The sequence below is a fragment of the Phyllostomus discolor genome, chromosome 4 (assembly GCF_004126475.2).
Source record: "Phyllostomus discolor isolate MPI-MPIP mPhyDis1 chromosome 4, mPhyDis1.pri.v3, whole genome shotgun sequence".
NCBI classification, from domain to species: Eukaryota; Metazoa; Chordata; class Mammalia; order Chiroptera; family Phyllostomidae; genus Phyllostomus; species Phyllostomus discolor.
The window spans coordinates 186330614-186391567 of NC_040906.2; the positions used below are offsets into that span (position 1 = coordinate 186330614).

Here is a 60954-nt window from a genome sequence, read left to right on the forward strand (position 1 = left end):
AGCTTCAGTGCAGCACTTTGGAACACAGAGCTCAGGAAGTCAGCCTTATAAAGCCCCTGAAGATGAAAGGAAGTGTGTGACAAAGGGCTACACACCCCTGTCCTTCAGGGTCCTCCATGCTTATAAAAGCACTTTTGATAACAGATCCTTAAATATTACTCGCACTGTAAATAGAAGCCTTTTGAAATTATTTTAATTAGCTTTGGGATTTTTAATCCATCTTAAGATGGAAGCAGAGACATTTCTGTTCAAAAAATTATCATTTCCCTTCAGAAGTCCTAAGAAGTACAAGGTAAACTGATAGAAAGGCAAACAGCCCCAGTCTCAAGGGTTTTCTGAGCCTCATTCCTTAAACCAGGTGCTTAGCATAAAATATTAAGGACAGGGAACCAGTTGTTATTGCAGAAAAACATCTTCAAAATTATAGATTGTTTCAGGAAGTTGTTTTTGCTCAATCGAAGTCCCTTTTACACTATTCCACTCTCTGAGAGACCAAAAATCTAACCTCGTATTCACAATAAAGAGCTGACTCTGTGCCAGGCACCGTTTCGGGTGTTTTCTTATGTCAACTATTCAGTCCTCACAGTAGTTCACTGAGAGTCCTCGTCCCGCGTTACAGATGAGGATGAGATACAGAGGTGCTACGTGACTTGCCCGAGGTCACACAGAGCTAGCACACGCTGGAGGTAGTGTGGGAACCCGAGAAGTCTGCTCCAGGGTCCTCAGTCTTGACCACTCAATCATATTACCTCTTTTTTCAAAAATAAAAGTGAATATTTTTTAAATTGGTACATCCAATAGTATACTCCCACTATAATAACATTCTCAGTGCCTCCTTTTAGGATGTATCTGAAGGTAATAATGCATCCCAGGAACCCAACTTACTAGCTTAATGAGCTGTAAATCCAATGTCCTTCCATGTATACATCACACCAGTCAATCCACAAATGTTTACTTTTAGCAAATATATAGATAGATATAAATATAAATATAAACAACATAAATATAGACTATATGCCAGAGTACATTGTTCAATTGGCAGTTTTCTTTGAAACAAATATAATCCTTTTCTCTAGGGTAATCACTACCACCAGTTTTAGAGGAAAACTTTTAAGGGCCCCTTATAGAGGATGTGGAATTATACAAATTAACATTTAAACCCCAGCCACCTTCTCCTTGAGAGTTTTAGTAAGTCCGTTTTTGAAACATATTGCTATTTCTGAACTAGGAAGTTATGTGGTTTATAATGATTTTGTGGAAACCCTGAGTACAATAGATAGCTGAATAGGTATCAGACCAACGATTAATTTCCTTAACATAATGGAAGACATTTATTGATGCGTAGTTATTACCAAATGTTGACTATTTATAGACACTGGAGTCTCCCGGCCACTGCAGAGGTCAGGGCTTCCCTTTCAGTTGCTGTAAACACAGCTCCCTCCAAGACTCTGTTTACATGCCTGCTCGTCAACCCAGCGCCAGTCGCCGGCGCTCCCCTCTTCACTGCCGCTGCTCCCGCATCCTGTTTATGGGGCCAGGAGGACAGCCAGGGGCGCAGAATTATTCTAACTCACCAGAGCTTTGCAGAAGCTAGCCAGTTTTGCTTTGTTTCAAGATGATTGATTCCCCACTTCTGCCTTTAAGCTTCATACTGCTTTTCTGAGAGCCAGTCACATAAATTCCATTGGCCTAAGCAAATACGTTATCACTATTTTGAGGCAAATTAGACCAAGCCTGAATACCTATAGTCACAAATCTTCCCTGACCTCCTCAAAGGAAAATTTACATGATCAACTCGGGGCAAAGGATTCTTTTATCTTTAACAATGAGTCTTGTTAGAATCATCTTGGGAGTATTTTTTTAGATAGATGCTTAGGTCCCAAACCAGTCAATCAAACTAGGGTCTCCTTTTAAAAGCTCCCTTTGATTCTGTTGTACAGCCAGGATTATGAACCGTTACTCAAAAGTCGGTCTCCATTACAAACAAATGACCAAACAAATGTTTTACATATGATTAGGTCAGATAGACGCATGCTAATTTTTAGCCAAAACTTCCAGTTTTAGGTGGTAGGAAATGGCCACATTGGTTGCTTAGAGGAAGCAGTGCTCAGACACTGAAGACTGTATTGCGTCATGTGTGAGTTTCATTTCTCCCTTCCACAGACCCTCGCTGCAACCTAGTCCCAGGGAATGGGATGAGCCAAGGACTAGCTCCCAGAGCCTCCGGAGCATAAAGAAAAAATTAGGTTTTGATCCTTACCAGGAGAGTCCAATGAAAGGAAAGAATTAGGGCACTCCATTGAAGTTCATTGCAACCCCCTCTGTAGATCAAAAGGCGGCCTTGTAAAGAAATTATATAATGTCTTCAATGTAAGTAGGAAAGGGAAGATCAGAGATGAAAGCTCAGAGGTCTTCTCTCTTGGGATGCCTCCCTCCCACCCAGGGAATTAAATAGGAATCTTTGATAAGGATGTAATGCTGCTGGAATCAATTCACTTCAACACTGAGAAAGAGCAGAGCGGCTCCTGAGAGAAGAGCTCACAGCAGTGCCCTGGAGTCCTCCTGTTCGATGAAAATGACTTCGCAGAACCTCGACACCAGGCAAGGCCCCTCTGCGACCGTGATGGGCCAGGACAAAAAGAAGGCCACTCCAAAAGAATGTCTCAACATGAAAACATGAACATTGTCCAAAAAAATAAAAATGACCCCAAGCTCCCTATCCTGACTAACATTAGTTACTGCTGCAGCTTTGGCCTTAGGCTAATCTTTTTTCCTTCTAGATCAGACATAGGAAGGTAACCAGTGATGGAGTTACCCCCACTTCCTGAAAGTATCCAATCCAGAGCGAAGTCGTATTTCCTTGAACCCTCCCCCAAATCACCGAGCACAAGCCAGATCCTCTGATCTTGTGCACCTACAAGTAGATTTTCAGTGGTCCCTACCAGGAGAGCACTGATAAAGTTTTCTTCAAGCATTTATTGTATGCCACTTCAAGAATATATATATATATACATATACATATATATTTATATGTGTGTGTGTGTGTGTATATATATATATATATATATATATATATGAATGAATGGTAGGTCCTAGTATTCAAAGTGCTCAGATAGATTGGGAAGACAGCTAAGAAATGGAACACAATCACATGATCAAAGCTGTGTGTCTACACTGGCAATGAGATGCCAGACCGTTCTGGAAAACTGTCACACACCTGGCTGGTGTGGCTCTGTGGGCTGAGTGCCAGCCTGTGAACTGAAGTGCTGTCAGTTCAATTCCTGGTTCAATTCAGGACACATACGTGGGTTGTGGACCAGGTTCCTGGTCGGGAGTGTGAAGAGGCAACCAATCAATGTTTCTCACACACATCAGTCCTTCTCTTCCTCTTTTTCTCCCTCCCTTCCCCTCTCTCTAAAACAATTAATTAAATATTTTTTTAAAAAGAAAACTGTCACAAACAAGGGAGCTACAACCTGTGCTTTGAGAGAGAAATAGAAGTGGACGGTGGGCACATGGGGATGCAATAACGCTCCACAGCACTCCATAGCCTAAGGATTTCACTCTTCTCTGGGCGCAACAATCTCATCTGTTAGCATTTTGCTCCATCTCTTTCGTGGGGGTCAGTAATTTTGGAAAAGCAATGCACCTAATATATTCTTCTATCTTGTTACATTTTTCTTCTGTGTTTTGAATAGACAAATAATGTCCAGTCCATTGTTTAACCAAGTCCTGAAAACACAGTTCAGGAATAAAACAATGCTTTTGTTCTGAGATTGTATTGGATTCATGACACAAAGAATTTTTTTAAAATAATGCATTAAAAGGTCACTGTTGACGTCATCTGGGAAAAAGCATAAGTGTGTCTGAAGCTCATTTAATTGAACTGGAGAGCCTGTCAGTGAATTGAGCCAATAAACAACCCCAGGACTAGCAGTGGTTGTCCGACAATTTTGCTCCTCTTTCTCCCGCTGTCTTCCATTTCAGAGATTAATTGGTTGAGACGGCCAGGCAAACAATACATCCCTGTGTTTCTCAAAAAAATCACATTGCATATCTATGTGTTCAACTATCACTTTATCCTTTCTGCAGTTGAGTGAGCTTTTCTAAATTTAAGCTGTAGAAATGGCTTTGTTTCTTCCCAGTGAAAGTTCATGGAGGCTGTGGTGTACAACAAATAAAGAGAGATTGCTCTGGTTCAAGGGGGGGTGGGAGTGGGAAACCCAGAGTCACTCTCCCCACCCTGCCTTTGGGACTTTGAGGATCTCTGAGAAATCTCTGGGATTTCAGAAAACACAGTGCTAAAGCAACTGGTCTGCTAAATCACTGCCATTGTGTGTGGCTGCTGCCTGTCAGTAAATGAAACCCATGCACTGGCAGAACTGGAGACGGGCAAGAGGTTAACTGAAATCTTTGGGATATGGAGAGGCCCGGTCGCATGTGAGTGTTCGACCACCTGCAAAGCTTCCTCCAAATCACCCCGCTCCCACTGCCCCTTCCAAGGCATTTCTGCAAGTGCTTGGGTGCTTCCTGTGTGCTCCTCTTCAGCCACTTCTCAAAAACCACTAGCTATTTTCTCCTCTCAGACCCCTCCCACTCCTTAAGTGTCTGTGCATCCAACCCTCCTCAGCTGAGCACAGCTGCCCCTATGGTAGACACCACCCTCAATGGAATCACCCTTCAGCTGGGCTCTGTCTCAGCTAGGTGCCACCTGTCCGTCCTTTTTCACACTACTCCTGTTAGGATGGGACCAAGTCACGCTGCCTCTGACTGCCAGGCCTTAATAAGGAGCCTTGAGTGAAACAAGTCTCCAAGTTCTTCAACTTACAGTGCCTTATCATTCTCTCTGTCTCTGGAAACAAGTCTAATAAGGAGTCTGTTCGAGCCTAGGAAATAAAACCTAAGTAGCAGATATCAGTCATAGAATGTCCCTCTTTCTCTAACCACCTCTTTACTTGGCTGTGCTGACCCCTAGGTGACCACACCCAGTCTCATGGTTTTAGAAATCATGCCTATACTTAAAGATTCCCAGTTTTATACCCTTCACCTTGACCACATCCCCAAATCTAGATTCACATATCCAACTGCCAATATGGTATATATATTGTACTTAGATATCAAATCGGTGTCTCAAACTGATATGTCCATCTCTTGTTCTCTTCCACACACCCAATATTCCTAATTTCACTAAACGACACCACTCTAGCACCCTAATAAGAATTAGGGCTCATGAGTCTGACATGGAGAAACCTTAGTAGACCACAGGCGAAGAGCCTCTACCGTTTTATATATGTTATGGCAATATATCAAGCTGATTTTCATCTCAAGTTTCTAGTAAAACCTAACATAACAGAGTAGCCAACAGTAAAGCAGAATATAAAATTCCCTTCCAAAAATAACAAGGAGAGAGATCTTACCACAATTATCCTCCCTTTGTGTGTGTGTGAGGAGCGTCTCAAAGGTGCTATGAAGAGAATCACATACTTTAAAGTATGTGTCTTAAAGAACCAAGTGCCTCCTTTTCTAAAAATGACTTTTCTGCTAGGCCTCAAAAGCAAATGTAGAATATAATTCAAATCAGTTGGTCTGCCAATGCCCGAAAGAGCTACAGTAACATTCTAAAACACAGGTATTTTCATCAGCACCATTTCAGGCCTAGTTACTCTGGTCACAACAGCAACAGCAGCAGATATCACTTATTACTCCAACTCACATTTTATGGAGGAAGCAAGAGAGGCCTAAGCATGTTCAACATCTTCTCCAAACCCGAACAGCCAGAAAGGGGCCGAGCATGCCTCTGCACTGACACTGGGGGCGGGGGGCGGGTGGGGGGGAGCCCAGGGAGCGAGGGAGCTCCAGGCCACTCTCCATCCAGCACCATCGCCTCTTCAGGTCATATTCTCTCTGGTTCTCTTGTGGTTTGAGATGCTTTGACTTGAACTTATTTAATCAGCCCTTATTTCTCAATCTCTTTGGAAAAAAAACTACAGAAAATTGCTATCTCCTCTATTGTTTTATTATATCTTCAATTCCCTTAAAGGGATTTGGCTGGTTACAAGAAATTGGCAGCTTACAAAGAAATAAACCCCAGATGATCCCATGTAACATGTACGCTCCAAGTTATTTGTTCTACTATTCCAAAAATAATCAACGGGGAATAATAAAGTTTAAGAATATATCCTGGATTAGAGGATTTAAAATCTTGTCTTTTTTAAATAGAAATGTCCATATGAAAACAGGAAGGACGTGAAACTGATACTGCCTTCCTCGTGGTGCATGGGCGTTTCTGGGGACACTTTCATGACTCAGTGGTGGTCTGATTTACATTTCCCTCTGAAGACATCATTGAGCATTAGACAAATGAGAACATAAACCATGTTGGTTCCAGCCAAAGTGGGTGGATGAGGAAATAGTTGAATTACATGACCTTGGTAGTTGCTTTTTTGTGTGTTTTTTTTCACTGAATTCAATCACCTATGGTTTTATTTCTCCAAATCTGTTCTTGTGCATAGTTACAGCCATATTTAGGAATCAAATCCATTTTTCATTTTGAGGCTCTTGATTCCTGATTCATTTCAGTCCACATACCTTGGCAGGCATCCACTTACACACACAGGCTGTGCTGCAAATGTTTCTTAGTAAATTAGGTATTTGGAGTGCCAAGCACATTTTCTCCATACAATTTGTGTTACAGATGGTGGTTGGTTATCCAGTCCAGATAGCAAATGCCTGTGTATGCACAATACAGGTGACTGACACTATTAAGAAACGTATAGCTGCTAAGCTTGCTTCCTAGCACAGTTTGCATGGCACTATAGGAGAATGGTCTCAAGGCTCTGCTCACTCACTGTGCCAGCGCTCCAGGGTGCCAGGGTGGGGGGCTTGCAGAGGGAGCCAGCATGCTCTTCTGGGGTTTCTGAACTAGGGGATGAGCAGCAGCAGCTTGTCCAGAGGGGTAAGTGGTTTCCGTGGAGTGAGGCTCACGCCAGAATGCAGCCGGAGAAGGTGCACAGATGCTCCGGTGTGTGGCCATCATTCAGATTGCTCATCATGCTAATGACCGCAGGACAGAGGCCACCTCAAATCAAGTCAGAATTCTGTCACCGAGGAGGAGGGGATGCCGGGTATTCATAGGCAATTAGCAGCCTCTGACCCAACACATGTAATCTCAACTAATTACAACCAGATTAACTCAAGTCTAGATGTTATGCAGAGGGCAACTAAAACCCTGAGTAAGAAAATTACATATAAACTTTCACTTCTGGAAGCGTATAGCTTTAAGAGGAAAAAAATCAACATCTGGTGAGCTTCCAAAGCATTATAGATGTTTCCTTTAAATAGCAGTCAGAGGCAAACCAGGATGTATATATTTTTGCCATCTCTTGTACTGGGAAAGGACCTCCAATCTTAACTGACTTTGTTTAGGATTCAGATTTTCTCTCTACTCTGATTTCAAACTATTAAAAACAAAAGAGCTCATTTATGCTAAACATGCAAGCATTTTCCGAAACACTTCATGCCCCCTCATTCCCTCAGAAAGCCATGAGCAAATCAGGTTTGACAGGTGACCTTAATAAAATCTTTCCCCTCTTTTGGATGGGATGGGGGAATTGACTTATAATAAAGTAAGAGCATTTAATTTCAAAATTTCCCAGGGAATACTTTATAGCTCATGCTTCTCTATTAGTCTATTATACCACTGATGGGAGATATAGGAATCAAGAATAATGGGTTTCTGACTTGGGTGCTCAGGCAGATAGAGGAGTAAATGAAAACAAGTCCAATTGGACATATTTAGTTCATGATGCCTGTGGGATATGCAAGTAGTTGAGAAAATCAAAATGAATGTCTGGCATTTAAAATATATGTCTATCTAGCTGGAGTTACTTTGAAATTCATAAGGATATGAATGTTAAAGTCTGGTACAGAGGTGATTTTTCAGGAAAAGAGAGAAAAGGAGAGGGGGCAGAACCTCGGGGAACACCATCGCTGAAGCAGTGCTTCTCAGACCCCACTGTGCAAGTGAGTCACCCGGCGGCCTTATGAGAATGCAGACTGTAGGTCCGCAGGGTGCAGCCTGAATTCTGCATTTTCAACGTGCTTTCCCAGGTGTTGCCGATGCTGCTTGTCTCAGAACAGCACTACAGTTCTAAGGGTTTTGAGGACTGCAAATACAGAAAATAGGGACTTGGACCTGAAGAAGAATTAGAGTTGGAGAAAGGGCAGAAACAAATCCACAGACTGGGGCTGTGGAAACTGAAAAAGAAGGGAATGTCAATGAGGATGTGATCGCACACTGCAGACAGGTCAAGACGACAGAGAGCTTTGCGTTTAGCAATTGAGAGGCGACGTAAAGCAGTTTACCTTTGTGAAGCAGTTTGAAAGTCTGAAGGCAGACTTCAGGGGGCTGACGAAGTAAGGAAGTAAATATATTGACCATCGATTTTATATGACTGAGCAACACAAATACTGGTAATGATACCAGCATCCCCTTGGAGGTTCCTAAAGGAGTTGCAGGTGGTCTCCTATTGACAATTGTCACTATTAAAAGCCATCTGCACTTTGAACAAGGTTTAAAAGTGGCAAAGCATTTATCTGTAATGGGTCCTCCCAGGTTTCTAGGCAAAGGCTTAAATAAAAAAATAAATAAAAAGACAACAAATCTATACAGGGAGAACCTATGGAACATGCTCATAAAATTCTAACATTCCTGTGTACACATGTGGAAAATGGGAGAAACATGTACACATGACAATAGCTGCATCACGTTGTGCTACTGACCACCAGTGACTTTCAAAATGTTCTTCATCGAAAGAAAGAAGTAATTTGTCCATGTACATCCTCACTGTAAAACATTGAATAAATATCTCGGATGTGTCATTAAGAAACATCACAAAAAGAACCTAAGACTCTTGTTTCTCAGCTGCTTGATATAAAAATTTTTTTCCTTTCCTGTTCTGAATAAACACGAGAACAGTACGCTGCTAAGCATATTCTGTGATGATATGTACAGGCTCATTTATTTCAGGTAGTATTATTTCCTTTCTCTGTCTAGTCATTGCCAAGAAAATAAAGTATAAGGATTCTATTTGTAAAGAATAAATGTTCTTACTTCATAGATATAGATAATTCACATCACAATCACAGATATAGATAACTCACATTTAGTTTTGGAATCCTTTCCTGCATTTCTGATTTTTTTCTTAATCAAAAGCCACATTTGGAAATCAATTAATGAACTAAGCAAATCCACAAAATTGTTTTTAAGTGCCTAAAAAAAAAACCCCTTTGGCATCATTATATTAACACAGGAACTTTTTCTGTTCAACACAATGGCACAAATGTTTCTTTCTAAACTATATCTGAAAGTAAATTATTTAAGCAATTTTCTTAAAAATTGGAAAATGCTATTTGTGAATTCATTTATAGAATCACAGACAATTTGATACAGGCCACAGATGCGTATTTACTTCGCTCTGTTAAAACCGAAGCCTAAAGAGAAATGTGATCTTGAGAGTCTAAAGGCCTCTAAGAAATTGAGTCTCACTGGCTCAGCCCATCTTCTACAAAGACATGGCCAGAGCACACACCTGGCTATCCACTGGATGTGAAAAGCGTTAATATGTCTCTTAGTTATCCATGTGTCATCATTCACAAAGTACTATTAAGTACATAAATGGGTTAAAACAAAAGTTTCTGCTTATGTAAGGCCCTGACCCAAGTTTCTGTCTGGGAAAGTGCATAGAGGACTTTTTACCTCTCAATTCCTACTGCGTACGGAAAATCATTATCAGTTAAAATTGAAAGAAAAAAGGGATTACACACCAAAGCAATAAATCAGCTGTGAAAGAGAGTGTTCACCTTAAAATACCTCTTCCCAAATTGAGTATTATCACTGCTCTATTCTTTCCATTGAGTGGGAAATGGTGTAACACCAATGCTTCTACAATCGTAAGACCCAAGAACTGTTGATTTTCACCACCAGCCCATCCTGCCTCCCACTCCTTGCCTTCCCTCTGCCTCAGCTGCCACTCTCAAACACCCTCTCTCTCTACCATTCTAGATATAGTGTTCTAAGCTTAACATTCCTATAGCTTTCTTCAGCACTCCCAAAGCATCATGGCAAAAATCTCTCCTTCACCAAGCTCTATGGTTTCCAACACCTTTTTTATTTCCCTATCTCTCCTTATATAGGAAGGATACTTCAAACTACACACAAGTTGTGTGCTCCAGTGAGTTTCAGACAGGTCACATGTCTGTGAACTGGTGCAAATATCTGCCTGAAATCTGTGTGCATGAGGACCTGAGAAGCCTTCCACTTTAAGAGAAGAGTTAGGCCCTGGCTGGTATGGCTCAGTGGACTGAGTGCGGGCCTGCGAACCAAAGAGCACTGGTTTGATTCCCAGTCAGGGCACATGCCTGGGTTGCAGCCAGGTCCCCAGGGAGGGGCACATGAGAAGCAACCACACAATGATGTTTTTCTCCCTTTCTCTCTCCCTCCCTTCCCCTCTGTCTAAAAATAAATAAATAAAATCTTTAAAAAAAGAGAGAGAGAAGAGTTAAGTATGGAAATGATTTAGTTGTCAGAGGGGAGAGACAGTTTGACTCTAAGATGGTGATCGCTCCCAGAGTAACTCCCTAAATTTTGTTTTGAGTTTTATGGTGAATAACACTCAGGATAAGAAATTAAAGATCTGTTTTATGAAGAATTGTATTGGGGCACACCCAGCAGAGATTTTGTGTCTATTCAACAAGAGAAAAGAAAGGGACTCTCTAGCGCATCACATCACAAGAGAAACCATCCCCTGCAGCGCCCATGGTCTGCAGTAGTTCAGCCAAGGCAGTGTCCAATGAAAGAAAGGTCCCACAATGCCCAGTTTAGTGGGTTTTGGTGGATATGGAGATACCCAGGAACAAGATGTTGGAGCAGATGGTGAAGATAACAATCAAGTCAGCCTCATGGAAATCCAAACATGACAGAAATAGTTGGGAAGACAGGGTGTCTACCTCACAGAGTTATAAAGTCAAGGCGAGAAAGGCCAGTAAAACATGCATTCAGTTCTTATAGGAGTGATTTTCATTCCGTGAAATTAATATATTTTAGAACCATAATTCTCTTGATGACTGAAAATGTATTAGAAGTAAATTTCATTATACCCAGATTTTAAGCAAGGCAAAGTTGCAATTCTGGAAAAATTTCTGTGTGCCAGTTTCTATCACAGCAAACAAAAGGGAAGCAAAAGTATCAGAAAGAAAACATTATTTAGAGTGATAAAACCAAATGTTTTCTAAAAATGGATGTTTATTTCATTTTAGGTAAGTAGTCTCAAATTTTACATTTGTGGCTAGTTATAAATCTATATTATGTGCCCTGGCTGGTGTAGCTCAGTGGACTGAGCTCGGGCTGCGAACCAAAGTGTCACAGGTTTGATTCCCAGTCAGGGTACATGCCTGGGTTGCAGGCCATGACCCCCAGCAACCGCACATTGATGTTTCTCTCTCTCTCTCCCTCCCTTCCCTCTCTAAAAATAAATAAATAAATAAAATCTTTTTTAAAAAATCTATATTATGTTATCAATATCTGCTGGATCTCTCTTTCTATCTTTAAGTCTCATTAGCACCCAAAATTTCATAACATTTTTAGCATGGAACATTCCATTAATATTTGGAGCTACTTGTATTTGAATATTCATGCTCCTGATCCCATCTGAAATAAGAAAGTAAAACAATATAAATATTATACAAGGTCTGTGCGGGAAGGTGTCCAGCCACATAATATGAAAAACAGAGACGTTTACTGAAGAAGATACAAGATACAAGAAACACTGGACATAGGACAATGATGCCTCAGTCCCCTTCAAAGTAGCACCTTGGGTCCTCCCACAGGTCTCCTAATACCCATCAGCTGCTCCATCATATTTTCCTGAATCTCACCGACAACCTGAAATCTCTTCCCTTTCAAAGGAGGTTTTAGTTTGGGGAAAAGTCAGAAGTTGCAGAGCACCAAACCTGGGCTGTTGAGGTAGCTGAGTCATGTGGGCAATTTGATATTTTACCAAAAATCTCTGCACAAGATGTGATGCATGAGCAGGCACATTGTCATGATGAAGCTGCTGATCATCCATTGCCCATAGCCTTGGCCTTCTGAATCACCCCCAACAGTTTTCATGGAGGAATATTCAAGTTTAATGCAAAATTTGGTGCAGATTCGTTGTTCTGCTCACTCAGTCATTCTGAATGCGATGGCCACACAGTACACGTGCTCACTCAATAGCATCTACCACCCCCTCTGACTAGTATAGTGAAGTCATCAGTGTTTACACATGCACTTTCCAGTTCACTCTACTTGGCTGCTAAGTTACATCCATGTCACGTAAACTTTTGTCATTATATTAACAATGGCTGGACTTTTTCCAGACAGACCTCATATACACAATTCCGATTTTTAACTAAATGGTGTTCTGTTTTATTTTGTCTTGAAAATATTTTATTTTACTAAAATATGCCAATTTATTTGTTAGAAGAAAAATATAGATTCATCACTGAGAAAAAAATATTAAAATTCTTTAGTACTATTTATCTTATGATTATGCTGAAAAACAAAGGCAACAGAAATTTTAAAGATCATTCTCATCAGACTCCTTAGCTCACAAACAAAAATAGGGTTTATCCAGTAGCAAATTCAGCATTACAACCTTCACCTCCATCAGCCCAGTGCTTCTCCCAGCCTGCTAGAAAACTGAGTCTTTGGGCTTCTCTAACATCAGCTTCTAAGGTGATGCTTTAAATGATTTTTTCCTAGGCTCAGAGAAGGAACCAGGTTCTCCTTCTCAACCCATGCATCCTTTCAATCTCTCACCCAATCATAAGCATTGCCTTAAAACAAATTGTGTTCTTAGCTATTGAGGTGATACTAAGGACTATTCTCTTAAAAAATGCAGGGATGTGAAGCAGATTCCACAGCCCATGATGGGAACTGGGCTGTGAAATCCCATTTATCTCCATTGTTTCTGTCCACATTTGAGGTTTTACCTCAACTTTAAATTTCGTTTATTTTTTTTCATGGATGCTTATTGTGTATTTGGTAGATTAACGAATTCTGTTATGGAAATTTCTTCTAAATAACATCTACTTTTATTTTTTATCTTTATTTTTTAATTTTATTAGATTTATTGGGTTGAATTGATTAATAAAGTTATACAAGTTTCACGTGCACAATTCTGTAACACATCATCTGCACATTGCATCGTGCATTTGCCACTCAAAGTCAACTCTCCTTCTGTCACCATTTATCTCCCCCTTACCCTCTTCCCCTCTGGTAACCACCACACTGTTGTCAGTGTCTACGGTGGCATTTTTTTTTTTTTTGCTTAATCCCTTTACTTTTCTCACCCAGCCCCTCAAACCCCCTTCCCTCTGACAGCTGTCAGTCTGTTTGTATCGTATTCATTAGATTTCACATATAAGTGAGATCATATGTTATTTGTCTTTCTCTGACTGGTGTATTTCACTTAGCATAATGCTCTCCAGATTCATCCATGCTGTCACAAAAGGTAAGATTTCCTTCTTTTTATGGCTGAGTACTATTCCATTGTGTAAATGTACCACAGCTTTTTTACCCACTCATCTACTGATGGGCACTTTGGGCTGTTTCCAAATCTCGGCTATTGTAAATAGTGCTGCTGTGAACATAGGGGTGCATGTATTCTTTTCACTTAGTGCTTTTTCTTCAGCTATATTCCCAGAAGTGGAATTGCTGGGTCATAAGGCAGTTCCACTTTTAACTTTAAATTAGAGTTTACATTCAATATTACTTTGTACTAGTTTCAGGTGTGCAGTATAGTGGCTAGACAAAGTGGTTAAACATACATTTTACAAAGTGTTCTCCTGATCTCTCCAGTACTCTCCCCTGGCACCATACATATTTACTACAATATTATTGACTATACGTAATTGAACAACAATAAAATAATTTAAATAAAAAAATGATTGACTATATTTCTTATGCTCTACTTTACATCCCTGTGACTAGTTTGTAACTACCAGTTTGTACTTCTTAATCAATCAAATACTACTTAAGAGGAAGTGTATTTTCCTCATGAAACCTGGAAGAGTTCTTAACACCACTTGGACTTTGTCACCTTTTGCCATGCTCCATTCTCTTCACTGTAATTGAGTTGACCACATATCACTGAATAAAGAATTCCCTCTAGGTTTCAGACTTATTCTTCCTTAGACAAATGGACATTTTTCACCTGCACTATGATACGCTACTGCGTGAGTAAGCAAGTGGAGAGAGAGAAAAGGAGGGAGGGCAGAAGGGAGGGAGGCAGGGAGGAAGCTCCAAATATATGTGGTAAACAAGAAAGAATTTTAGTACATTAACATTGAGGAGTGAAGAAAACTGAATTTTCCTAGTCATGATCATTATGCTCACTGCCAAATGTCTAGGAAGTATATGAAGTACCTGATTTCATAATCATTAGCTATGAAGAGGGAAACTAGAGCAGCAAACTGTAAAGAAGCTAATAACATGATATCAATGAAAGAAGAGCCAAAGAGAAGACAAGGAGCTGAATTGTGACAAGGCCCGCTCACTGCATCTGGTAAGTGCTTGCATGGGAAATCCCATACCAAATGCCAGGTTCCATTGGGTTGAGTTATGTAGAACGCCAGGGGCACCTCCAGAATTCAGACTTGCATTGACTTTCTTTTAATTTTACAGCAGTGGGGGAAGAAGACACTGTCAGAGAGTGCCTTGGCATCCCTGAATTGGTGTGAAGATACAGGAGAGTAATCAGGTGATTTATCCCTGTGGCTGAACTTCCCACGAAGACCAGTTTTGCAGGTAGCATTTCTGACATAGCAAGCACTGAGGCTGACTGACATTCCAAGGTTAATTCTCAATCAAGATGACACAACCTCCAGCATTGCCTGTGGCCCAGAGTTAGATTTCACCATACTCAGAGATTACCGAATTACTTGTATAAACTCCAATTTTCTACAATTTCCCCTTCCCTCCCACATTTTAAATATGTCTATGCTATTTTTATTCCTTCTCCACTTCATTTAGTTCTTAAAATGGATACTTAATAATTTCCTCCTTAACTGGAAAAAAATTAAAAAAGAAGAAACTGTCAAAGAATACTTCCTGGCCAGATTTAGTCAATGGAGTCATGAGAGCTATACGGTGCAAAGGTGATACTTTTAAGTTTCACTTGAAGAATACATAGATGCACGATTTGTAAGTCACAGATCACCTTTGCGATCTGAGTCATTGCTATGCCTGTACAGAGACCTCAAGATGGCCCTTGCGGTGGGGCATGCCAGGAAGGCAATGGATAATACGACGTGGGGTATCTGTCTGAAGTTGACATCAGGGATTGGTGGAAGGCCCTTTCAGAGTTCACACAAGGGAGGTGGCCAGGGAAACTTAGTGAACCAGATAGGCTCTCACACTTACGACCTCCCTATCCATCACCTCTTTGCCCTTGGGTTTTGGCCTCTTCCCTAACACAGCCTGTCCTGCCCACAGGTTGTCAAGGATGCCCCAGGATGCACCAAGACACTGACGCGTGGAAGTCGTGGCGGCAACAAGACCAGGTTTGGTTTCAGTCAATAACACATTTATACCAACTGAACAGGAAGCAGACAAGTTCAGCACGAGTTCAGCTCTACCCCGCCCCTTCCCTCTGCCAGGTTTAAGACAGGCTACAGGACCTAAACTTAGTTTCACATTACCCCCACACAAACTTTGGCTCGGTTGTAAAGCGAAGTCATCAGACAGCATATAAAACTTGAAATACAGACCAGAGTTCTGGTGTCTATGTTGCCAGGAGATTTAATCACTGGCAAATTCTCTCTCTCAGGATTGTAATATTGTGCTTACCTCCCTCACTGCCTGCCCAGATGGCTGGTAGGAGGGGAGTGCAGGACCAGGCCCTGCCTGCTACATCAGAGGCAGGGTATGCTCATCACGTTCTCCGTGACAAACAGTCTGAAGTGACCGCGTGACAGCAAAAGCAGATGGAAGTCATAGCTTTAGTCATGTCCCATATTTCTCCATTTTTTACAAGCCGAGAAGACCGCAGATCAAATGTGAAATGAGATGTCAGTGACCAGCAGGGATGTTGTTCCAGCAGCGGTGATGGAACGGAGGTCAATGGGCCCAGCTGGACATGACAAATGTCAGACTGGCTCGGTAGTCGTACACATGATAAATAGGAATGGCCGGCGGTGAAGTATAAGGGAGATGGTATTTATATTTAATGAGACCACACCAGCATTGCAAAGGTGCCCGATGCAGAAAAGGATTTCCATGGCCAAGTAAATTTGAGAAAAACTGACTTAAACAAAGATTGGCTTCTTTGTGCTGGGTTTCTCAGAGCCTTTAGCCAGATATTATGTAATCATTTTCACTTATATTATCTTATTTGATCCTCATAATAACCCCTTATGATAGTATTACTTGCCTACATTTTATAGACTCTAAGTGTAGAAACTGGGATCTGAGAAAGATTAAATTGCTCAAAGCCACGTTTTGCTGTTAAATGGCACCAACAGGTCTAGACACAGAGCATTTTCATTTACCTGCTATGAGCCTTAAGAAAGATTTAATACCTTTATGAACCTTAAGAAGATTTAATAATAAGTTTGTAACCCAACATGAAGCTAATCGCATGAGACTCCTTTTTCCTCTCAGCAAGATACTAGCATTTTCAAAAACCTAGAATTAGTACTAAGTCATGGAATTTTAATACTCTAATTAATAAATCCATCTTCTGGAGAGGCCAAATGTATATCACAACCAGACTCAGAAATTGCAGTTACAGAATTTGATTAAGTTAAATGTTCTCTAACTGCTGCGGTTAAATCCAGCATTAAAAAGGGGAACAATTGCATATTTTCAGCATATTCCCAATTTTCAGTATTTGTTATACAAATTCTTTTTGTCATAGTGTAGACTTTATTACATATATTATTGAATTCATCATTATTGAATAAGATGCCAAAAATAAGGCTTTGCTTTCTTCTCCTGCAGTTGCTCAGAAAGGGCAGTAACAAGCACGTGAATGGATCACAGCACAACAATGAATCGTAAAACGCAAGACTATCATTAATACTGAGCACAACTGGAGCAGATTTAATTTGCATAATTACCTACCATCATTTGTTATCTCCGAACTTTGACGTGACACATAGCAGTCACTGGAATGTTTATTATTTTAGAAAAATGTCTTCAGTGGTGATACAAATGCCTTTGAATTTGGCTTTAAAAGATGCCCTTCAGGGTAGAGCACTTGACCTTTCAGAAAGAGCAAGAAAGGTTTTCATTTCTTTATGTATAAGTCTGGAAAAATGGAGTACATTCTTTGTCAAAACCAACTCTATGATGCCTTCCACTCAGCTACAGAAGGTTCAGAGCAAACACAGGTGAACATGCATGGGTACGTTAAATTCAATCTATTGCTCTGTCCCAAACCCTTAATGAGTTAAGTTTGCAATCACACGCAGCAATTTCACCAAATGGTCCCAATATACAGTTCCTATGTGATCCCAGGGTCTTGATATGTTTCTGATAAAGCTGGGAATCATTTTTTCTTTTTAATTTTCTGATGAGTATTTATTAGGAATGGTATAATAAAACAATGTGAAACAAAGACAATGAAGTTTTTAAAATATAAGATCAAAAATCTGTTTTCGATAGGGCCTCTCTGAGGCAGCCATGGAGATTTTTCTACAATATAACTCCAATCATATCACTCTCCTGATTAAAAACACTTGATGGATTCCCACTTCTCTGGCCTCACCAAACTCCCAGCTTATTTCCGGCCATTTGATCCCGAGTTAATATTCCTGCCATACTGCCTACCTGACACCTTACAATGCACCGTGCTCTTTCTTCTTTTTTGTCCTCAGCATACGATATTTCTCATGCGTAGGATGCCCTCTCCCCACTTCACGTGCTGAATCCCTGCTTCTCCTGTAGGTCATGGCTTAAATGGTCCAGCCTCCTGGAAGTCTTGTGTGAGTTTTCTCCTCCATGTGCTTTAATAGCCTCCTCCATGAAATACAGCATGATCGCACAGCATACACTTGCCTGTTTACTCCGCACTCTCTCCCTACTGGCTATCAGTCCCTTGAAGGCAACGTCCGGGACCCTACCATAATATATCCCCAGGGCCTGGCTGAATGTCCAATATATAGAAACTCCTCATTTACTAAGTGGAAAAATGGAAATCTTACTATTCTCAAATGACCTATAAGTGAGTAATGTTTAACAGGGCAATTTTTTACATTTTTCTTCATCAGTGACAGACAACTACATTTTACTTTCAATCTCCACCCTGGCAGGCATAGGTTGATTTCTTTAACATGTCCTATGACATATCACAGCTCAGGACTCTGCTTCCCAGACTCCTAGAGCGAAGCTTGACTCCATCTGTGGCCCTGAGAAGTTACTTCATTGTGTTGTGCCTGAGTTTCCTCATCTGCAAAACAAAGATGCTTATAAATCCTTCCTCATGGTGTTACTGGGAGAATGCTATATCAGTAAAATAAGAATGATGCTTAGCCAGAAATATAGTTAAAACACCACAAATGTTTGCCATTGTACTAGTGCATGTCATATACAACTGACTGCCAATAGTCTTATTTTATTTGGAGGTTTTCATCTAGGCAATTATCTTACTATCTTTTCTCTTCATTTCCTCTTCAATGAAATAATAACATTAAAATAGACCACCTGTAAGGTCCTTTCATCTCTAAAGTCGATTGTAAAATGGGTCCAGAGAACTATGCATTTGTAAAAATTAAGAATTCAAAGTGGGCAGAGTGGGAGAGGGGTGCCAAGGAGGGCATAGGATGGATTTAAAAATAGAGAAGGAGTAAGTTCCAAAATATTTTCCAAAAGAGCAACTAAGGGGTTTTGAAAGCAGGTTTCATAGTTTCAGGAAGACGATCAAACAAACAAAAAGCATGACATTTTCATTCCTTCCTGTCAATTGCTTCAGCTGCTAGAGAGGAGATACCCCTCGTGATAATTTTAGCTTTTGTATATTTGAAATGGCAAATCTATATGGAGGCACACAACAGAACAGTTGGTCTCACCATGGAAGAATCAGAAAGAATCTCGTAGAACTTACAGAACCACTATTTAACTAAACTGAATCATTTAGAATTACAACTGGCTGCATGGAACTGATACCAACTAGAACAGCTTATAAAAACAGAAGCCTGTAGATCTCACCTCACAAGAACACTAAACACAAATAGTCTAGGGCTGAGACAACTGTTCAGGGAACCAACCTCCATCTGTACCATGCTTTGTCATCCTTAACATGTGACCTTTATCTCTGTGATGACAAACCAGCTGCTGCACCTTAAGGTATAAAGTTCTTACTCCAGGTAGGCAAAAGGGGGAGATGGCAAAAGGCAAAAGACACATAGCAGCTGAGATTTCCCCCTTTTATTAGAAAAAGTAGAGTTTTATTTCCTGGAAGCTCCATCAGTAGACTTTCTATTATGTTTTATTGGCTAAAATGAGGTCACACGGCCATTACTTCTTGCACATAATTCTGGGCACATTTTCACTCTAAACAAAAGCATGAAATTCTTTCACTAAAGAAGATAAAGGAAATTGACTTGGCAGGGAACTAACCTATCTACCACTTGCCTCTTGGTCAATAAATTAGATCAATAGAATTGACTAGTACACAATGAAACATATTGTGTGTGGTTTGGTGACAGCTGAAATTAGGTTAAGAGAAGCAGGCTTACAATGAGACAGCAATCTTATATTGCTTAGAAATTAATCAAATCTAACCTTCCTTTCCCTTCTATTCCTTGGTCTCCCTTCCATCTCCTGCCTTCCACCTAAAAAGAAAGTCGTGTTTAGCACATCAAAAAAATCTATTACCACTGAGCCAAAAACTTTCCAAATAGATTCATATGCCATGGTATTTAACATTTTTTAATTTAACAACTTTCAAGTTTTCTTACTCATTTGTATCAGATCTTCATAACACATTTCTATGTTAAATTTGTCACATTGTTTCTCAATTCTCCCATCACTATTCCAAGGGTGAGGGAAGCTAATGTGTCCAACTGTTAGGGCCCTGGAGACTCCCAGCTTACCACAATCACTCCTTTGTCTTCTCAATGGCTTGTAGTACTTAGTCTAAAATGCATGATGGCTCAGGATATAGAGCACACAGTAAATATAGAGAAGTCTCTAGAAGACAAATACTGTGTTGACTTTAAAAAGAAAAATATGGGAAAACATGAAAGCCAGTGAATGTCCTATGCATATACATGCATCTAACACAAAATATTTGTACAAGGTCATCTAGGAAATATTCAAAGTATAACCAAAGGAGATAACCCTAAATATCCAAGGTTCTAAATTTTCTAAAATAAAATATATGGAAAATTCAAAGCCAGGGTTCTTGTATTCAAAATTGCCCTGGACTTAGAAATCAAAAATAACATTATAAGAACAGGAGAAAGACATGGTGCAAACAGCTGAGAAGTAAGAAGAGAATACGGCAGCTTACCCTTACATTTGAGGTCACTGAGTATTTTTAAATAACTTAAGCAAAGTTTCCAATGCAAATCAGATTGTCTAGACCACAAGGATAATCCAACAGGCTCTAAGAGCTTCTGTACACAAAGAGAAGGGGTGACGATCACATAGTAATTTGATCAGGAACTTAGCTTAGGATAAGGAAATATATTTAATCATTGCTACCGATCAGTTCTATTAATATAGAAAAAAGTTTTCAGGTTAATAAAAAAAAGACAAAGCAACCAATAAAACCATAGTTTGAGACTAGACAGATAGAAGTAACAAAACCACTCAAACCACTGTCTTTAGTCTCTGACAAGGTTCACAAGAACTTGGCACCAGAAAAGTTGTTCTCTGACCTCATGTCTTCAAGGACAAAAAATTGTTGTGCTCTTGTTTTTGTTCTCACTGTCACCACTGTTGTTGTTTATTAACCTTTAAATGTTCTCTTGAATTGCTGAGTATAACATTTTTAGTTTCTCATTCTGTACTCTGCAGGCAAAGTATATCTGCTATGAAAATATAATTAGCCAAGTTCCAGGATCATACTGGCAAGAATTCTTGCCTGTATGGCTGGTTGAAACCAATGTCAAGGAAATTAAAGTGCACACTATGTTAACAAAAATAGTGTGGGGGGGGGGGGAAACAATGGAAGCTGATAATAAGGCACTGGCCCATTGGAAGGGATACATTTAAGCAAGACTAAAAGAAATGTCAATCAGTGAAAATAAAAATCTAGAATCATTCTTCAGTTGGCTGAAGAAATAAAATATACCAATATATGCAGAATCTCTCCTAGCCCACTACAAGATACACCCATCTAAAATAAAACAATTTATATTTCAAAGTACACAGCAACATCAAGTCTACACTACCAAGCTATGGATTCTGCTGTGGATTTTCCAGCCTCCTTTGAAGTGAGGTAGAAATCATGTGACTGAGTTCCCACCAATGGGGATGTGAGTTGAAGTAGTATATTTCTGCTGACCCAAGACAAAGTGTTTGTGAATTGTCCGCATTTCCTCTCTGCTATTGATGTGACTAGAAGGAAACCTCTCCAAAATACAGAGCTTCAAGGTCAAAGTCAGCCAGACCCCAGAAGTCACTGTTGAGGGAGAGGCTCTGGGCAGAGCTGCCTGAGTTGTTTGTCTTGCCTATGTCAAGACCGGAAAAGAGCTGGGTTGCAATTACATTTCAACTTAATTTGAGTGTGTTCTCACACTTCTCTTCATTTCAAGAAATGAATGCTTCAGGCCAGAATGGATTGACACAAAATATTCAAAGTGATGAAAAACAAGAACTTAACCAAGTTTATTCCACCCAGAAAGGCTATCATTCATAATGAAGGAGAGATAAAGAACTTCTCAGATGATAAAAAGCTGAAGGAGTTCAAAACTACCAAACTAGTATTACAAGATATGCTCAAGGAACTTCTTGAAGGAGAATGAGAAGGAGAAGAAGAAGAAGAAGAAGTCGTCAAAAATCTGAATAAATATATAAAAAAGAATTCTCACTGAGAAAGCCAACAAACATAATAAAAAACAGTGAATCAACCAACCCTAAAGCTAGTACACAGGTTAAAAAACAAAATCAGGAAGATGATGTGTAATTACAACAGTAAGTTAAGGAATATAGTCCTGGCTGGTGTAGCTCAGTGGATTGAACACGCGGGCTGGAAACCAAATCATCGCAGGTTCGATTCCCAGTCAGGGCACATGCCTGGGTTGCAGGCCAGGTCCCCAGTGGGGGCCATGTGAGAGGCAACCACACATTGATTCTCTCTCTCTCTCTCTTTCCCTCTCTAAAAATAAATAAATAAAATCTTTTTTAAAAATTAAGGAATATACACAAACACACATAAAAAAACATAATGACAAAAACATAAACATCAAGGGGATATGTAAAAATGATAGTGATTTTAGAATATGTTCAAGCTTAAGTGACCATCAATTTAAAATAAACAGCTATAAACATAGCCTTGTATATACGGAGCACATGGTAACCAGAAACCAAAAATCTACAAGAAATATACAAGAAATAAAGAAGAGGGAATCCATACACAACAGTACAGAGAGCCATCAATGTACAAGAGAAGCTAGCAAGAGAATAAGAAACAGAGAACTACGAAAACAATTAAAAAACAGTAAAATGGCAGAAACTACAAACCTATCAATAATTACTTTAAATGTAAATGGACTAAACACTCCAATTAAAAGACAAATAAATAAAGATGTGGTACACATACACAAGAGAATTTTACTCAGCCAGAAAAACGAGTGAGATCTTGCTGTTTGTGACAACATGGATGGATCTAGAGAGCATTATGCTAAGTGAAATAAGTCAGACAGGGAAAGACAAATACCATATGATTTCACTTACATGTGGAATCTATAAAACAAAATGAACAAACAAAACAGAAACAATCTCCTAGATACAGAGAATAGACTGATAATTGCCAGATGGGGAGGGGTTTGGGGGACTGGGTGAAAAAGCAAAGAGTTTAAGTACAAATTGGTAGTTACAAAATAATCACTAGGACGAAAAGTACAGCATAGAGAATACAGTCAATAATATTGTAGTAAATATATATGCTGCCAGATGAGTGCAAGACTTAACAGAGGAATTGCTTTGTAAGTTGTGGAAATGTCTAACCACTAAGCTGTGCACCTGAAACTAATATAATATTGAATGTCAACTATAATTATAAAATTAAAAACTAAAAATATAAAACACATAAAAAAGAAGTAAATGTTCAGTCACATTGGTGAAAATAGCAATCCCTTTTTTTCTATGAAAAAAGTTAGTCAGCAATTTGGCAAGTGAAGAAACAGATTAAATGTTCTGCACTAAGATGATTAAACAATAATTTCTTCCTTTGATGACTTAATTCATAACATAATTGGTCATATATTAAAAAAGCGGCACATGAGTTCACTCAGCAAATCTCTATTAAACCTGCTGAGTGTCAGGAGCTCTTTCAGGCACTCGGCACATGTCGGAGAGCGAACCGGATGAAGAGCCCTGCCCCGACGGAGCATGCATTTCTAACAATGGCCAAGTTATCTTAAAGCACTTCCTCTTCTAAAAAAAATGGTTTTGTCTTGATCAAGTATTTAAGATAAAAGCTATTTCTCCAACAGTTCGATTTTTTATGCTCGGTATAATCTTAAGTGTCATTACCTTCCCCATCCCTACCTCCCAAAATAAACCTGCTAAATATATGTGCCTTTTGATTTTCTTTGAAATCAGAGCTTTGATTCTGAGTGGTTATAACCATATTTGCTGACCAAAAATGTCTTTAAAAGTGAATGCCATTGTTGGTTCCCATATGTGGGAACCTTCATTTTCCATGAAGATGGGATAGCAGCAAATGCTATCAAAGAAATGGAAACAAGGAAAGAGTGTGGGAGATGGGTTATGTGCCTTCCTTATGGGCATTTAAAGAAGGAGAAGATGTTTCTCATTGTAATACACTACTTTGCATATTACCAGCTGCCAGGTCACATTTTAGTGTTCTTAATAACTTCCTCATGTTTTCAATCATCAACGATAACATCCTGTTACCAAGCCTGAGTGTCTGTTCTCTTTCAATATGGAATGATTCAGATTATCTGATGTGTTAGTCCCCTGATCTAAAATTAGCTGTCCATTAAGACTGAATGTATACCTGGCTGGTGTAGCTCAGTGGATTGAGCGCAGGCTGTGAACCAAAGCATCACAGGTTCGATTCCCAGCCAGGGCACATTCCTGGGTTGCAGGCCATGGCTCCCAGCAACCTCACATTCATGTTTCTCTGTCTCTTTCTCCCTCCCTTCCCTCTCTAAAAATAAATAAATAAATCTTTAAAAAAAGACAATGTATAGAATTGCTCTTGATCTCAAATGAAAAACCTCAGAGAAATCTTGCCATATAATTACTCTAATTCAACGATCCAGAAAATGAAGGAAAAATAAAAGCAGTAGAGCAACAAATAATCCTGAATTGTGTATATGCTGTCTTGAGGCACATTACTACTTGACTTTATTTTTTTAAGTTGATATTAAGACTAGCAAGGAATTGAATTCAGAAAATGTATGTGTGTACATGTGCATTTTCCAGGGATTGTGGCAAAAAGTAGATATTAGAGGCAATGCTTTCCCAAAGCTTATGGAATAACAGTAAGCAAAGGCTGAAAAATTCTATACTAGTAACAATAGTAGCCACCATTTATTGGGTATCTACTCTATGCCAGATACTTTATGCTATCTCATTTAACCCTAAGCATTTTTGTCACTTTTTAGATGAATAAACAGGAACTCAGAAAGGTTAAACAACCCTTAGACCCTAAAGATTCCAGCTAATAATCAGAAGGGTTGATATTTGAATCTTGGTCCACCTGAAAAGACAGCCAGCCCACTTCTGAATATGCCACGCATCCTCCCATTTAAAGGTCACCTGGGTCAAGATAATTTCCATGAAAGAGAATTTAAAAAAAACTGGACAATTGCAGATGGTTACCTGAGGGTCTAGACTTTTGGTCAGACGAGGGTTAAAGGCAATGTCACCTTGTGAGGCTGAGTGACAGGCAAACGTGTAAGCTGGTGGAAAATTAGGTACTGCAAAGTGTCCAAAGAGGAGACCCAATGGGAGAGAATTTTTTAAAAACTTGAGCCATTGTGTAATAGCTCAACACTTGGAGCCTCTAACCTCCTTAAAATGCCATCCAGTTCTCCCTTAGGAAGAAGCTCAACACTTCCTGCTCTGTTCTGAGCCCTAAAGCTTTTCCACGGAGTCCATGAATTACTGCATTCTAAAGGGAACCTAATCCTGTTCAACAGGTACTAGAGATGTAAGAAGCTCAGGAATATCAGGGCAGTTGGCCCCATTCTAAAACCCTATTCAAAATAACCCTCATCCTTGTCTTCCTCTTGACAGTCATGGGGAAGGGAGCTGAAGTTTCCACACAGTAGAAAACTACGCTCAGACATCCAGGAGGCCGTGATGAGCTCCCTATCAGGAGGCCTGGGATTCCACAGCGTTCACTGGAAATTAGAGGACCAATTAATTATTTTCCTCTCCCTACTACACTCAGAAAAATGTGAGAAACATGCACAGGATTCAAATAAAGATCAGAAGTTCAGTCTTATTGCTGCTGCAGCTGGATTAAAAACAATCTTTGGACTTATTACAAAAAGAAGTCACGGGCCTGAAATGGAGTCACTTTTGCAAAGCCTTACCAAGCCTTTTCTGCCTAGCCTAAGTGCAGTCTCAGCCTCTTTGAGGAGGGGAATCTTAAACCAATCAGTCTGGCATTTTCTGGCTAAGACTAGTCAGGTAATCTGCCTGATAAAACCACTGCCTGCCTCTAAGGGAAGGCAACCTTGCCTGAAAATAATCCACTTCCTTTCTTGTTCGTCTCTTTCTGCCTATAAAAGCCTTCCATTTTGGCCTGACTGGGTAGTTCACTTGGTTGGAGCATCATCCCATATCCAAAAGGTTGTGGGTTCTATTCCCAGTCAGGGCATATACCTAGGTTGCCAATTCGATCCCCATTCTCTTGTCAGGGCATATACAGGGGGCAACCAATTGATCTCTCTCTCCTCTGTCTCTCTCTCTCTCTCTCTCTCTTTCTCTCCCTCTCAAATCAATAAACATACCCTCAGGTGAGGATCTTTTTTTTCTTTATTAAAGCCTCCCATTTTGTGCAAAAAAGTCTTCTATTTTGTACAACTCCTCAGAGCCCCTTTCTGTTTCTAGGTGTGACGCTGCCCAATTCATAAATCATTCAATAAAGCCAATTAGGTATTTAGATTTACTTGGCTGAATTTCTGTTCTTTCATAGACCCAATGCCAAAGGGATTTCCTGATATGCAGCCTCACCAAGTCCACTGACTTTCCAGATGTGACTCTCATTGCCCCAGCTGTAGATTTCCTGCCCCCACAGGCAGAAATTGCCTAGGAGTTTTGCCAGATGAAAAAGAAAATCCTCTCATTGGCAGGGCAGCTGCAAAGGGAGAGGCAGAAGATGTGGCCACGCTCAACAGGAGGCCTCTGCCCTCGTAAATCCCTCCCTTCGCAGGAGGGTCATGATGAATAAATGTCAGATTCTTGCTATCTCACCAGTTAGGTTAATCGGTCTCCCTCCCATGGGTGCATAAGGGATGGAGAGAATGGTTAGTACCTCGCTAACTCAAAGTATATTCTGGAACCAGCATGCTCACCTAGAAGCTTCTTGGAATAGTAGAACTTCAGGCCCCACCCCTACTGAATGAATTACAACCTGTTTTAGTAAATCTCCAGGTGATTTGCATGCACATGAAAGTTCCAGAAGCAGTGCTTAACAAAAGTGCTGCCACAGAAACCCCAGGAAAAGGTAAAAGAATTTTTCCAACATAACTTTAAGTAACATGAGGCCAGGGGGCCAAAGGCCATCTTCAGTATCCCGGAGTAAAGCTTCACTTGATGTGGGTAACATAGGATTTAAACAATTTGGAATTTTCAACCAGAGCTATCGTTTTAATTGTCTCAGGCTAGATGAATTGGGTAAATTCCTGGTCTGTTTTCAGTGAGCTCTTGTCAAGGTAAAGACAGAATAAAGACAAGGAAGAAAGCAACGGAATACAATGATTGCATTTCTTCACTTAGGAGGCTGTAGTTACAAGCATTTCAAGAACTGAGTCGCCATCAAATGGAAGGATCCAACTGATAAATCATGCTCAGTGTGCATCCCATGGAGAGTTCTTGTGGCCAGCTTCTGGCTTCATTGAATTTATACTGTGATATCTCTACTTTACAGGCAGCTTAGCATTGGAAATCCAAGTTGAGAATTCTTGTGGGCAAGTTTAGTGCTTATTGGCAGATTTATGTAAGTAAACCCCAGTTACTTACTATGTTTGATAACCCAAATATTATATTTAATTTTCTACCCCACAAAATAGTCCAGCAACGCAGTTTTGTGACTTTCATATATAAACATGATCAAAGAGCATTTTAACCATGTTTATACTGGTTTCTCCCTCAAACGTCAATGGTAAATTATTGCCAGCAAGAGGCTCTCACCTCACGGCCACAGTCTGCCCTGTGTTTGGAACATTTCAACCTCACATTGCCGGTGTTGTTCCTATACTCTTTCTAGGGCTCTCTAGGACAGCCTGCTTTGCCCACATCATGCTCCACTCTTTCCTGAAGTCTGCACTACTTGTGAGCTGTTGGCTGATCTTTCTTCATACCATTGATGGCACAGGAAGATAGATGGGAGAATTAAGTCTTTATGCCTGGTGTTGCCTATTAAAGAGAGAGAGATTGAAAAGAGTGTTTAGTTGAAAAGAAGGGAAATCACTAACTCTTACTATCCAGAACAGAACTGATGTAAACTGGAACATTCAGAATGAACCCTTCAGTTTATTTAACATTCTACTTGGTTCCCTAAGTATTCAAAACATCTTGAAATTGGCCCTGGCTGGTGTGGCTCAGTAGATTGAGTGCCAGCCTGCAAACCAAATGGACGTGGGTTTGATTCCCAGTCAGGGCACATGCCTGGGTTGCCAGGGCCAGGTCCCCAGTATGGGGTGCGTGACAGGCAACTACATATTGATGTTTCCCTCTCTTTCTCCCTCCCTTCCTCTCCCTCTAAAAATAAATAAATAAATAAATAAAATCTTTTTTAAAAATCCTGAAACTGCTTAAGACTCTTTCCTACAAAGTCTAATGAAAACTATTCAATATCAGTGTGCCCAATAGCATATGATATATAACTTTTGGTTACAGGATATATTTCCACAAAGCCTGTCAGAATATTACACCAAGGCATTTTATCAGTAAACTATTTTAGAAGCACGCAGAAGAGGAAGGATGAACATGTAACTTTAATTAAGTAAACGCTTTTTCTTCTTAAACTGAAAATGTCAAAGACACAGATTATTTGAAAAAAAAAATCATTTTCCTTATGTGCTCTTCTTTCTCTGTGAATCTTTCTTTGTCCTGAAACTAATTTTACCTTTGAAGCTTTATTAGCACAGCACAAAGATTTGATATTTACTCACCAATTGTCTGATTTATTGAATCGGTATAGGCTGTTTGGACAATCTCAGGCTGAAAGAGCCTTTGAATGGTGATTTGATCAGAAATGCCATGAACTTTAATAGGTGGAGTGCAGTGTTATTTGTATTAACTGTCTGGATTTTTCCAGAAAATTTATCCTTTTCCATTTCACCTTATGTTGTATAAAATAAGCTAACTCACCTATGCCAAATTATTTTAAGGTTTGAAATGATTGCTTATAATACTGAGATAATTTTATACACAGGGAAAACTGTGTTAGCAATAATAACCAAGCAGCTAATGGCCCATCCTCTAACACTTTGAGATAATGCATTCCTCTCACATTTGAGTAGCTACTTCACTAAAGCTAAGATGTTATATATTTTAGTTCCTTTTCTTGTTGGACCTTATGTGCAAATATTGGCACAATGGCTTTGTTTAACTGTATATTTGAAAAAAATACCCAAAATATAAAAAGGTATTTTTACTGTAGTCAAGTCCATTTATAATATAATGAACTATTATTGGCAATGTTAGAGAAGTAATGCAGAATTACTATTTGAGCAGAGTTTTGTCATAGCTCACTAAGTGGTCTATGCCCATGTTCTCACTTGCTTTCCACAACAATTCCGTTGGATAGCACTGTTTCCATTTTTTTAATTGCTTGGGAAACAAGCTCAGAGGGATAATAGGATCTGCCCAAAGTCACATAGCTAATGATGGATTTGGACACAGACTGAGGTAGGTCTGCTGGCTTCTTGTCCAGTTCTATGGGGTTGTGACAAAGGCCTAGGGAGACATTTGTCACACAATATTGTAGAAGTTCAAAAGAAATAAAATCATCCTAGTGCTGCTTTGAAAATTTTCTAACCAGATTACCAAGGAATCTTCTTTAAGCTAAAGTAGAGATATCAAAAAAAAAGAAATTTAGGATGTTGTCAATTTAGCAAAAAATTCTTATGCAGGCTTTTAACATAATACACAAGATATGATCCACTATAACTTAGGAAAATAATACCTTACACCTTCACAACCTGCTGTATTTCAGAAAGCAACTGTATATATGTTATTTCATTTAATGTTTGTGATTATCCAATTCGTTGATAGAGCAGATGGAGAAACGAAGTCTCAGAGTATCTAAGGGACTTGCCCAAGGTTTTTAGGTGTCAGAGTTTAGGGCCAGAACCCTGATAGTCTAACTTCAAGGATGGGGTTCTTTCCACTGCCTCATAACTTTATATATTGTCACCTTATACACTGTGAGTCCTAATCGAATTAATGAGGCTCAAGTTTCTTTTCTATAGTTTCTCTTGTTCCATCTACCCAGATTTTTCTTTTGTCACCAGGAGACAATCAACAAGTCTGATGGTATGAAAATGTTCAGCAAAGGAAGTCAAGCGGTAGGTATTACTCCCAAGCATGTGGACTAGCAGCCATATTTTTAGTCTTCTGCTCTGAATAGTCATGACTTTCTACGCAAAGAAGCTCTTCATTGGAGCATACCATAATGCATTTTCTGTCCTGTTTTTGGAGAAAAGTCCAAGTAAGTCTCCCACCCATTTGATGGGGGGTGGGAGTGGGGCTTCAGAATAAGAAATGTCTTAAGAATTAATTTTTGCCCTGATGGGCATTGTCCTGCAAACCAAAAGGTTGTCAGTTTAATTTCAGGTCAAGGCACATGCCTGGATTTCGGGCCAGGTCCCAGGCTGGGAGCATGGGAGAGACAACTGATCGGCATTTCTCTAGCTGCATATCGATGTTTCTCTTCCTCTCTTCCCCCGTCTCCTCATCTCTCCCTAAAAATAAATAAATAAAATCTTCAAAAAAATAAAAGAATTAATTTTCATTGACAAACCCACTAAAAATACCTAGCATGAAAGAATAATACTTGAAAGAGATTATTCATGTCCTATATTCAAGCTTCATTTTTAAAATATTTTTTAGTCTTAAAATGTGGTCTGTGATGATTTATAGCTGCCAGCAACCTGCAAAGTAACTAAAGATGATGATCATTTATGTATTTATTTTAAACATGTTAATTTATTTTCAGACAGAGGGAATGGGAGGGAAAAAGAGACGGAGAGAAACATCAATGTGTGGTTACCTTTTGCGTGCCCTATACTAGGGACCTGTCCTGCAATCCAGGCATGTGCCTTGACTGGTGATTGAACCAGCTACCCTTTGGTTGGCAGGCTGCTGCTCAATCCACTGAGCTACACGAGATAGGACAAGATAAACTTATTTCAAATTACATACACATTGCTTCAAAATAATGCTGATTTAGACCATAAGAAGAAAATATTTGTATTACAAGGGAAGATTTCAGACATTAAGACATTATCTTATCCACACATAAAGATTTGAGGCAAACAAGACATAATCAAGGAATGTGAAAGAGAACGTGTTTCAAATGCCATCTTTTTTTTAGTAGCCTCAGCATGCAGCAAGAACATCTACTATACATTCAATAAACTTGTTAATCAGCTTTCTGCAATAAAGCTCATCTCTATGAGTACATTACTCACTCAAAAGTTCTTGTAACCCTACATTTGAATTTTATTCTCCCAGTAAGCTTAATTACCAATTTCACTGCTATGAGCTCAATTGTTGGTATGCAATTTGCAAAGAAAAGCTCTTTCAAATTTGTAAATTTCTTGGATTTTAAGGACTTAGTAAACTTGATAGAAATATCAAAATGCATTATTAAATTTTTTCAAACCATTTTTTCCCTTTCATAATGGTTCCCGCTGGTTTACAGCAGTGGTTGTATTTGGTCTCATAGTGTGTGCCATCTGTTCCAGGCTACATTCACAACAACTTGGCTATACGGTCACACGGTCCTGGAATGCTGTGGGCTGCTACCAGCCTTAACTAAGCCAACCATAGGCCAAATTTTGTAATGGGGTGGGGGCAGGAGCAGGAATGATAAAAAAAAGCATGTTGATTCTTCTCGTTTCAAGAACAGGCATTTGCAAGAGTCTTAAAACGACCTTCTGTTCAATTATTTATTCAATATTCATTCAAGCACTCATTGAGCACCTACTATGTTCAAAACTGGACTCAGCCAAGGAAAAACAATTACAAATTAATTACAATTTTGCTACCCAGACCCTCCACAGCATCTCACACTGATAAACCATTTTGCAAAGAGCTCACAGTCTTTTCCATTGGGAAAAGAAAACAATTAACTACAGTGCTATCTGGTAGGCACTAAAGGAGGTATGAGCGGCAATATGACTAGTGCAACATTCTGTTGAACTTGCAATATAATCTTGGAAAAACACATATATTATGCATTTAGAATCTACATACAAGGTGCAGCAAAAGTAGTTTTACAGGTGTTTGTATGGAAAAATAATACAATAATTAATAAGAATATAAGAATAAACTATGTTTTGTGTACTCACAACTATAAACCTACTTTTTCCTGATCATATATAATATATAATTTTATATATAATATAATTTATAAAATTTAATGTATGATCCAAATATATATATATTATATTGCCCCCAGAGGATTTCTAATATGAAAACTACAAGTTTCTCTCTAATCCTCAATTTTTCTGCCCACCACCATGAAGTTTGAGGACTTCTCAGGAAAAGATACTACTAGAAATCATCTTGAATGATTCATGGCTTAACGTTTTTGTAACACTCCACCTGCAAAAATGTTTATTGATTTTATTTTTTAATGCAGAAAATAACCGAAAATCGAGATTACTTGCTAATTTTGCTACATAATTTCCTGCTCTTTCAGAATGTTGAAAACGCCCTACAAATAGCAAATTCTCTCTCATTCCTAAAAAAGAGAAAGTATTTGTAAATAAAGAAAATCTAATTTAAAATTAAAATTATTTTATCCAAACGTGTCTTGTAATAACCAATTTTGTTTGAAGACTGCTATTCTTTGTTTTATGAATATTCATATGAGGTTAGAAATGATAAAATTGTGTGCGTATGTAAAGTCTTCTTATAAAAGTAAGAGGCTGCAATGTAATGCCTGGGTCTAATTCAGTGCCATGAAGAAAATACCTGTATTTTCCCATGCGTAATATGTATTTTTTTGCCCAAAATTTTTTAGGGAAAAATAAGGATGTGCATTATCCATGGGTATAATAATGCATATAATAATCCTGTGTATAATGCGTACAAAAACATGGGTGTGCGTTATGCATGGCAAAATACGGTACTTTCATCTAGGTGTGAGCTGCATTCATCCAACATTTAGGTAAAAATCAGTCTTAGCTAATGCTTTGTTCTTGTAATCATCATTATCTTTTTCCTCATTATTATCCTTTTCCTCCTTCTCTTCCTCCTCCATTTCCTCCCCTTCCTCTCCCTCATCACCACCATGATCATAATCACCAATATTGTCATCATCACTACTATTTATCAAAACTTTGCTAACTCCAGGCAGGGTTCTGGACACTATATACATACTGGTCACATCAGCCCTCTAAGAACCTGATACTTAGATCAAATACTGCCTATGCAACTAGCACAGGACCAGTGCTAGAATTACCATGAAGTTACACCTAAGTACCAGGTCCTTCCCACTGGCTTCTTAGTGGAGGCAGAGCTGCCTTACCACTCAGCTCAGATGCAGGACAGTCCACATGCAGGGCTTTGGTGCCAACTACCCTGAGAGCATGGGGCCACAGACCCCACACATGATCCCAGCGCTCACATGACCTCAGCCTTGTGACTTGCTTCTGCATCTGCTGAGGCAGTGAGACAGAAGCCTAGAAGAGGAGCATGACCTCAGAAAAGGTCATCTTTAATCCTTCAATGACTTCTCTGTGACTCTCCATTCCAAGGCTGATTTTGCATGAGCCCTCATTTTTTCTTCTAACTGATCCTTTCTTCCTCTTACTCAATCTTTAAAAGAAAACTTAATTCTGCAGGTCAGATGCTGTAATTTAATAGGAATTTAGAGGTAACTGTAGGTGGTCAGAGGTGCCAGGAGTGGTTTCTACTGGCGCCTTCCCCTCCAATCCTGTAACAAATGTTACCATGTGTTATCAGGGAGCAGCTCAATAGCAAATTCCACAATTAAAATTAAATTACTTTAGCTTCACTACAATTATTTCTTTTGTTGGGAAAAAATGTATGCAAGTCATGCAGTTTACTGGATTTTTTTACCAATCTCTTACTCTTGTCTTATTCTTCCATCTCCTCTCACCTTGCCCCACATCATTTTCTATAAGAGCATCCTACCACTCTGTGCTCTGTAAGACATAAGGCCCTTGATATTAGCTTTTGTTTTGTTTTGTTTTGTTTTGTTTTGTTTTGCAGCCTGGGTCATCCTTGCATCCTCCAAAGCATCTAACAATGTTAACTTGCCAATTAAGTTACTCAACTATTCATTGAACTGCATTTTTTATGGCATTAAGATGAAGTAACAAGGATTTACTTTCTAGATCCATATGTAATCACTCTGATATAAAGTCCTATTATATAAGTTGTTCATTTTGACATTAATGTAACATTTTGGACTCTCTTGGAGAGCACTTTATAGGTGGAACAGTGTTGTGGTAGCTAAAGCAACTGCATTCTTTCTGGAGAATAGGAAAAATTCTTTGAAGCATCAAAAGCACGTAGGCATTGTGTATGTTAGTGATGTCCTTGAACTAACAAAAGGCCTTTTGATAAGAGTTCTAAGCTACAAGTGTCACCATGGATGCTTGAGGATAATGGGCACAGATTCACACTCCTTCATTTATGGCTGATTCATCTCTTTTATGATTCTTCCTGGTGAACAAAGAAGAAAAAAAATAGACATGAAGTGAACATATACTGAATCATGTGGGGGACATTTTTGCCTAGCTATCAAATAAATGGTTTAGCCCACTGAGTTCAAATACAGGGAATGTGGGAGTTACGTAGATTCAGAGCCAGCACCTCTGGCAGCCCAAATTTGAGTCAAAGAATCCAACATAACCCATGTTACACTTTTGGTTTTAGTCAAAGAGAATCAACTTATAGCTTTGTAAATTTCTAAGAGCTTTTCGAGTTAAATTACCTACTTTTAAAAAAATTAAGTAGAATAAATCCCAAAGTAAAATATTTTTCAACAAAACACAAGCAAACAAAATGACAGTTTCTAAGTCTGCTGATCACCTGCTTATCCCAGTTCTCCGCAGAGGCCTTCCAGACTGCAGGCTGTGGGCTTCGACCCATCCCCCAGCTTCACTCCCTCCTTCTCCCACTGCCGCGCAGGCCACCTCACTGTTTCCTGACTTTGCTAAGTTCTTTTATACTTTGGGCCTCTGGCCATGGTGTTCCCTTTGCTCCAGCTAATTCTTCCTTCCATCCCCAACCCCAACCTGACATACTGGCTCCTTCTAATCCTTTAAGCCTCAGCCTAAAAATGACTTCCCAAGACAGATCTCCTTAAAATTTTACTCCAAAGCAATCCAACACCAGCAGCCTTTTAATGGAAATTTACAAGCTGATTGTAAAATGTATATGGAGATGCAAAAGGTCAAGGATGCTCATGTGTACAAAGTTCTAGTGATAAAAGAGAAGAGTGATACACTGAAATACAATAGAATTAGAACTTCACCTAATGGTACAATTCAGACTATGAAAAAACAAGCCGCAAATATGCATGTGTGTTTGAGTAGTCTGGTGTCCAGAATATATAAAGAATTCCTATATATCCGTATGGAAAAAGACAACCCAATAGAAAAACGGACAAGAGATTTGAACAAGCAATTCACAGAATAAAATCAACAAATGGCCTATTGATACATGAAAAGATGCTCCATCACACTGGTCATCAGGGAAATGTAAATTAAAACCACAATAAGAAAACATATGCACACCCTTTAATATAGTTAAATTAAAAACTCCAACAATATTAAGTGGTAGTAGGTATATGAAAACAACTAGAAGTTTCATTAATTGCTGGTAAGAGTGCGAACTGGTACGACCACTTTGAAAAATAAATTAGACATATGTACTGAAGATGACTATGTACATATTCTAGGATCCAGCAGTTTCTCTCCTGGATATATAAACAAAAGAAATGTAGTCATATGTTTCCCAAACAGCATGTAAGAATGTACATAGCAACACTTTTTATAGTATCAGAAAACTGGAAACAACCCATGGATCCATCAACAACAGAGCAGGAATGGTTAAATAAAATGTGGCACATTCATGTGATGAAATGTTAACGAGTAATGAAAATGAACAAACTACACTCCACAAGATAGAAAAATCTCACAAGCATGATGTTGAGTGAAATAAGCCAGACACAAAATAGAGCACACCATATGATTTTATTTACGTAAATCGAGAAAGCAGGCACACTAATCTATGACGATAGAATCAGGACAACAGTGACATTCTAGAAATAGGGGACACCAGCAGGCTTCTTGGGTGACAGTCACTCACATTTATGACTTATTTTAAGGTAATGTAAAAGCAGTGGAGAATTTACTTTTCCCTTTGCACACTATCTTCCCATTTCTTTCTTCTCTGTTTCTATGTGGTTGTTCACCAGATTATTTCCAGTTCAGAGCTTCAAAAGCATTGCCAAGGACAAATTCCAGGGACATGCTGCATTCAGGATGTCACCACACATACACACGAGTGCACACACACACTATTGTATCCGAAAACCTATCCAGAAATCATTAAACAGAAAGGCCAATTTGCTAATAAATTTATAGCTTATAATAATGAAATGGCCAGAGAGTGGTCATGTGCTGTATTTTGTCCATCTAGTACCCCTTTTTCTTTTGGTAACAGCACACATCTTTCCTAAAAGGAGTCTAGTTTGTGTATTTTCAATGAGGCTGACCCTACCCTTTCTTGGCCTCCAGTGGGGGAGGCCAGAGTGGGCCTTCCCCTGGCCATTGTGAGTGATTCAGGAATGGAACTGTGTCCCAAGCAGATCAGCCTAGGTCTTTGCTGAGATTTCCTATGTAGAAGTACTATGAGAAAGGGTCTCCCTCCCTCAGTTCTGGTGAATTGGAGAAGAAAGGGAAGGGGAGGGGAGGAGAGGGGAGGGGGGAGGGGAAGGGGAGGAAAAAGAAAAGAAAAGAAAAGAAAAGAAAAGAAAAGAAAGTCTAGAGCTATCTTTTCTAACCATAAGAAGTAAACCATCTTACTTAAAGAATAGATAAAAGTGAGGCCAATGTGTGAAGAGAAGTCAAGAGAAGCAAGGTGGAGAAAGACAGAGCTTTCAAAACAAACCTGTGCCCTGGATTCAAAACTTTGTTTTTTCTCCAAACAGTTTATATTGGATTGTTGCACTTTGCAGCTGAGTCCCTGCCTACTGTAGACCAGAAAACAAATACACTAAAAACTTAAGGGGAAAATTAAAGATAACTGCCGGTGTATACAATTAGATAGGTCTTAATCAGACAGATGTTAAAGATTTTCCAGACTGTTTTAGCAGATTTCCTACTGTTCACAAATTATTTTCATTGTGTTGCTTTGATAATCTCTACCGAGTCTTTCACATTCAATTCTCCCAGAGAAATTCTAAATTAATCCCTTGTTTGAAAAACTACAGTCTTTTTGCATAACTACTAGGGTATTTTTAAACATTTTATTGATCAGCAGCACCTTCAGAAATTTGGAAAAGGAAAAGGGGATAAAATTCAAACCAAACACTTCCACAGTTTTTAGTGACTTTCTGCAACTGTGTAATAGAGAGGGTAATAGGAGTTAAAATGCATTTTCTAACCTTGGCAAGCTAGCTCAGTAGGTTAGAGTGCCATCCCAACACACCAAGGCTGTGGATTGGATCCCTGGTCAGGGCACCTGCCTGAATCCACCAATGAGTGCATAAATAAGTGGAACCACAAATCAATCTCTCTCTCTCTTTCTCTCTCAAATCAATAAATACAAATTTTAAAAATATTAAAACATCAGTTAAATAAGTTTTCTGTATTATGTAGAGATTTTGTTTAGCTATTATACTAGAGAAGGTTAAGATTTTTTGCATCACTTCACTTCGGGTGCATATCTTAGATTCCCAAATCAATGTCATTTCCTCTGCATCGCTAAGATTTGGATAGGCCGGGAATTTTAAAACATCTATGTCATGAGCTTCCCCACAAAAAGATTACCTGTTTCTGGTCATTTTAAGGGATCATGTTAAAATTATCACCATATAACTTTTGATGTTTTGATTTAAAAGATTGATGTCTGCCATCTAATAACCTACCATTTAGTTTATAAAGAGTATCTTCTTGATGTGTTGTGAGTGATCATCAAGGAAAAGACAGTAACTGTTTCAAAGAGCAAAGTCATGGGCAGCCTTGTTCGAACTGGATGTCTGACCTCCGCTAGAAGGAATGGGAGGCAATGCAGGTGTCTGATGCTGAATTTAGAACCCAGAAAACATGAAATTAATTTTTGTTCTTCTAAGAGAGAAAATAAAATAGTAAAAATATCCTTAAGTATTGATTGTTAATTAACCCTGTTATCCAAGCCAAAACTCAAGAAATAAACCTAAGGAATTTAAACTTAAAAATGCGCATATATTTGTTTATTTATTTTTATTAAAGTAGAGTTGACACACAATATTGTATTAGTTTCAGGTGTACACAACATAGTGACTCCACATTTATATACCTTTAAAGTGATCACCACAGCAAGTCTAGTAACCATCTGCCATGTACACAGTGAGTACTATATATTAGTGACCATATTCCCTGTGTTGTGCATATATCCCTGTGACTGCTTATACGCTAAATGTTCACAGTCACTTTGTAAATTTTTACCACTGCTCGTTGGGACCAAAAAATCAGGGACAAGTGAATTATCACTTGAACTCATCCAAATTCTTGAGAAACAACTCAAAATACATATCCTGGGGAGGTTGTTCATGAACATCAATCATATTTGTCAAGAAACAAAACACATGTATTATTTATCTAGTCAGGACAAATAACCTACTTCACCTTATAGCCATAACCTTAGGAACTACAGCCATTCTCCCTGCTAAAGTCTTGATATACGTCTATGTGTGCGTTCGTATTTTCTTTTTATTTTTTATGAACTGTCAGCAATGGTTTTCAAAAATTCAGGAGAAAGCTGAACACCTCCGGCAGTCATAGCCATCCATCCTCAAACAGCGCGAGCCCAACCGCACACGAGCCAGGCACCGAGTGAGTCAGTCCGTCGGGGGCTCGGTGCAGCTGCTGATTCATCGTTGAACAGGATTCGTGCTCATGTTTTCCCCTCACTTGAAAGCAAACACAAGAGATTAAATTATTTTTAAATGCATCTTCTTGAGAAACACACCAGACTTGCAAGTGAAAATGGTAACTTCGTTTGATGCCAAGCTTCTCCGAAGTAAATCATGTATCTCTGCACAGCACAGACTGAGTCTCATGTTTCAAAAGCCACTGAGAGGTGAAATGGCAGGTCTTGGCCTCCTGGCACGTCAGGGGCTAATCGGGGGTGTTTGAAGGAAGGAAAGGAGAGCACTAAGCTTCTGCTGTATTCCTGTCTGAGCAAATCACTGTATTTCCCTAAGCCTCATATTGCTAATCAAATTAAAATGATGCAAATCAGCCCACACGTCGCATTAGGTGACACCGGGTGAAGACTGACCATACCCTTTGTTCTCTATACCCCTAGGGGTGAGGCGGGAGGAAAGGAAAGCATCTCCATTCTGGCCCAGTCCCCATGCCTGTAATTCCCACTTACTACTGCTTTTGAATTAAGGCATTCATTCTCAACCCCACTGCATGATAGCATCACCTGGGGAGCTTTAATAATATCATTACCTAAGCCCCATCCCAAGCCGGCTAAATTACTGTCTCAGGGAGTGGGGTTTAGTCACTCTCCAGCAATTTTTTTAGAAGTTACATGGTAAACATTTTAGTAGCCAGGGTTGAGAGCTGGGAGAACAAATATTCTCATAGTGTGATTCCATACCAGCAGCTTTTACATTACCTTGGAACTTGTTAGAAATGAAATTCTCAGGGCCCACCTCAGAGAGACTGAGTCGGACACTCTGGGGGCAGGAGTCAGAGGTCTGCTCCGCATTTTAACAAGCCCTCCAGGGGATGCTGCAGTAAGCTAAATTTACAAGCATTGCAATGGAATAAGGTCCAGTTACAACTCGGTGTTTATTTAGAAATGGTAACAAGTTGACTTGTTGACAAGTGACACTGGCACTTTAGATGGAAGTAGTTTACCATTTCAGCATTTTAATCCTTTAAACTATCAAGCTGGGCTGATAACCGGTAGGGATGGAGGGTGGGTGGACACAGAAATCTAAGACACAGGGGGCTTGCTGACAAGCATGGTACAACCTTTTAGAGGAGACCAGGTCTGCTGTTCATTGGTTATCTGACACTTTGCCAAGCTGCAGCAATAACAAGTCTTGATGTATATGACGTGTGATTAAAGAAACAGGATCCCACGTGAAGACCAAGTCCTTATAACCCATTACTGCTTATATGGTTGAAAACCACTTTCGTCTTCCGTCTTTTGGAAAGCAAGTCATTGCTTTCTTCATACGGAGTGGGGGTCGGGTAATGCAAAAGAAGGAAGGCATTGCCAAACTCGCACTAGTGACTGCAGTGACTGGTGGCCTCCTGAGGATGCCCAGACCTTCTGGATTAGCCTAAATGATTCAGCCTAAACAGGAAATGTCACCCTGGCTGGCAAAAAGCTACAAATGCTAAAGAAGTTATTAAAACAGATCCAGGAGACATTACTGGATGAGCTCACTTTACTATGTGTAGATACGGCTTACACCCTCATTTGAGCACAAAATTAATGCCTCTTTCAGACACAGCTCATCACGATGAGTAAGAAGAAAATATACGCAAAGGGCCTCTCACTAAAAGAAATTACAAGTTCATTTACTGCAGTGATAGTTTGCAGACCTTTGAAATCAAATGACACAGATTAGTGTGCCAAGTGTTAGGACAAGTAAGCAGCAAAGAGACGGTGGATGTGGGGTTCTGAGGAAGAAAAAGTGACATTTCTACAGTCCGAAGAGAAAAAATTGACCTGGGGAAAGATGATGAATTTCAAGTTCTAAACTTCTACAACAACATAACCATAAAGGAAGTAATATTTTTTGGTCTTCAAATCAACCTTCTCTTATCTGCTTTAGGAATGAAAAATTCTGGATGGCCACCTCAATTTATACCATTGTATAAACTCTGGAATGCAAATAAAATATCATCACCTAATATGTATTGAGAATGTATCATTTTGCCATAAAGTTTGGAAGTCTAATCTTCTGAGAATTTATTAAAGACATAGTTTAAATCCCATTGAAAGATAAAAATATGTTTTATAGCCATTACTCTTTTAATTGGATTTTTTTTAATTTTGGCTATTACACTAGTAATTATTGTAATTATTTTTTTTTATTTTAGTGCTCATATTAGTGCATTAAATAGTATTCCTGATGAAAGCAAGGCAATTTAACACCATCTAAAATTTGCCTTCGTAAAGTTAATTTTTCTCCAAGGATGGATCTTAAAACTGCCTCTGCCTCACAGATTTGGAGCCATGGTCATTTCAGTTGAACCTGGACACTCAGTGACCCAGAAAGAGGATTACTAGAGTCATCTGAGGCAAGAGAATAGTTCTGAGTCTCATCAAATTCCTCCTGTCCCATCAAGTCTTCAGCAGTTGAAATCATGCTCATCCTGCTCTTTCCGATTTTACAGCAGAAAGAACGACCTTTAGATGCAGGTCCCCATGGAGCCCTGCCTGTCCGATCCCGGGCCTGGCGTTGCCATGACATCAGCACCTGTTTCTGCACTTGGCAGGAAGTATGACAGGGAGTAGCATCTTCCCTTCTTAGAACATAGCACAGTTGGCCATCATAAACAGGTGTGATTATTTGATTAATTTCTGCTTTTCCAACAGAACATAGATGCCAATGGGGGGAATGCAGAGTTCAGTTCGCACCGCTGTGCCCCGCCCCGCGCCAGGCACTCACCTGGCACCCACTGACCGTTTGTTGACAGAACACATGAAAATTTGAGCTGGGAACAGAATTGCAAGCTTGCTTATGCCTGCCTCACCCTCAATCCAAATGGTAGAAACTGAAAGAAATTTGGTCCTGGTTCTCATTTATACTTGGGCTAAACTTTTTATTTACCTTTTATATAATATTTTAGTTAGAAAACTATGCTTTGATTTAATAAGCAGTTAGTGTGTTTACCATTATTTGGTAGACGATGAAGATGAGCAAGTCGCTGCAGAACACTAAGGAGTGCGTTAGCTGCAGAACGGTACCAAGGAAGCAGGACACAGAGGCCGGACCTTTACAGGCCCGCAGGCCTCACTGCCCGATGCCACCCCCCCACCCGAACACGTCCAGTGTCCCCAGAACTGCACTTTCACTCTGGGGTTCTGCATGACCTGGAGAATGCCTCAGACAGGGACACCCTGTCTGATCTCTTTCCCTCATCTCCTTATCTTCTCTCGCACATCCACATCCTTAACCTTCAAGCTGGAGAGCTAAGGGAGGACCGAGGCCACTCCTTCAGATGAAGAGATCGTGTTTTCCTGTTTCCTGCCTTCATCTCCAGACAGAGAACCTTTACATTTTTCTCCCTTCTGGTTCTATTTCCAGTATTGATACATGAGAATCCCCCTCCATCTTCAATCTTTTAAATAATATATATTTTCCATGAGCAGGTTGTCAGAGGCATTAGAATATTCTTCTCACTGCAGGAGAATAAACCATCCAGCTAGGTCCTCAGACAGGCAGAGCTCACTTAGCCATTCCTAACGTAAAGAGGGGGGCAGTCCACAGGGAAAGGGGGCTACAGACAGGCAGGGCCACTCCCTTCTGGCAGACCTAGTGTCTCCTCTCTGTGCTTTTTGGCCAAGCTCCTGGGTACATCTGGCACCCAGTTCTTATGCTGATCACAGCACATTGTGCCTACTTTGCCCTGCACTTTTCACATGAAGAATTCCAGATTCTTAAATTACCTTACCCTTCCCATTCACTGCCACCCCCACTCAGTACCCACACCTGGGATGTCCAGCAAGCTAATTCACAGAGGTGATGAGCTGGTAAGAACTAAAAGAGTTGGTCAACGAAAGTGTTTGTGTTGGAAACCAGATGCACTGCCTTAGGCCCAGAGAAGCAAATCTCCACAGGGGACATTTCAAGGAATAGAGGGTAGGAAGGTGCACGGAGTCAGTGGAAATGGGAGAATATTAGGAATTAACAATGGTGAGTATTGGACTAGGGTCCTGCAGTACTTAGGATACACAAACGCATAGAAGAAGGTCAGTTTACTTGGCAGTATACATACAACTGGTAAGACAAAAAACAGGGGAAAAAAGATAGAAACAAGCATTTGGAAAATGTGACTAAAGCAAGAGAAGGAGAGCTGGTCCAGTTTGGTTGATCCATTCCCTGCACTTCATGCTACCCCTGAATGAATGCATTCTATTCATTCAGATACCTGAGTACTCACCACTCAACCCCTCAGCTGGAGCACCCTTCAATCCAGGTCACTGTCTCCTTAAATTTTTCCTCAACTTATGCCTTTTCTTAAGACCTAGCTCTTGGCCCTGGCTAGATAGCGCAGGTGGTAAGAGCATCATCCAGACACCTGAAGATTGTGGGTTCATTCCCTGGTCAGGGAGCATATAAGAAGCAACCAATAAATGCATATATAAGTGAAACAACTAATCAATGTTTCTTCCTCTCTCTCTGAGTAAAATAAACTTTTTAAAAATGACCTAGCTCTCAGCATAGGAACTTATTAACTTAAGCTACAGAGAAACTCCTTCATTTTCCATTCTCTGAGTGCATGTTGATTTTTCACCCTTTTTGGCTTTCCCTTTCCTCAGTGAATTTTCCCAGTAAAATTATGGGGACAGGAAGGGATCACTTCACTTTAAATAGCCTGAGAATTGGTTGAATTATCATCTCTCAGTGATTTTAGCCATGAAGTTAGTCATTCCTGTTAAGAAGGTCAACTTAGAATTGACAATAGAACTAAACTGTTTCTTAAAAGATCCTAAACATTTCAGACCCAGCAAAGTTTTGCAGCAATCAAGAAAGCTTTCCCTTAGTCAGGAGAGGAAGGCAGGTGACAGGCACGGGCGGGCTCAGGCGAGGCCAGGGTGACCTAGTTATGGGCCCAGCAGCATGGGAACAGGCAGCACCAGCACTGCTCTAAGACTGGCCCCATTTGGTCAGAGGGCTAAATGGCGGTCTGGCAGCAGACTTTTATTTGCTCTGTGCCACAGCCCTACCCAACCTCTTCTGCTTCCTTGTCCCTTTCATTCAGAAGAAAGCATCACTGATGAACCATAACATATCATCTTATTTTCAATATCTTAGCTTGCTAAGCATGTATGCTGAGGTCAGTGTCCTGCGAGTTCTGTCTTTTCCCATCTTTGGTTTGGCCTCCCGGCCTCCCAAATCTAACCCAGCCTCTCTCACTCTCAAGCTCGCTGTCCTCTTTTCTCCCCACACTGGAGATTTACTCTTGCAGGGTCTTATTACGTAACCACCAGAGCCTGCTTGGTTGCTAAGAGGACCACTCTCAGAGGGTCTCATTAAATAGTTTTAATACATTGTCAGGAAGTTTTCAAAGCAAGGCTATTTGATGCAAACAGGAAGTAATTTTAAACAAAACTGTGCCTATGGAGACAGAGAAATGAAGAAGTTCTAGCTTTAGGCAGAAGAGAAATCCAGCTGTGTGTGAAACGGCTCTCAGAGTATTAATAGTCTGCCTACAGTTGTGATGCGTTTAACACACAGCAAGGATAGGAAGGGGACTGCCACCACTGGCCACACACGTGCTAGGTTTTTGCATGCATTAGTTTAATTCCATTCCACAAATACTGAGCACCCACAGTGAGTCCAGGCGCTAGGGCACCTGCCAGATACAAGGACATATCTGAGCCCTGTCCTCACAGAGCTTGCAGTTGAGTGGGCAAGAGACACAGTGCAATGTGGCATGAGCAGGGCTACGACAGGAACACAAAGTGAAGTCAAGGCCCGTAGGAGGACCCTACAGGGACAGAGCAGGGAAGACTTCGGGGTGGGGGCAGGGACATGTCATCTGGGGACTGAAAGCTGGGCAGGAGTTATCCAAACCGAAGTGAGAACTGGGAGAGGGGAGAAGAGTTTAACTTTAACCACAACCCTGTGAAGCCTGTGTGACTGCCCTACTTTCCCAGCAAGAGATCCGAGCCCTGCAGGGGTCAAACGAGTTACCCGAGGCCTCAGATCCAGGCAGCAGTGGGGGTGGGCTAGGTCCTCAGTTCAGTCTAAGCCCAAGGCTGGGCTGGCTTCTCGTGCTGCACCAGGCGCCTGGCTGCATCTCAGGTCTTTACCTGTTCTAAGCCTTTAGAGAAGCACCTGACAGGATGGAACTGTCTGGCCAGAAAGGAGGTCAGGACAATGCTGACCTGTGGGAATTTTATCACTAAGCATCAAGGCCCCGACAAGGGCATCTTTCAAATCACTTCAGAGTTCCTGAACATTCTATTCTGTCTGCTCAGGACAAATCCTAGTGTCCAAGCAGCACACGGTAAGTAAACTTGTTCCTGGAAAAGTACATGTAAATGATTTTTAAAAGTAAAAGAGAAGCTTTATTTAGAACAGATCTGTCATGAACACCTCGAAGGCAAAGGCTTTTATAAACACCATATCATCTCCTTGCTCTTACAATGAGGCACACCTGGATTACTGGGAGCTAGCTTTTCATATCACAGCAAATCCCAGGAGATAAGACTTAACTGTCAGAGACAGACTGGGAAGGAACCTTGATAAAACAGTTTGCTTTTATTTTGGCCCCGTTCATAGGCTGGAAATACTCTGTGGAACAAATTAAGTGACTGACGTAAATGTCCATTATTAAGTATATTTATTTAAAACCTCAATGGCAAAAGGCAAACATTGTAGATATATTAGTGAAGAACTAAAACAAACATGTGACTTCTTTCTTTGCTCAAGGACGCTGAGCTTGTTTGGAAGGCTGCTTGCCAGATTTGAGGCCAGCTTCTCACAGGTCCCCATAAAGGCCTTTCCAGGCAATGACAATTTTCATTCTGTGTAAATAAAGGTGAGATGCAGAGAGCATGCCCAGGACACACAGAGGTAGAGAAGTCTCTTTATCTGAAGACTGTTCGCTATGCAGGTAACAGAAAGTAATACACCTAATGCTTCACTTTTCATGCGGAGCCCAGAAAGTCAGACGAGGCAGTGAACGCTTCAGAAGGTGCAGGCTGTGCTTGCAAAGGGATTAGTGTAATGTGTATAAAGTGTGCAAGGTTCACATGCCTGCTGACTGGCACAGATATTTCTGGAAGCCCTGTGAAAGCCTCATTGTGTGAGGCACTTTTTCCTCAGCTCTCTTGCCTTCTTTGTACAAGGAAGATCAAAAAGCCCTCTGTCGGGGAAACATTTCTGACGATGGCCCTTTTGGCTGTTAGCAGGTGGCCAGTGCGAGCCTCACTCCAGATACCCCCCAAAGGCCTGCTGTCTCCCCTTTTCCACACCAAAGACATGTACCCTCACCCCATGCTCCTCACACACATTTCTGTCCCTGAGGAAATGAGTGCTATCTCAAGCCACACCAAGGATTAGTTCCGACTCCCTTAAGTCTGAAAAAAAGACAGGCTATAATTCTGCCACTCCTCCTAGATTTCCTGCATCTGTCTGTTCTTGAAAGTTATCTCGTCTGAATTCATCCAACATCAGCTCTCTCTCACCTCTGTACTTCCCCCACTCACTACACGGCCCCACCCCTCACCATCACCACCACCACCACGGGGGTAAACTTGGATGTTAATCAATGAGCTATAAACCAGGCCTGTTATTTATTAAGTTTAGAGGGCTCACATTTATATTATCATATTCTGGGCTGGCAACTAGCCAAAATAGCTGCCTGCTTTGTGCCTCCACCATCTTCCCACTCCGACCCCCAACACACTTACACACTAGAGCCCTTAACTCAGAAGGAACAAGAACACTGTGCATCATTTTAGTTCTTCGATTTTAACTTTAATTGCCTCTCATTTTCAACAAGGCTGATAAATCAAGACGTGAAAGCAGGAAGGGAACCAGCCCGCTTTGCCCCTGTTGCTCCTCCTACCCGAGTGTAGTGGTCAAGAGCACTGATTCTGGAGCCAGGCTGTCCAAGTTCAATACCCCAGAATTACACTTGCTAGCACTGAGCCCTTGGCCACTTTACTCGGCTACTGTACCTCTAGGTCCTAATCTGTAAAACAAGGAAAGAAATAGTGCCATTCTCAGGCTTGTTATGAGGCCTTAACGTGTGTGAAGCATTCAGCACACCAGCTATTGTTACAGCAGGAGAGATAATCTCCGGTCTCAACCAGTACAGGTTGCTGCTTTCTAAATTATGAAGAAGAAATAAAGCAGAATTTAAACGGTTGTTTATTTTCCCTTGACACTGCTTTCAAGGTTTTTTTTTAGTTTAATGTTGCATTGGAGACATGGGGAATATTTTGAGGTTTATGCTCCAAAAAAGCTACGCATGGATGAGAGACTTTGCAAAGTAAATATGAAGTTGGATGGATCCTCCTTCTGTGGATGTGAAGAGACTAGAATTCAGGCAGGTTCTCCTGAGATTTCTTTGTGAAAAGATGAACTGTCCAGCTAGGTCATGAAAGCTAATAACCTATGAATAAATCTCTCTTCCAATCATGTTGTTGGAAGAGAGACTGTTATGTTGTGCCTTTTCTTAGGAATGATTGATGCTGTTACATCTCTAGAATCCTTCATCCTAACAAGAAAAGGCTTCATCCATAACTTGCCCCCATATTTACATTCTATCCCCATCTAAATGGTGTTAAACATCCAGTCACAGAAAACCACTTGGTCAAATGGAATATGCAAGTACGTGCAACCACCATGCCTGCCAGACAGTGAGTGCCCAGATGAACGGTTGAATGAACTGTTGAACAAACAAATGAATGGATGAAACAGTTCAACAGCAAAGCAATGAACTGTTGTAGTAAAAAACATATTTCACTTGGGAATATTAAGAAATGACTTTCCAGACAAAGCTTAACCTAAGAGTTATGATTCCCACACATGAAGCCAGGAAGTCATGGAGAAGCTCTCCCCACCCCCACAGTCACAGTACAATTTTACAGACAATCACAGGCATCCTAGAGCAGACCTCGGAGCAAAAGGCGCCCTGGCACTAATCTGCATTACAAAGAGTTGCATTTGCAGCATTCCCAGTATTTGCTCCCTCCAAGAAGTAGGGCAACCATCGCCTTGTTTAATCAGTAATTCTGTTTTTCTGAAATTAAGAAAATTAAACCCTGACTTTTCTATGCCAATGAATATCTAAAAGCAAAACTCTAGGACCTGTTCTTGGACATGATTTTCTCCTGCCTCCAACCTACAATGTCAGCACTTGGGATGTGGGTGAGCTGTAAGGGTCACCGCTTCTCCACTCTTCAGGTCTGAGCCTGACCTCAGAAGCTCTCTGCTGTTGCTGTTCTGGCCACTGGCCAAGCCAACAGCTCAGCTCAGCAAACATTTATTTTACTGCCCTATGACGGGCGGCTCTCTCAGGAGCTTTTCTTCGGAACCTCTCTGAGGAGAATTGACTTTGACCTCTCCCCACCTAAAGACAAATGTCAGACACCTGGGCCACAAAGAGCCCCGCCCTTTACTTTACAGAGTCAAAATATTCAAGGACTAACCTTTTCTCCCTTGTTAGACACCTCAACTATTTGACTGAAATGCATACATACCATGTATTGACCCGTTTCATCTCAGAGCTTGCTTCACATTGATTGTTGCCTTCTTCTGGTCTGAAAGTTCCAGCTTTTGGCCTTGTCAGTAACTAGCATGGTTCTTCTCTAGACTCTGGGCCCCGTGGCCTGCTGGACCCTTCTCAGCATAGCTAGAGGTGCTACTTACCTCACCTTGCAGATTTAGAGAGAAAAATAAATTGCTTCAGTTCAGAGTCTTCTTACAAAGATTGTCTACTCGTTTCTCTGTTTTCTTTTTCATTTCCTTTACAAAAATTCTCTCTCTGTTCTTATCTGCCAGGGGGAATGAGAGACCATTACAGGCTGTGTACAGCTGGAGAGAAGCCTGATGACGCCTTTGATGTCCGTCCACATGGTGCTGCTCCGCCATTATTACAGACGACACACAGAAAGGTGGGGCAGTCACTTCTGAAACGTGAGCTAGAAATATCCAATAGAAATGGAACAGTCTACAGTATTTGAAGTTGCATAGCCAAACTATAATTAATTCATGACCAATAATTACATATAGTTGACCCCTGAATAGCATGGGGTTTAGGGGGACTGAGCCCCATGTGGTCAAAAATCTGCATGTAACTTGACTCCCAGAAACTGAATAGCTAATAATCTACTCTTGACCTGAAGCCTTACCAATAACCTAAATAGGTGATAAATATATATTTTGTATGTTATATGTATTATGTACTGTATTTTTATAATGAAGTAAGCTAGAGAAAAGAAAATGTTATAAGGAAAATTATGAGGAAAAATACAGTTACAGTATTTATTTTTAAACAAGCCATGTGTAAGTGGACCCACACTGCTCAAACTCACATTGTTCAACCATCAAGTGCAGTTTCTAGTCCACATTCTGAGCAGGTGTCCTGCTTGCTTTGTTTCGTGTGGTCTCATACAACAATGTAGACTACCTCTGGAGGCAGAGAAATCTTCTAAAACAGGCTTTGGAACAGAAACAGGTGCTAATATCTGCCATTAATGTGCACCGAAGGAAACTGGAATGAAATAAATTTTCTTAAAATTTCAGACTGGGTCCCTCAAAGTGTGCCTGGACTAATTTAGAAAGAGACTAGATTCAGCAATTAAAAAGCTGATACTCTATCTTTAAGATCCAAACAATTGCAAATAAACTTGGCATTCTCCTTCTGTTTTCCACTACGTTCTTTCCAACTTTGAGCATGCTTAGCACACCAGTGGCATTGTTGGAAGGCCAATAACATGAACCATGGAGGAAAGATTTGCCATTCATTAATAATGGTAACTTGTTAAAAGCCAGCTGCTTCCTTAAAACATTCCATGGGAATGCTGTAGAGCCCTTTTCTACATGCTACTCAAAGTTTAATACCTAACCACACTACGGTCCAGTGCCTTCAGCTCTGTCCTGCCCTGCAGCATGTACCCAAGCTTCTCATAAGTTACTAGGTCATTCATTGCACTGGACTTTTCTTAGCTCACCCACTCTCCTAAATTGCAGGATTTACTGCCAATATTTTCACTCTTCCACAAAATTAGTATCTCCCTACTAGGACCTGGTATACCCTGAGAACATCCAGCAATTATAATTCCACATTTAGGCATTCAAATCCAAGACATATTAATCAAAAAGGATAAAAGCTGGAACAAAGGGGAGCATTATATATAGTTCTAATTAATCTATTTTGGCTGTCTCTGCTTCCAAAAATTTAGATAGTGACTCAAAATAAATAAAAGCATTAAATGATAGAAAAGAAATGATCTTTTAATGAGGATGTTTCATTTCAGTGGCTTTCCAAAAGCTATCCAATTTAATTCTCCCAACAAACCTGCAAGGTAGGCATTACTACACTCATTTTACAGATAATGAAATTGAAGCTCACAGAAGTTAGTTGCCTAATTTACATTTACTAAATGTATATATAAGCATTAAAAGCTATATATAGAATCAAGATTCAAGTCTAGGAGCACCCAGTCTAGAACTTTTCCACTAAACACACACTGCCTTCCTAAAATCAATTGATAGTACCATTATTGGAACCATCAATCAATATTTTCCCTTTCATGTTAATAGTAAAGTTAAACATACATTATTAACAGTGCGAGTTCCTAAAGTAGAATTTTTCCAAGACTACTAGTTCCAAACCTGGCTAATCACCAGCATTGCCTGAAGAACACTTCAGATAATTCCTAGGCCCTTACTGCAGAACTACTGAGTCAAACAGAATCTCTGGGGATGCACCCAGGAATCTTCCTGAAGACAAAAGCAATTTTCATAATCAACCAGTTAGGAAACCATTGACTCATAACAGCAGTAACAAAAACCATACTACTACTTAGAGATACAGTGCATTATATTTTTTCAAAATATTAAAACATCCTTTATTTCTTCTCATACTCATATATACCTGTTGGAAACAATGTGGGGTAGATATTTTTATCCTCCTTAGATGCCAGCAGAAACCATATTCAATGAGGAAGGGAAAGTTGAATTATACTCCACAGCAAAAGATTGAGGGGTTTGTCAGGTATTTGCTAAATCCCCTTCCTCCCTCTCTCGGAGAGGTCTGTGTGGCATCCTCACAACCACACACCCATTGTTTGGGCTGACAAGTTTTTTTGATTGATTTCTCTGCAAATAATAAGCATACTTACCAATAATTAAGAAAAGATGTAAAACCAGTATTTTATGCATATTTTGATCATTCTCATTACATAGCCTATTTTGGAGGGTGCATCTTATGCGTGATTTTTATGATGCAAAGTTAAGGTATGAGACAAATTAAAAATACCTATAAGTATATGGACAGTACGTCAACATAACTAGTTTGCAACCAATTATGTAATATTTCCAAACATCTGAATGTTTGACAACATGTTGGCCAAATATACATGTGTATTTTCTCTTACTTTGGCATATCATGGTCATGTTGTATGTCAAAGAAACCCACTGTGAATTTCTAAGTCAAAAACACAGTCCAGCCCTGGCCAGGTAGACCAGTCGGTTAGAGTATCGTCCTGACACACCAAGGTTGCATGTTTGACCCCAAGTCAGGACACATACAAGAATCAACCAATGAGTGCATAAATAAGTGGAACAACAAATCGATCTCTCTCTTTCTCTCTCTCCTTTCTTCTCTCTCTACAAAATCAGCACATTAAAAATTTAAAAACATAGTCCACCCAACTCAGTGTTAGGTCTCAATGGTGGCACTGGGGAGGGACTGCCTAAGAGCCTAAGGGCTTGGCTTAAAGTCTGAAGTCACCCCCATAATATCAACCCAAGTGCATTGATGGGTTTCCATGTTTTACATGTGCCTGTGTGATAACAGATTAAACCTAAATTAGGAGAACATGTAAAGGGAAAAAGCCAAAGAAATAACTTGGAATTATGCCACAGATTTAACACACAGTCCACTGAACAAAGTAAAATGTTCTCATGGAGGAACATAGGCCGTGTGTATATAACAGCAGTTAAATCAAACAGAATTACATTTTTGGGCTCTGGCTGATTCACTACTGCTTATCTACAAAGCCACAGGATGGCAACAGAGAAATTCCTGGTGTGCAACTACTGTCCAAATGGTTTTATGGAAAAAAAGAGGCCAAATGCTCTGGTTCTAGTCCAATTTCCTGTGATCTGGGCAAGATCATGCATTAGGGAAGCTCATACCTCATCCTGGCTACAGGTGTACACAGCCATGGTTTCTCATGGTCTGACTCTATCTTTTTAGCCTCCACTCCCACACTGACATTAACCCCTTCCTTCCTCCTATCATGGTCTTTGAAAAATAAATGAAAACAAATATTCACTGGGAATTAACCAGGAATCAGGAACCATTCTATGTCCTGGAGTTACAAATGGAATAGAAACAAAATGATCGCTTTTCCATGGAGCTTACCTTGTAATGAAGACAAGTAAATGTATATTGCGAGTGGGACAGATGGACTTCTGTCCACCAACACTCCCAAAGTTGAGTTGTCACTGGCAGGCAGTGGCCCAAACAGCGACTACATTTCCTGGTCTTCCTCGAGTTCAGCTGTGTCCACATGACTAACTCTTGCCAAAGGAATGTGAGCAGAAGCGATGTTCGTCACTTCCAGAAAGAACCTGCTGTGCCTTCTCCATTTATTTTTCTCTCCCATCCTCAGTGTCTGCTGGATAGGGAAGACTCTGAGACCCTGAAGGCAGAGAGAGCTTCAAATGGAAGGATCTCAGTACCTGAACCCCAGATGAAGGAAAACCACCCGCCAACCAGGAACGTGTGCGCTGAACTGTAAGGAAATGTGTGATAGGCCTAAACCATGTTAATACAAAACTGTCGAGACTAACATTCACAGGTTCTATTGTTAACCTAACTAAACAGTATGTCAGATGGCCGTAGCACTATGGAGAAAAGTAATGCTCAGGTGGGGAATGAGGAGTGAAGCAGGTGAAGAGCTGTCAGTCTAAACAGAGTGGTCAAGATAGAGCTCACCAATGAAGTGGCAGAGCAGAGACTAGAAAAGAATGAAGCTCTTGGAAAAGGCTGTGGAGAAAGAAGGAACAGTGAGTGCAAGGCGCTGAGAAGGGAGCCTACCTGCACTGTCCAAGGAACCCCAAGGGGCCAGGATGTCTGCAGTGGAGCACACAGTAGGACAGCTAATAGGGCTTGAGGTCAGAGAGGAAACAGGGAACCCAGTCACAGGGGGTTTCAAAGGCCATCATAAGATCTTGGGTGATATTCTGAAAGAGCTGGAATGTTATTCAGGGACTTTGAGCAGAGGAGTGAGAAGATATTATTTACGTTGTGAGAAGATCGCTCTGGATTTTTAGTTGAAATGGTGCTGCACAGGGCTGGAGAGAGCAAACGTGGAAGCAGTTAGGAGGTTGTTGAAAATCTCCACATGAGAGACACTGGTGGCTTAGAGTAGGATCATGACAGTGCAGGTGACAAAAATAATCAAGTCTTTGTTATCTATCAAGAATATAGCTAGGAGGAATTGGTAACAGGTTAGTTAGGAGGTGTGAGGGAAAAGTGAGAGACAGGCTGGCAACAACAGTTCTAAGTTTCAGGTACTTGTTGGTGACCCAAATGAAAAAAGTCAAATAGACAGATTTTTGAGTTCAGAGTTCAGCGAAGAGGTCCAGGATGGGGGAAATAAAAAAAAAAAAAGGAAGTCATCAGTGTATTATGGTATTTAAATCCATGAGACTAGATAGGCCATCTAAGAAATGAATGTGAACAAAGGAAAGAAAAGGCCTGGAAACCTCCATCGTTTGGAGGTTGGTGGGAAGAAGACGGAACAAAGAGGGTTGTGGGGAGAGTATCTTACAAAAAAAAAAGAAAAACACAGGGAGAACTTGGGTCTCCAGAGGAAACATAGTGTTTCATGGAAGAGGGATCTTTAATTATATCAAATGTTGCTGAGAGTTAAATAAAATAAAGACTGAATCTTCATATAGGACTCAGCAACATGCAGATTTTGGTTGGTAATGATAAGAGCAATTTCAGGGTAGTGGCTGGGTTTAAGAAAGAATGGAAATAAGAGAAACTAGAATTGACAAATAAAGATAAAACTTTAGTGAAATTTTGTTGTGAAGGGGAGCGGAGGAATGGGCAGTTTCTAGGGATGCGGGCTCCAGAGAGGGTTGATTTTTTTCAAGATGGGATACATTATAATGTATTTCGCATTGATGGAGATGATTCAGTAGAGCAGAGAAAATTAGTGATGAAGTAAAGAAAGAGAAGAATTGCTGGCGCCAGTCTTGATGGGGGAGGAAGCATGCAGAGAACAGGGAGCTGGCTTTTGATAGGAGCAGGGTTGACAGTTCACCCACAGCAGTAAGAAAGGAAGAGCCTATGGGCTCAGGACTGGCTCGTAGGTAGAGATGATGTGGAAGGGTGTGGGAGTCTCCTCTGATCGCTATTTTCCCATTGAAACAAGAGGCTAGTCACCAGCTGAGAGTGAGAATGAGGGCATGCTATTTTGAGGAGCGAGTAGAAGGTATAAAATGATCTTTTACAAGCGTGCATGAGTGAATTGGATTAGGAAGATACAGTAGGACAGCCTGGCTACACTGAGAACTTCCTTGAGTTTAGTGGACCCAGATGATGCCAGAGCCTCTGGACATGAGGGTTTTGTATTTGTTTTCCAGCCAAGGGCAGCTGTTCAAGTGGAGGGTGAGGCAGGCAGTATTGCAGCAAAACAAGGTTGGGGGTTACTGAGTCTTTAAGACACAGGTTAGAGAAGGACAAGAGAATTAAGAGTTTGTAACCAAGAAATAAAGCTAACGATGCTACATGGGATTTAGTTTAGGAAATTGAGGACCCTAGGGAGCAAGGCACAGTGGAAAGCTGTGGGAGTTGATGGATTCCTGGCACTGCTGTGATCAAAGATACTGAAGGTATTGGAGGCAGCAATAGGGAAGCATCTGCTCTGGGCTGGAGACGGTGTGGTGACTGGCAGAGAGAAGGCATATCAGACTGCCTGCCATTCCCAGAAGCTCAGGGCATTTCTAACTACCTTCAAATTTGCCCTTGCTATTCCTTCTTGTTGAAATAATTCCGAATCTCTTCTTTGGCTCTTACTCATTCTTCAGAGCCCAGATCAGTTGCTACCTTCTGGTACAGCTTCCCCTGATCCTCCAAGTCAAATATAATTGCCTCATCTGCTGGGCTCACATGCCTTTTACTCACCATTCATACGAAGCTCATGACATTGTATCATCATCATTATCTGTTTTCAAGTCTGCCGTCCCACGGCTTGTGACTTTGAATAAGACAGGACAGTATTCTACTCACCACCACACCCCCAATTTGTGGCGAAGAGGTGGGCCCCTCATCACCACCGCCTCTCCCCAAACTGTAAGCACTCTTGCCCTGCTCTAATCCCTTTCCCAGACTCCAGTCAGAGTGATTTCCTTAAAAGTGTAAATCAGATCATGTTATCCCTCGGCTCAGAACCCTTAATAGACTTTCCAATGGCTCTTAAAGAGCAAATTCTTTCCATGACATATAGGGCCCTGCAGGATTGAGCTGAAGCTTACCTCTCTAGCTTTCATTGCTCACCAGTCTCCCTTTGCCCTTTACACTCCAGCTACCCTGGCCCCTCGGTGCTTCTAAAGTGCCATGCTTCTGTCTGAAATCAAGGTCTTCGCTTGTTTCTTTCCTTCAATCTGGCATTCTTACCCTCCAAAGATGAGTTCATATATCATCTCCTGGAGGATGTGTTCCCTGACCCCCAGCTACGTGGGGATGACATCACATGCTTTCAAAGCTCCCCATGCTTTTCTCACAGCACTTAGCAGCATTCGTCACTACATAGTCCCAAGTGCGGTTAGGCTAATGTTTGCTTCCATTCTAGTCGGGAAGACCCGTGAAGACGGTGGCCACATGGCTTTGCTTTTTAGTGTATTTGCAGCACCTACTCAGTGCCTGACTCATAAAAGCCCTTCATAAATATTTCTCCACTGAATGAATTTATTAAGTTAATAAATCAGCCATGGCTGGTGTGGCTCAGTGGATTGAGCACTGGACTGCAAACCAAAGGGTCCCTGGTTCGATTCGCAGTCAGGGTACACGCCTGTGTTGCAGGCCAGGCCCCCAGGGTGGGGGAGGGGGGTCGCATGAGAGGCAACCACATATTGATGTTTCTCTCCTTCTCTTTCTCCCTCCTTTCCCCTCTCTAAAAATAAACAAATAAAATCTTTAAAATCAAAATAAAATCTTCCAAATACTTTTAAAATATTAATAATTAATTGATTAATCAATGGTTTTAGAGTTTTACTTAACTCTATAAAATATAACCAGTTTGGTTCTCCCTATATTTCCTGCACAAAAAGAACATAATCAAACACACACACACACACACACACACACACAACACCAGCCTTAATGAATTTTCACACAGGGCTTTAAAATACATAATCAGACACATCACATTATGGCTTGTAACTTATAAGCTATTCTTACTTATTAAAATGAAGATGATATATACGTAAGGGTATATACCAAAGGGTGTTCTCTCTTGACTGTGAGTTATCTGGGAATCTTGCTGTACTGGGTATTTCTGAGTACCTTGAGTCTGGAATCACTGCTAACTGGAGTTTTCCCGCATGGAGATAGCCAACGTAATGGAGGCAAATGTGTGCATTTGTGTGTGTGAGAATTCAATCGAAAGCCATTCCCTAAGCCTGTCGCATGTGGTGAGAAGTGGACTCTGGTTGTCTACTGTCCATATCTTAATAGAATTTTTCAGACTATTAAGGAGGTAAGAAAAAAACATACAGTTTCTTTAGGGAAACACCTATTTATTCACTTTCTTTCACACAGAAATATAAATAATAAACATACATAAATGTGTAAATAAGTAAAATAATAGGCATATAAAACTGTGTGTGGCTTTTTATCTTTTCAGTTGCTTTTCCATTAAGAAAATAAATAAGAATTCCTGAAATTATTTTTTTTATTAAAAAAAGATTTCCTAGGTACTACTTTGGAGAAATATTTTAATTTTTATTATAGAGAATTTTAAACAAAACTAAAGACAGTGTAATGCCCCCCTTGTCCCTACCGCCAACCTTTAACAGTTGTCAATGTTCTGCCACTCTTCTTTCCTCTGAAAAAACATCAGGGGGGCGAAACACAGGTCCAGTTCACGTTGTTGTGCAGCATCACTGCCTGAAACAATCTCGTCACTGTTCTTCATTTCCGCCACCAGAACTTCTCTGACCCGACCAAAGGCGTTAACTGCTTTTTCACTATGGAAAATAGAAGAGGATTTCTCAGTAACCTGATCAAAAGGGTCCCCTAGTTAGAATCTCCAAAATAGTCTTACTCTACAGCACAAGACTCATATCAGAAGCATCCTGAGATGACTGACATGAATACAGTCAAGGTCATTGTAGAAACTGACGTGCTGACAGAGTCTGACACACATGTGCTGGTGATTCATAATCTCTCTCTGTGCACAGGCTGCTTCATGAATCCATACAAAATGTAATTCAGTTGCAGCTGTTAAAATTTACAATTATACTTCTTTTTTTTATCATGCTGGGTTTGAACTTAAGTTGGAAATGTTACTTGTTTTTATGTTCAAGAAACAGTCTCATAATTTTTATACTTTGTCTTGTTTTTTGGAAATGACTCTGAACCTGGCTATTTTCCTGACTTTTCAATAGCTTTTGGCAGAGCACATAAAAAATCTGGCTTGACTAAAGATGACAGAAATGAATATTTAAATCATTCAAAATTAAAGTAACCCAGAGAGTATAAAGATGTTGTGCATTTTCTAAGGGAGAAGAAAGGTCATCGGGCCTTATCCTGGACTTGGTCTTGATGAAATTGGTCCTGCCCTGACCTTGGAGTCCACAGTCACCAATAGCTGGACTTGCACCCTGCACTCTGTGCCCTAATGACTGCGCTTGCTGGCCAGCACCCAGACTCTCAGCCAGTGAAGACGAAGGGTTGTGCCTCAAACCCTACACTCTCCCAAACTCTAACGTCTCCTTTCGGTTAAGTACATCTGCAGAGATGACCTGCTCTTATTCCCACTTAGACTTAGCCAGATCTCAGGCTGTTATATTCACTTTGCTTAAGGTACTCAGGTATTTACCCTTTAGAAAGTGCTGATTTGGTATCCACGTCCCTGAGTCACTGTCAACAGTTTCTTCTTGTTTAAATCCCTACTACTACACACAGCTGAGCATTCATCGCCTCTTGCATTTCCCTGAATTTTGCACCTCTAGCCCACCCCACATGCACCTTTGTCTTGGATAACAGGAGGCTCAGAAAGTCCTAGGTCCTAGTGAGGGTCTTCTCACCCCTGCTCCTTTATTCATTCCATTAATGGTAATAAGTTCAAGGCACTAGATGTCAGCTGTTCTCCACTTGACTTTCCATTAGTGACATGGAGGCCTCTTTCCCGTGGACCTCTTCTTGACACCTAGCTCCCAGCTTTCTTCTTATGGCCTTCTGAGTAAAGCCTGGGTAGCACTGCTTTTTTTAGAAGGTAACCTCTCAAATAGCTGGCTGTTCCTCTGTCTGCACTTTCCTAACTCGTCAAGTATGAAACTCTAGAACTAACACCTAAACGGCAAGTGTTTCCTCTAAGCAAGCCCCAGGAGAATGCCATAACCCCCCACCCCATTCTACGACCTCTCCTCTCAGAGGTTCAAACACCTGCTTTGTCCTAGTGGACTCAGATGCATTCTGCATCTCCCTGAAGCGCAGGAAACAAGCATGTTTTCCAACACTCATGGAAGATGTGATGAATGAAACAGCCAGTGCGGATGGCTCAGGGCTTCAGAGGCACGGTGAGGCTGCCCTTTTGGCCATGACCCACGTCCTTGTGGCACTAGAGCACCAGCAAAAAGAATCCAGTAGCACCCTTCTTTATCTTCTCCCCAAAACCGTGAGAGACACACTAACCAAGCTACACTCTGCTTCTGGAACGTGAGCCAAACACCAGCCACAAAACCCTCTCTCCTCTCTGGGCTCTGACTCTCTTCCAATCCAAGCAGCAATTGCCCGGAACCCTCCGCACAGTCCCTGTGGAGGGGGAGGGCTGAGCAGCCAGGCAGGCTGCTAGGTTTCAGGAGCTCCTGAGCTCGGGCAGAAACAATCTCTGCACCTGAAGAGCTTGCTCTAGCTCACACACTTAGAAAATCATTGCCAAGTACATGCAGATTTCTTGGATCATTTTCAATTACTAAGGGAAGGTACCAATTGTTAAAGAAAACTAAAAAACACCCACAATGACTGTGAAATCTTTTCATTCCCCACTCTTTAGATAATTTGTTCTGATTGCAACTATTTCAAAAGGCAAGATTACACACCAGGGAAGCAACAAGATTTTTAAAAAGGGAAATCTGTTCCCTGCTGAGGCCTGATCAGAGAGCTCAACTCGTGTTTGGAAGCAAAAGGCAAATTTTTTTTTCAGCCCTAATGAAAACTTGTGAGCTATGAACACGAGGCTGCACTGATCTAGTGAGAGGACTGCTGGGTCATTAGGAGGTCATTAGGAGTCATTAGTGCATCAGGGATTGTTGCCATTCTTGTCTTTCCTCTTAAAGAAAAAGACCTTAGATATTTACTAAAAACTGTCCTCATTACGATATATCAAAAGGTAGAATAAAATTGAAGCCTATCACCTTCTTTCAGATAGGAATATATATGACAGCATTTGTAAGATAAAGACTCAAACATTTAGGTTTTCACACCTTGTTCCTTTTTCCCCTATCTTGCCAATTCTCTTCTACAGTCAGCAACTTGCTTATCCTACTTGGATAATGTTTTAAGGGTGGTATGTAGGTTAAGGGTGTGCTACTTTGTTTACAAGGGATAAATTATTGTTACAATTACTGTAAGGAACAGCAGACAAACGACCTTCAGGACTTGCCAGGAAAAGCAGGGAGCCCTTCTGTGCATTAAAATGGTCCAGGTTCCGTTCACTAAGACAGGGAGCTAGGTATTTCCCCTGGGCTGGGGGAAGGGAAGGGGTGGACACAGTTGTAGCATTTGTCCACCGCCACATTCTTACCTTGGAACCCAATTCCCATCTAAATGAAAACACCTGAAGCAAACAGAGAGCAAACACTGCATTTTAGACCTCTGTTACAAGAGTAGCAAGAAGAGCAGCTTGAATCAATAGGCAGGTGTTCTGTGTCATTCATTTACTCCGTGATCCTGTAGGTGTTAAGCAGGCTTCAGAACTCACGTGCCATACCTAAAAGCCTGCATAACAGCATGCAGTGCAGCGCTAAGCTGGAGCACAAGCACATTGGTCTGGAACTACAGCCTCTGAAAAGGAGGGGTAATGTGAAAACAAAGTAAGATTCCCATCACCCTTGAGAAGATTATGCTTAGATATTACATGAAGAGTAAAGGATATGCCCTGGCCTGGTAGCTCAGTTGGTTAGAGCAATGTCCCAATACTCCAAGGTGGAGGGCTTGATCCTCAGTCAGGGCACATACAAGATTCAACCAATGAATGTATAAATAAGTGGAACAAACTAATCTCTCTCTCTCTCTCTCTCTCTCCCCCCCCCCCGCCTCCCTCTCTTCCCTCTTTACTCTCTCTCCCTAAAATCAATATAGAATTTTAAAAAATTAAGTGAAGGATAGAACTGTGCAATCTCTAAGATTCCTTCTAGCTTTACATGAGAAATGTTGCTCAGGTCCAGAAAGGACCAGTAGGTGCGCTGTTGCTCATTTCATTCTTGCCAGATCATTTGCAGAGCTTAAATATCTAAATGAGATTTAGTTAAATAAAAACTGATATGTTTGTAAAAGATTATGTTTACATAAAAGGCATCTCTAAGGTTTGAATTTTAAAAATAGAAAAACCATTTACAGGTAATTGGCGAGGCTGCAGGAATCACCCAGTTCAGGATTTGTTTCACAGAGGAGGGATCTCCCAGACTCCCAGGCCTTGGTTTAGTGACCGGCAGAGCCGGATCCCAGGCCCAGGCCAGCTCTCTCGTCTTTGTGACAGGGGGCCTCCTGGTTGGCAAGTCACACTTGCCAAGTGAGGAAACAGTGTCACCTAGTGGCAATGTATCAGAGTCCTCTAGATGACCTGTGCTTCAATTCCGTACACAGGGAGATGGGAAACATCTCGTTTTCCTCTCCGCTGTCCCTGATTGCCCAAGACAGCATGTCTTTCACTGGGTTTTCCAAGCC

At 40.5% G+C, this 60954-nt stretch overlaps 1 long non-coding RNA gene across 1 annotated transcript; it reads right to left on the reverse strand.

Annotated features, from left to right (window-relative positions):
- Window positions 1–38276: 38276 nt before the first annotated feature.
- Window positions 38277–54186, reverse strand: LOC118500335. Its single transcript, XR_004902902.1, has 2 exons — window positions 52192–54186; window positions 38277–38795 (listed from the first exon to the last, which is right to left on the reverse strand). It is a non-coding gene; the product is annotated as an uncharacterized LOC118500335 (long non-coding RNA).
- Between the last annotated feature and the right edge of the window lie 6768 nt (window positions 54187–60954).